At 42.4% G+C, this 72,089-nt stretch overlaps 3 protein-coding genes across 3 annotated transcripts; 2 read left to right on the forward strand and 1 right to left on the reverse strand.

The window, feature by feature from the left end:
• Window positions 1-11,315: 11,315 nt before the first annotated feature.
• On the forward strand, window positions 11,316-22,751 carry LOC121864707 (glutamate receptor ionotropic, delta-1-like). Its single transcript, XM_042363865.1, has 12 exons — window positions 11,316-11,473; window positions 11,837-11,994; window positions 12,192-12,342; window positions 16,778-16,881; window positions 17,087-17,177; window positions 17,350-17,508; window positions 17,758-17,920; window positions 18,151-18,365; window positions 18,563-18,688; window positions 18,882-19,030; window positions 19,595-19,821; window positions 21,789-22,751. The coding sequence occupies exons 1-12, from the start codon at window positions 11,402-11,404 to the stop codon at window positions 22,157-22,159; spliced, it is 1,986 nt and encodes a 661-aa protein (XP_042219799.1). The 5' UTR covers window positions 11,316-11,401; the 3' UTR covers window positions 22,160-22,751.
• Window positions 22,752-23,037: 286 nt separating this feature from the next.
• LOC121864618 (sulfoquinovosidase-like) lies at window positions 23,038-30,959 on the forward strand. The gene is made up of 14 exons (XM_042363713.1): window positions 23,038-23,110; window positions 23,834-24,047; window positions 25,994-26,185; window positions 26,302-26,509; window positions 26,893-27,031; window positions 27,200-27,398; window positions 27,755-27,896; window positions 28,215-28,433; window positions 28,663-28,819; window positions 28,999-29,153; window positions 29,303-29,452; window positions 29,798-29,929; window positions 30,124-30,245; window positions 30,554-30,959. The coding sequence occupies exons 2-14, from the start codon at window positions 23,913-23,915 to the stop codon at window positions 30,770-30,772; spliced, it is 2,169 nt and encodes a 722-aa protein (XP_042219647.1). The 5' UTR covers window positions 23,038-23,110; window positions 23,834-23,912; the 3' UTR covers window positions 30,773-30,959.
• Window positions 30,960-49,355: 18,396 nt separating this feature from the next.
• On the reverse strand, window positions 49,356-50,946 carry LOC121864708 (homeobox protein ceh-1-like). Its single transcript, XM_042363866.1, has one exon. It carries the CDS (start codon window positions 50,924-50,926, stop codon window positions 50,492-50,494), a length of 435 nt encoding a protein of 144 aa, XP_042219800.1. The 5' UTR covers window positions 50,927-50,946; the 3' UTR covers window positions 49,356-50,491.
• Window positions 50,947-72,089: the final 21,143 nt, after the last annotated feature.

Here is a 72,089-nt window from a genome sequence, read left to right on the forward strand (position 1 = left end):
TAATTACATTTTCATAAGGTGTAAAAAAAAAAGGTCATGTAAAATTTCTACTCCTTAAAAAGACGATACAATGGGAGTAATCCGGGTTGAGGTTCATGTGATAGTTATATTAGTTACCTTTTTATGTCATAACCAAAAAGTGATTTATAATTATATGTTTAAGAGTGAAGGAACATAATGTAATCTAAACGAGAATGGGAATGAATCCTCTTAAGGAGAAAATATAATATTTTAAGGTAATCTAAGATAATCCGAGGTAATTTGAGATAATCTATGGTAATTCAAAGTAATTTAATGTAATTTAAGATAATCTGGGGTAATTTACGGTAATCTGAGGTTAATTTAAACTAAAGCTAATTTAAAATAAAGTAATTTACTTCAGTCTAAGAATCCAACACTAACCTAAGGTATCCTAAGGTAATTCAGGAGAATATATCAAGGTAATCTTTGAATGTAAAATACATTTATCTTAATATATTACTTAAAATAGGGAAAAAGAGACACAAAGAAAATATAATAAAGAAGAAACAGAGAGAACATCAATAATTTCAGAGGAGAAATAAGTCAAACGAAAGAGAAAAGAGGAGATAGACAAAAACGGATGATGGCCACAGAAAATACTGAAAGTGAAGATAAGGAAAATAAAATAAATGAGAGACAGAGAAGGTGACTAATGCATTCACGGATTTTTTGTGGCTAATTAAGGACGGGGGCGTCCACAACACGCTAGCTTGTTTTTGTTGGTGTTTTATGTGATTGCATGTCTAGTGAGAGAGAGAGAGAGAGAGAGAGAGAGAGAGAAAGAGAGAGAGAGAGAGAGAGTGTTGATTAGATATAAGAACATAAGAATGGAGGAAACTGCAGCGGGTCTATTGGCCCATACTCGGCAGTCCCGTTTACACCCAACCTGTATTGCTCATACGTCCATCCAACCTATGTTTGAAGCTATCCAGCGTGTTCGAGTTAATGATGATGATGTTTGGTAACTTGTTCCACTCATCCACTACTCTATTTCCAAACCAATGTTTACCTATCTCGAGCCTGGTTGGATAGTTTGAGTACCTTCGTTATATCACCTTTGTTTACCCTGACTTCCATCTATACACCTCGATCATATCGCCCCTCACTCTACGTCTCTCGAGGGAGTGCAAATTAAGATGCTCTAACTAACCTGTCTCTGTACTCAAGGTTCCTAATGCCCGGGATTGGTCTTGTCATTCTCCTCTGAATTTTTTCTAGGGATTCTATATCCATTCTGTAGTACGGTGACCAGAACTGAACCACGTAATCCAAGTGAGGTCTCACAAGCGCAAGATATAGTTTTAGGGTAACCTCGCTAGTCTTGTAACTAACACTCCTTTGTATGAACCCAAGTACTGTGTTAGCCTTGTTTCGAGCAATGGGAGGGTGGGGGGAGGGACCAGTGTGTGAGAGAGAGAAAGAGTGAACAAAAAGTTGGATAAAAAGATAGAGACACAAATAGACGGAGGGAACGAACACGACTGACAGTAGTGAAGTAGAAAGACATACATACATACATACAGACATACAGACATACATACATACATACATACAATAAACAGACACATGTACTAACAGGACGTCTGTACACATGTTGTATGTCACGTGACTGTATCTTTCAGTATAAGAAAGTCATTAACATCAAGATACAGTGGCTGTATTTTGTATTCTTCGTCTTGTTAAAATAATCATGTGGACACATGAAAATCCGTGTTTACATACGAGCATAACAGTGTAAACAAATCCTCTTGGATGTTCGTAGAATCCGTCTTTAAGCCTAGTACTAGTGAAAATTTGCTTAAATACCATGAAATTTCAACGGGATTCAGACGGACATCCTGCCAACACCAACCTATAAGACGCTATTGTAAGACTTCCTTGCATGCAGTAATATTGAAAACGATGTCACAACCCCGTAAGGACATAATTTATATCCATCTTGTATTGTGGGCGATTTATTACATATGGCTTCTCATTTTATTAGTGTAAGTGTGTAGTAAGTGACGGGGAACGTCTTGTGGTGGGGTAAGGGGGAAGGGAAGGGGGTGAAAGGTGGTGATAGGTGGTTGATGGGGTGAGGGGTGGGGAGAGCTGGGGATTGATGGGATAAAGGGTGGGGATAGTGGGGGTAATAGGGTGGGGTGGGGGGGTGATGGGGGTTCTTAAGAGTGTAAGATATTGGGTATGTGGCACAGATGACATACTTCCCTCTCGTTTATTTCATCACACAGTAGAGAGATAGGAACACCCTATCACAGCGATCAATATATGGCCCTAAGAGAGACACTGATACTCCCTCTTATGGCCGCCTTGACGACAGTGATAAAGGAGAGAGATGGCGCCCCTATCTTGCTTATCTTATTATAGGTCAGAATAATACTCCTGGTTAATGCATATTCACCATCAGCTTTAACCTTTGATTTTTTCACAAACTACACATAGATTCCAATCGCTAATTATGTGTATATATATATCTTGACTTAACTGATATCACCTTAAACTAACAAATGACCAATACTTCATCTCTTTGTTATTTTCCTTCAAATTACTAACTTTTCCAAGGTCCTCAAGTTGTAACTCACGTCTCAAGGAGGAATTCATAAATCTAACCTAGTCATTAAGTTGTCAAGGTTACAGGTAGTACAGGTAAGGTTACAAGTAGTACAGGTAAGGTTACAGGTAGTACGGGTAAGGTTACAGGTAGTACAGGTAAGGTTACAGGTAGTACAGGTAAGGTTACAGGTAGTACAGGTAAGGTTACAGGTAGTACAGGTAAGGTTACAGGTAGTACAGGTAAGGTTACAGGTAGTACAGGTAAGGTTACAGGTAGTACAGTTATGTATATTTTAAATATCAGAGAAATAATAGTAGTTAGTCTCAGATGAGCAATACGTGGAGAGTAAAGTCAAACGTACATCAACTCTTATATACACAAATTACACCAACTGGACAGACCGGGTCACGCCAACACACCAATCCTACGGTACGGTATAGCCAAAGGCGCAAGAACCTACAGTAGCAAAGTATAGTTGCAAGAATAGGGGCACTGAGGTGGACCCGTATATAATGGCGCTAATAAGGTATACGTATATAATAATCTCGTGGGTAATATCACTAATAAATGAGGTGTAAACAGGTATGGTTAGGTTAGGGGAGAAGAATGTAAAAAGCCTTGGCTACAGCGAGTATGTTATGAGACAAACATACAGTGTAAGTTGGATATACATACAAATACTCACATAACTCATACGTACACACACACACACACACAACTCATACACACACACACATACACACACACACACACCCACAATGCAGCACACCACCACAAGGAACCTTCCCACACTCCCACAATAACTCCCAATTACCTGTCATTTCACCTCATTTACACCTGGATGCTTCACCTGTCCGGAAGTAATTGTCATTCTTTCTCGTGTCTCGTGTTACAGTGAGTCATTCTGAGTCGGAGTTGTTGCTGAGGCGAGTTGCTAGATATTACTATAGGATGTGTTGCTAAGACGAGTGCTAGGATGTGTTGCTAAGACGAGTGCTAGGATGTGTTGCTAAGACGAGTGCTAGGATGTGTTGCTAAGACGAGTGTTAGGATGTGTTGCTAAGACGAGTGCTAGGATGTGTTGCTAAGACGAGTGCTAGGATGTGTTGCTAAGACGAGTGTTAGGATGTGTTGCTAAGACGAGTGCTAGGATGTGTTGCTAAGACGAGTGCTAGGATGTGTTGCTAGGAGTTGCTTAGAGTAGCTAGGATTGTTGCTAGGATTTTTTGTTGCCTGTTACACGATTATTTATTGTTTAAGTTCGCAAATAATTTCTATCTCTATATTTCAGTTTATTTTTATTGTTTTGTGTTGCATTATTTGTTGGCGTTAAGTACAGAGAGAGAGAGAGAGAGAGAGAGAGAGAGAGAGAGAGAGAGAGAGAGAGAGAGAGAGAGAGAGAGTGTGTGTGTTTGTGTGAGTTCATATATTTTCTGGTTTATTTAGCAGACGATCCTGACCACATTACGGAGCGCGCGCACACACACACACACACACATCTATCACCATCACCATAAACCACCACAACTACTACACTATTCCCCTATCACAACTACCATCACCATCACAGTTCCTCTCATCTAACAAGTTACCTAACGATCGACATAACACGTAACTACGGTCAACAGACACACCACAACGAGAAGATATTCATTTACGTCGCTTCTACTGTCCCTGGCATATCGTTTCGTATATACTGTGTTTATATAGTTTGGTGGTCTGGGGTGATATATATATACCATACACGGCTCTTCTGTGCTTATAGGTTACAGGGGATAGGTTACAGGGGATAGGTTACAGGGGATAGGGATGTTGTAACCTGGCTGTATTTGTCGATTTGTTTGGGTATAAATTTTAAGAGGACAGGTGTCTAGGTGTAGTGGATGGTGGTGGTGGTGGTGGTGGTGGTGGTGGTGGTGGTAGTGGATGGTGGTGGTGGTGGTGGTGGTGGTAGACACGAGAGGGTTGACCTACATATACAGGTATATTGGGAACACCTGCAAAGATTAGACACGTGAGCTTATTCCACCTCAATCTTAACCGGTCTAACACTAACCTAACCTAACACTAAGCCAACCTAACCTAACCTAACCTAACCTAATCTAACCCCCACATTCTCTACCCCCATTTGGGCATTGTAGACACCTACTTACTATCGCTAAATTGGTATGTAATTAACTAGTTAGGGATAATTTATCATATTTTATCGCTAATGATTCCTTTAATGTAAGTAATGGTTAATGGAGGCCTCTTTGTTGTGTGTAATAAAGGGGGAGAGAGGGGGAATGGTGGTGATGGGGAGGAGGTGAGGGTGATGGGGAGGGGAGGAAGGTAGGCAAGAAGAGGAGGTGGTAAGTTGGGGAGTAGGGGTGGGGAGATGGGGAGGCAAGGAGAAGGTGGGGAGGAGGGGAAATGGTAGTGTGGGGAGGTGAGGGGGAGGAGGAAGGAAGAGAGAGAGAGAGAGAGGAGAACGGTGTGTGAAACGGATAATGTATATAATGTAAGTGTGTGTGTGTGTGTGTGTGTAAGCAACATTCCAATCTACTGTATGTATATATGTATGTAGTTAACCGAAATTTCTTTGTTTTTTTCTCCGCCCCTCAGGTCCCGTTGTGGGTCGTTTGACCTGTGCTCGGGTGGGCTAATTCCCGTAAAAAAAAAAGCAGTGAGTTACGCAGAAAAAGACTACCCTTGTGTTAGTCAGGAAGATATACAGTAGTGTTTATGCAAAGGTAATACAATATACACAGTCGGTTTTTACATAAGCTAATACACTGTACGCAACTTTTAATGCATTATACACACTTTTTTTTGCAATATATACGCAAGCTTATATAATGTACGGAAGCTTATACAATATACGCAAAATAAATACACTTTACGCACAAACGTCTCCGAAGAGTGTATGGAAAGGGTGTGTGCTCAATACGCAAGTTAGGATACCATATACAAGTTAAAATTATATACGCACAGAAAAATAACACTACGCAAAAAAATAACAACATAATATAGATTGGTAAGAGGTGGGGGGGGAGGAGGTGGGGGGGGAGGGAGGTGGGGGAGGAGGTGGGGGGGGAGGAGGGGGGGAGTGAGGTGGGGGGGAGGAGGTGGGGGGAGGAGGGGGGGGGGAGGAGGTGGGGGGAGTGAGGTGGGGGAGGAGGTGGGGGAGGAGGTGGGGGGGAGGAGGTGGGGGGGCTGGTGTGGGGGAGGAGGTGGGGGAGGGAGGTGGGGGGAGTGAGGGGTGGGGGGAGGAGGTGGGGAGAGGGGTGAGGTGGGGGGGGGGTGGTGGGGTGAGGGGTGAGGGGCAGGAGGGTGAGGGGGTGAGGGGTGAGGAGTGAGGGGCGGTGAGGTGGAGGAGGAGGGGCAGGGAGGTGGAGGGAGGAGGGCGGAGGGTGAGGGGAGGGAGGGGTGAGGGGCGCAGAGGTGAGGGGTGAGGGGGGAGGTGGGAGGGTGAGGGAGGTGAGGGGTGAGGGGCGGTGGGGTGAGGGGTGAGGGGCAGGAGGGGTAAGGAGGAGGCGCAGTGGAGGGGTAAGGAGGAGGGGCGGTGGGTGGAGGGGTGAGGGGTGGTGGGTGTGAGTGGTGAATTATGGGGCGTTTAGTTAGTGATCTACTGACCTACCCTCTAACTTAGTGGCCTACACCCTATCTTAGTGGCCTACACCCTATCTTAGTGGCCTACACCCTATCTTAGTGGCCTACACCCTATCTTAGTGGCCTACACCCCATCTTAGTGGCTCACACCTCATCTTAGTGGCCTACACCCCTATTAAGGATAGACTGATACGCTACTGCTCTCTCTCTCTAGGGGAATAAAACAAGAACTATGATTGTTATCTAATTTCATGGTAAAGAAAACTTCAATATTTAGAACAATAAAAGAAATTCTAACTCAACAGACATAAACATCTATTTATGAATATTTTTTTTTGTCTGGACCATCAATCATCAACTGTATTGCTTTCCTCCCTGTTAATGACACACACACTGACACACAGACAGACAGACAGACAGACAGACAGACAGGATTGGTCGATATTTATATATTATCTAATGGTCTCTTCTCCTCTTCAATTTTCTATTCACCAACCTTCATACTTCTCTTTTAGATTATTATTTATATTTTAATCTGACATTAAAATACTGTTTGTGTGTGTGTGAGTGAGTGAGTGTGTGTGTGTGTGTGTGTGTGTGTGTGTGTGTGTGTGTGTGTGTGTGTGTGTGTGTGTGTGTGGTGTGTGTGTGTGTGTGAGTGAGTGAGTGAGTGAGTGTGTGTGTGTGTGTGTGTGTGTGTGTGTGTGTGTGTGTGTGTGTGTGTGTGTGTGTGTACCATTACATACTGAACAACACCTAAATCTGTCCCTATAAGATACTACCATCAAATAAAGTATTAAATATAGATGGTTAAAAAGGATGGCAATCAAACAGGAGTGTTATACAAACCTACTTACTGCATTACCAATCTCACGCGTGACATTCTTGAACACAATACTACAGAGTCTCAAAAAAATAAAGGTATACGCACTTACCTTACAGATTTTGATGGGTTGCGGGAAAGTTTGCATTATAACATATCAACTTTACCTTCACGTGTTGATGTGTGAGGTCTACCACAAGGCTCTAAGTCGCCTCACATAACCGATAAGTCAGGATTGTGTTGATGTAATGGAAACACAAACACGATTCACACGAACATCTGTAAGGCAAATGTGTATACTTTTTTTTTTTTTGAGACGCCCTGGTAATTTATATATTAATGATAGAGTAAACATACACTCACTCATACACATTAGAATATTTATATATGACAACAGAGAGAGAGAGAGAGAGAGAGAGAGACCCGAACATTACACCCCTCACAAAACTCACTCGCCCGCGACAGGTAAATAAACTGACTGTGTGTACTTCCGGGAACTAAACAAGTGGCAAGCGACTGAGAAAATGACCATATTTCTGTACCCGCTAGGAGCCGCTTTTGTGTGTCATGTTGGAGTGTGTTATTGATTCCCACGGCTTTTTTATTAGCACGTGTTTATGGTCTGGTAATTATAGGTAAACATATAGAGAGTATCTATGGTCAAGTTAGGTCAACGTCCACTCACCCAGACGAACTTATGGACGAGAGGAGACAGTGCACTTTGTCCTCAATCTAAAACGGTGTATTGAACAGATATTTCTAACCTAACCTAACCTTCTCTTCCGTCAGGGCATCCTCCTCCTCCTTCGTCAGGGCATCCTCCTCCTCCTTCGTCAGGGCATCCTCCCCCTACTCCTCCTCCTCCTCCTTGGTGAACCTTGTTATTGATCATGACTTCTGGAGGTGTTGTCGATTATTCCCGTCACCTCCCTGGGACCAGCTGTGAGAGGTGAGCCAGCGTGGGGCCCACCAGGAGGAGGAGGAAGAGGTGGAGGAAGACGAGAAGAAGGAGGAGGAGGAGGAAAAGTAGGAAGACGAGGAGGAGGAAGAGTAGGAAGACGAGAAGGAGGAGGAGGAAGAGTAGGAAGACGAGGAGGAGAAGGAAGACTAGGAAGACAAGGAGGAGGAGGAAGAGTAGAAAGACGAGGAGGAGGAGGAGGAGGAGGAGGAGGAGGAGCCATGAGCCTGAGAGGGTAGCGTCAACAAACGATGACCAGCCGTACACACTGTGATATTTGGCTGGTGAATTAGGTTTTTATTCTTCAGAGTGTGTGTGTGATTTGATGGCTATCTATGTCAGGGGAGGTGGTGAGAGAGAGAGAGAGAGAGAGAGAGAGAGAGAGAGAGAGAGAGAGAGAGAGAGAGAGAGAGAGAGATAATGTACCTTCACTCCTAAGAAAACTGGCGTAATGAATTGACCAGTCAACACCCGAGTGACCTCTCTCCCTGTCCGAAAGGAATATGAAAGGAAGATTACCACGAACAGGTACGCTAAACTGTTAAGCCCCCCAAAATAACTAAGATAACACTATTAATGCCCATGAGACTCTACCTTATCCAGTCTACCATCTCATTAACACCGTCTTGAGGTATTAGTTAGTTATCCAAGGACTGTCTTTCGTGTTATATACATTTCTAGATCTGATATGACGAGGTTTACTCATTAGACCAACCTCTGTAAGTCCGGACCCAGGTAATGATCCTTAAATTAGAAGGTAGACGATATACTGCTTCTGCCGGGGGCCACCTGTGTTGAGTGAGCGTATTATCTGCACCATCTTTCTTTGTTGTGCTATTTTGGTGAAGATAATTACACTGTATGAGTTGATGGATGTGATGAAGGTGGTGTTGGTTATTATTATTATTATTATTATTATTATTATTATTATGAACGTACAGGAAATTAATTCGTTTCTAGCTGACGAGGAAAGACACGAGACACTCACACAACAGACAATAAACATAATGGTTGGAAAACAAAAACCAGAGACAAGTGTATTATGTAAAACAGACCGTACAGTACCTTGTAGTGTTACCCCGAGGCCTGGGCGGGTGGGATGGCTTTCAAACACTATCTCTTCTGTCGTCTCGATAGGGTTGGTAAGCGTGATAGAAAAGCTATTTCATTTATCCTTGTTTTTAGAAATATTCGGAATATTCCACTTGAAACTTTCCCAAGAGTAATGAACAATCTAGCTGTTAGAATACAGGCAGTGATTGGTCCGGGGAGGGGCTTACACCGAGCATGTGGTGTGAACATAAACTACAATTTTGTGTAGTGTACTTTTCCCAGCAACTTTATTTTATGTACATTTTTTGGGACACCCTATAAATATAAATTAAAATTTTTGTTTCTTTAATTTTCATTTTCAAATGATCAAAAATAAATCTTGAAATACAGCGTAACAGTTAAAAGATGCACAGCACATGTCACTATAATCACAACAATATTTAATGTTATTGATTTAAACATTTTAGCTAAGAATTTCAAATTTGTTGTTTAATAAAGTGACCAACAGTTATAAAGAGAAAACAATGACAATGTTGATATAATATTAAATACGAGTTCCTCAATTTAATAACCTAACAAGTCCACAATGTTCCCATTATATGTTCCTACTTGTTTATTCTCGCTACGTAGTATTCGATTTACACTAAACAATTAATTTAGGATTCCACAGAAAAGGAAGTTGTATTATGACACGAGACAGGGATAGTAACACTGGCAGCTCCACACATAAGGGCAGCAGACCTTCTAATGTGGAGACAGAGGCCAACACTTTGTAAGGAAATTTTCGTCGATGTGTCACATTATTTGACGCCGTAAGGGTAAAAATAAATTCATTCTCTAACCGTACAGTACATCCTGTTTACTTTGGGCATTAATTACACCAATCTTTCTCCTTACTTCCCCTCATACCCTACCCGTCTACCCTCTACCCTTTCTTTTCTGCCATATCCCCTTTTCCTTCTTATCTTCTTCCCTCACCTCTCTACCCTTTCCCCCCTAATCTCTCACCCCTCCACTCACAGCTGGACAAGACCTGGGCAGACTCAAAACAATCCCCCCTACAGTATTTTTTTCTCAATATAATCGAACTAAATCCACACCCAGCAGTTCGTAACCATCGTTCCCTCAAGGTAAAAACAAAAACAAAAACATTGAAAGATGCGTCAATTACTTTATTCATTCTCAAACCAAAACCTTGAATATTAAACAATTTGAAGTGAATCGTTTCATTGGTTATATGTTATAAGACTTATTTTTATACGTTGATAGCATGAATTAACTTTCCGAGTAACGTAAAGTAAAAAAAAAAAAAGAAAAAGATATATTACTCACAGTTCGGGAAACACCTGTCGCTCCTGATGATGACATATGTGTGTTGTGAGTGATCAGCTGATGGCCAATGATTTTGTTCACATAGCTGAGCACAGGCCAGGCTCCTCAGGGGATGAAGAGGCCTCTATTGTATTTAACGCTGTGTGTGTGTGTGTGTGTGTGTGTGTGTGTGTGAATAATTAAGGCAGTAATAAACCAGCCCGACGACCTCACTCGACCATCTCAGAGCATCCACTTCAACCACGTCACAGCCAAAACAACCTCACCCTCGACCACCATTCCATCTCTATTTAATCAATGAGCAGCGATGCCTCTCGTGTCCTGAACTAAGGCTTAGCTGAACCACCTTGACTGTGACCTGGATATAAGTTATTAACGAGTAAAATGTTAGCGCTGTGACCTACATGATGACCAGACACTATACCAGTGATTTATACTTAAATATTTTATTCAATTTACCAAAGAAACCAAGATGTAATTAGCTATTTTACTCATTATTAACGTTAATTAACCAGGTAATTCCGATCTAACTACCTGTAAATTTTCGTCGTGTACTGCGATTGGTTTAGATGTATCAGTTAACACCCAATCAAGACTTCTAAATGATGAACTAAATTAACATATAAGTCAGGTAACAAGATAATTAACCACGTAATGACTCTCTACACACCTGCGTCCTCCTCCTGACAGTGGTGGTATATGATGACTGGATGGATCTGTCGTTGGGGAGTCTTCGTCAGGAGGATCTTCATGCTGAGTCTTCCTTCAGTAACGTCGCCGCCTCCTTCCGCCTCTCTCTCCACTACGTCCGTTCCTCCTCTCTGAAGTTGTACCGAGACACAGAATGGAGTGAGTATAGTCTGAGGGGTGAGGAGGGTGAGGAGTGAGGAGGGTGAGGGGTGGGGGTGAGGGGAAGTAAGGGGAACAGGGGGAGGGGCATAAGTAACGTCCCTAATAACTTCAATCCACTTATTTAGGGTCGGGTCACCTGGCTGGCGTGGTCAGTGTGGGCGAGTGTCAGTTGGGCACTACCCTCCTGACCCTCGGGAAGCGGACGGGCATCCCTACCATGGCACTGGATGTCAAACCCTGTGCCCGTACCCAGGAGGACCCCAACGCCCTGCCCATACACAAAGCCAAGGTCAGGGTCTTTTTTTCTCTTTCTTTTTGTCAGTCTGACCTTTCGTCTGTCTGTCTATCTGTCTGTATTTGCCTGTCTATCTATCTACCTGTCTATTCATCTATCTATCTATTGATATATGTCTGCCTATCTATAAATGTCTGTCTGTGTGTCTTTCTGTCAATCAAAATAATTTCCGTATTCTAGTTACAAGAACATATGGTCTTCGTACGGTAACCTAACCTAACCTGACCTAATTAAGATGTATATTATGTCACTATATCCCATTTCTCCTTCCTTCCTCCTTCACCTCCTCCTTCTTCTTCTACCCTCCTTCCCTCCTTCACCTCCTCCTTCTTCTACCTTCCTTCCCTCCTGCCGCAGATGTACCGTCGATTTCAGTGTGTAACCCACGTCCTCTACAATTGGTTAAGACAAGGGCGTACCAACACCACCTCCACCACCACCAGCAGTGACCCCAGCAGGCACACCACCTTCAGGAAGTTATGGCCAACCGTGGGGCTCCTCCCTAAGACAAGCAAGTGAGTCCTAATGACGTAGAGTTAAACGTCATCTTTGTTACGTTATGAGGTGTTTATTGATGTAAATATTGTCCTTACGTTCATTCATAATTCTCTTGTTGATTTTTACTGCGACTCTGTTTACGTTCAATGGTCTCCTATGTCACTATCTCCTCCCTGGTCTCCTACATGGCTATCTTCTCCCTGGTTTCCTACAGTTACCGTCAGGAGTACATGAACTGCATAGGGCCGGATGTGGAGATTAGCTTGGAGGCCGCGGAGAAGCAGGAGAATCCGCCACACGATCTCCAGTTGGTCCTCGCCCGGAGATTTCTCAAAGGGAGGCGAATGACCGTGGTCACCATCAACGTGAGTCTCCTATGTAAATATCTCCTTTGTACTGTCTCTCTCTCCTATATACCGTCTATCTCCTATGTACTGTCTCTGTCTCCTATATACCGTCTATCTCCTATGTCCTGTCTCTGTCTCCTTTCTTCAATATCTCCAAAAGTACATATCTTCCTTTGAACTGTCCCTCTCTGTCTCGTGTTCCTCTCCATCTACTGACAGTCTCTCATTTTTCCTACTCCCCCTAACCTTCTCTCTCACATTCTCTCACTACACCCATATAATATATTATCTTGTCTCTTAGTATCTTTATTGTAGTTGCCTCAGTATCTTTAGCGTAGTTGTGTCAGTATCTTTATTGTAGTTGTCTCAGTATCTTTATTGTAGTTGTCTCAGTATCTTTAGTGCAGTTGTGACATTACATATATTATCCCCAAAGTAAATAAACAATTAAAATGTCTACGAATGATTTTAAGACGTAAATCCGCATTCATAGATGTCCTGTTCGTTCATGGAATCCGGATCTTATGTAAGCAAAGACCCATCTTATGTAAGAAGGCTATAGGCTCGTATTAGGAAAGTATCAGGTGCAACATTATCATTGATTTTGAAACAGTCTCTTGATTAGGAAGAATATATCATTATGCAAATTGGAGAAGCTACCAAAATATATACGTAAACCAGGGAGCAGAACGCACAAACAAAAACATAAAAACAAATTATGATCCAAATATTACGGAAGCCACAGTGTCAGGCATAAACAAGAAGGATAAAATAATACCTCGTGAACCATGATGGAGTGGACGATGTGGCGGGTGAAGACAACAGTCCCTCCTAATACCATATTATTTACATTACTCGTTCCTTCAACTGACCACGAGTCACGACCAATGTCTTCCCGATACTGACGATAACCTAAAGGAATTCGCGGGAACAAAGGTGTGTGAGGGGTTTAATGGGGCGGATATTCAGGTATTGAGGCTATCATCGTCCTGAGATCGTCCTGTAAATCGTCAGGTGAGTCTAGAGAAGTGACTCTACCTCAGAATAGGTGATCAAACGACTCCCCAGCGTCTATAATTGATGCCAGGGTCAACAGTTGGCGTGTATTGGGAGCGTTTGGGGACAGATGACACTCTCAGCTAACTACATGACCCGTAACAGCGCCAACATGAGCAGTCAGGAGTGCTTGGTGTTTGTACCGTGACGTGTGATCAGATGAATTCAGTGTTCGTAAATTATAACTGAATCAATTTTGTCTGTGCGTGTGTAAGTGTCGTCTGAGGTTGGTTGGTATATGTGCTAATGTTTACTACAGCAAGAACCAACAATTACACCTCTCTCTCTCTCTCTCTCTCTCTCACTTTCTCTCTCTGTCTAAAATCTTCTTCCCCCCCCTCTCTCTCTACCCTGTAAATGACTTGTTTTTTACGGTTGTTAGACAATAATTGTTCACCAGAGAGAGAGAGAGAGAGACTTGTACACAGACCAACTCACTGCTCAAGTCTAATCAAAATTTATGTTCAGAAACTATATGTACGCGATGTATGGAAGGTGAGAGGAGTAAAAGAAGAAGAAGGAGGTGAAAGAGGAGGAGGCAGGGGCGCGGGGGGTTCCAAATTACTGAGAAGTCTGGCGAGTGTAGCAAGCCCTTTCAGCTGGGGGGGTCAGGTTCTGCAAATCAAGGTCAATGAAATTTTACATAATCAGAGCTAGGTTGTTTAAATTCAGTTCAGGTCACGATACCCTAGTCATAAATCCCTCCCGAATCCATTAATTCCCCACATCATCTTGACAAACAGACGCCGCACTGCTACTAACCTGCCACTTACTGTGATTATTATTTGTAACCCGGAAAGAGTGTCCTCATAATGTGCAGCGGTTTCTTCCCGACCCTGAAGTACCACGCTCGTTAAATACACGTTATATTATAGTTTTTCTATTCCTTGAATCATCTTGCGTGTTTTCCTAAATGATTCTTTATTTTATATTTTCGTTTATTTTTTATTTTTTTTATTTTTTTTTTTTTGGCTTGATTACGTCTTTCATGTTTGTTGTTCTTTGTTTAAATGATGTATGTACTGTAATAACTATAGTCTTTCCTTTACCGCCGAAGTTCTGTGATTTGGGTTGTCGATGTGGTATAATAATAATAATAATAATAATAAATTAATAATAATAATAATAACAATAATAATAATAATAATAATAATGATCATAATAATAATAATAATAATAATAATAATAATAATAATAACCCACCCCAAGACATCCATTCCCTTATATTTATCTTCAGGTAAAAATCGTACAAGTCATCGCATCTAATCACCTTTAAGAATAACCTTGTGTAGTACTCAGCTAGTCATAGATAGATAAATTATTCCTCGCTGCTTTACGGTACTATGAACCGTCCACATGAAATATAGATCGCTGCTTCGAACCCAATGCTTCTATTAGTAGTTATTCATTGCCTCTGTGGTTGGTTGGTTTATTGTACAGTAAGGATGATGAGTCGGTTGGTTCGAATCTAATTATAAAGACAGTGTAACTATACGCACACTGTACTTAGACAATACGTGGATACAATATACTCGACATAGCCAGCGCAGGTACACAGTGATATAGATTAAGTCGATTCAACTAAGCTTAATATCACTGAGATCCTTAATAAACAAGACACCTCCACTAACCTTCCCAGCCAGGGTGACGGAGGGGTGTTGTTTCTTCTTCAGTAGGAGGGAATCCATGGTAGGGTCACTAAGCATCTTGTACAGGAAGTCTCAAGTACAGGCGCTTCAACTGCTAGGGTCACGAGACAAAGACCACACACATGGGTACTGTACACCACACATACGGGGCAGTACACTACCTCAGCGTGCTATACGGGGCAGTACACTACCTCAGCGTGCTATACGGGGCCTCTGACACACATAACTCATAATAAACTTGGTAACTGTATTGGTCAATTACTTAATGTCAGTCGTACTTTAATCACGGTCATTCTTTAAAGGCTATGAAGGACCTTATCCACTAGTGAGGGAGTGGGGGGACGAAAAAGGAAAGGATGTGTAGGGGAGGGGAAGGGGGAGAAGGGTAGGGGAGGGTGGGGGGGGAGGAGAGTGGTAGGGTAGGAGGGAGGGAAAGGAGAAGGATGGAAAAGAATTGGAAGAGGAGGGATCAGAAGGGAGAGGAAAGGGGAGGAAGAAGAACCAGAGTGACGTCCCGATTGTGACGTCATACTGAAGCTTTTTCGACCACGGACTCAGACTCGGAGACTAACCTAACCTAACCCTTGGCTCCGGTTTCGGGTTTGGGTTCGAAGTGTCAGTTTGATACATCGACCTGGCGGGAAACAAGAACCTGAAGAAGGTTCCCGTTATGACACCACGACGTCTCCTTACCTCTTATGTTGTCTCTTATCGATGAGAGAGAGAGAGAGAGAGAGAGAGAGTCTCACCTACGAGCCTTGCTTTACTAGACGCCATAACAGAGTGTGCCATTAAGGGAGTGATGCAGGTATATTCTGTACTAAAGCTGTTGAAGATTGATGTGGTGGATGTGATAATGGTGAAGGTGGTAGTAGTGGTGTTGACGTTGGAAATGTTCTCCACCATAATCCACTGTTCACCATACTTTTCTTCCAGCGGACAATAGCTAGTTAATTGATTAAGGAGTAGAGGCCACTAAAGGGTGTTTTTTCTGAACCCAGTGGTCAGCATAGTGTGGCGGTTACCGAGTATTTCCAGTACATTGTTTGCTTAGTTCGGTACACAGGAGTTTGCTTAGGTACTACTTGCCAAGTGCAGATACAGCCTCAGTGTATCAACTATATTGCTATCAAAGATAAAGTGCTGTGTCATTGCCTACACAGCATGTTTGGATCTGTCCCTATAAGGCTCTGTTTTGTCATAGTCAAAGACGTAGTGTTGGAGTGTGTGGCCATATGTCTGGCCATACACTTTACATTTAGTTTTGTTCACATCTGCTCGTCAGGTTTTGCGCAGTGTGACACCCCTGTCTCTGTTTACATTCGACGGAAGGAAACTCGCAATAGTAAACATACTGTGGAATCAAAGTAAAACAATATCAAAACAAATATCTCAATGGAATGATTTGTGGAATGTTTACATGACGAGCCCCTGAAAACGCACTAGTGAAGGGGACTGGCTATCATAACCTTAGTCTAACGGTTACAACATCTTGTAATCTAGTGATCTTGTTACTTGCTCCATATACATGTTTTACTTAATACATCTCATCATGGTAAACAATGGATTGACTAATGCCTGTTTGCACTTGTCTACGGGCTTCAAATTCATCAACAAATTCTTTTGTGATTACAGTTTTTAAAGTTCTATTTGACAGACCTAAATTATATTCAACAGTGTCATTGTTGGAAGTGAGTTTAGCTAAGGCATCAACTCTACCATACTCCCTTGATCTCTCTCTCCTACAGCGGCCACCGTTCGTGATCCTGAAGGTAGAAGGAGAGGAGATCGTGAGCGCCAAGGGGTTCTGTATGGAGATGCTGAACGTGATGGCCAAGAGGTTCAACTTTACGTGAGTTATAACGGGGTTCAAGATAGCTGTGATACAAGTTAGGTTTAAGTTAACAAGGGATCAATATAACAGAGATTGAAGGTAACAAAAAGGAATGGGTCAAGTTAGCAACGGTCACAACAGCAAAGATTCAAGATATCTCACTCACTACCCTATTAACCAGACCACAACACCTCCTGTACGTATAATCTCCCTCCTTCTTCAGATACAGGTTGGTCCTGCCTTCCGACGGTAATTGGGGCTCCCCGATGCCCAATGGTACCTTCAACGGTATGGTGGGCATGGTACAGAGGCAGGTAAGTCCTTGAGGGCCGGGGCGGTGGCGGGAGGTGGGGGGTTATAATTGGTACACCTGTATGACAAAAAACAATCTCTAGAGTTTATCCTTATTAAGAATGTATGACAACTACGGCAGGATATTTTTGAAACGAGGATAATTTTCTGAAGGTGTTCGGTTGACTCCTGTAGGTGGTGGACTTCGCCATCGCCAGCTTCACCATCACCTACATCAGGGACACTGTCATCGATTTCACTCATGCGTTCTACGAGGAGCCGACCACCATACTCATCCCTCCACCCAGCGAACAGAACAACTTCCTCGCCTTCCTTGAGCCCTTCTCCTGGCAGGTACTGTAGAGTCGCCTCCGATCTCTCTGTATCTCTACCCCTCTCTCTCTCTCTGTAAGTTTGTCATTCTTTGTATATCCGTCCTTTGTATATCTGTCCTTTTCTTTCTGTCTGTTTCTCTTTTTACCTATCTACCTGCTTCTCTCTCCCTATCTGTCCTTTTCACTCATTCTGTATCTCTCTCTCTCTCTCTGTGTCCTTTATAGCAACCCAAATCAACAGCAAATCTCACTCCCTTCCCTTCTACAGGTATGGGCATTAACTCTAGCCAGTATTTTGGTGGTTGGTCCTCTGCTGTGGGTACTCGCCAACGTGGGTAACCTGCCAGTCCTGTATCCACATAACATCCGCAACGTCTCCTATTCTCTCTCACGATATGTGTGGGATTGTGCATTCGCCTTAGCTTCCCAGAGTAAGTCCCTTAATTAAGTCCCTTGCTTCTACTTGAAGGGAGAGTGAGTGTTCTGTTTTGTACTTTAATTTAGGGAAGAATGTGTGGGGTGGGGGAGGGTGTTTTGTGTTTTAAATTTAGGGGTGATGCTTTAAATTTAGGGTATCAGATCTTCTATTCCTTACCTTAAAAAACAGGAAGAATCAGATATTATAATTTGCATCAGACTTCCATCCAACCTTCTTCCTCAGGTACCCGCATGCGTCAGACGGAACCAGTGCGGGTACTTCATGGCATGTGGTGGACCTTCTGCGTTATCCTCATCTACACCTACACGGGGACCCTCATCGCCTTCCTGACGGTGCCAAGGATGACCAGCCTCATTAACTCCCTAGAGGAATTGGCCAATCAACGCAAGGTTCTCTGGACCTACAGGGCTAAAACTGCTCACGACGTTCTCTTCTCGGTGTGTGTGTGTGTGTGTGTGTGTGTGTGTGTGTGTAAATTTACTTATAGTCAGCTCGTTTTAACTCTTTATACCACTCACCTTTGCTGATATATTCAAATAAATAATTAATATAAATACTTTTAAGCTTATTAGAGAGAGAGAGAGGCGTAAGAACAGCACTAATCATTGTTGTGTCGTCTCCCTGGGCTGAACAGAATGCGGAAGCATCCAGCACCTACAGCAAGATTGGTAGCCTGCTGAAGGAACGGCCCGAGCTGATAGTGTCGACGGACAAGGAAGGTGTCGATGCTGTACTTGGAGGCCGCACCGCCTTCATTAAGGTACTTCTCTACTCTAATACACACTTGGTGCTCTTAATGTCCTCTTAGGTACAGTACGTCTCCCACTGATCTCCTCCCACCGATGCCACATATTTGGCCCTAGTTTTGCTCTCATAAGTACCACACTGTCGACACTATCATAACAATGCAGTTAACTTATAAAAGAAACTACACCACCGTTTTTTCTCACCAGGAAAAATCCTGGCTAGACTTCGCTATGGAGGCGGACTACAAAGAAACTAACGATTGCCGTCTGGCTCAAGTTAGTCAGGTGTTCTTCAGCGCTGGGTTTGGTTGGGTGCTGCAGGAAGACTCACTTTACCTCCAGCTCTTCAATACCGAGTGAGTTTGTATGAATCAAAAACAACAACAACATTCTTCTTAAGTAGCTATTCGATCAGTACCTGATCAGAATAATGTAACTTAGGTACACACACACACACACACACATACACACACACACATATATATATATATATATATATATATATATATATATATATATATATATATATATATATATATATATATATATATATATATATATATATATATATATATATATATAATTGTAACAGGTCAACATGCATGCAGACAATACAGGTACACAGGGTACATATTTCCCCCAAGGTGGACAACACACACGCCTGCTTTCAATCTGTCACTGTACTTGTCACTGTCTAACTTTAACTTCCTCTTACATTTTCTTGTATCTTCAGAGCCAAGGGCTCTCTTCTATACATCAAGATCGATCGATCGTACATAGACCTCGCAGGTATACACTTGTAATGTACAGTACCTAGACAGTATACAGGTATATTTGTCAGAATCTTCAATATCTCAATCTCCAAGGTGTGTGCCAGCTATACTCAAGACAACACTGTCTCTCCCACATTATATCTGCAGAATCCTTAAGATGTCACAGTCGGGGTTGTTCAGCATCTGGAAGAATCAGTATTGGCCTAAACCCAACAAGTGTACGGCGGGAGGGACGGCGGCTGCGTCAGGACCCAAGCCACTGCAGCTCAAGAATTTCTCCGGTCATTTCTTCATCTTCGGCGTGGGTCTCTGCCTGGCGTTCCTGGCCCACGTCGGCGAGAAGGTGGTATCCAGGTGGAGCAGCGGCGACGATGGTATGGGTGGTGACGTGTGTTGTGTGGAAGGCTTTGGTTTAGTCAAAATCTGTCTTGTGGTTATCTGTCTTTTTGATATCTCTAAAATTCTAAATTCCTCTACACCTTTTTACACATTTTGAATTTGCTTCTTTTCTAAGTCAAACATTAAACGTGCTTCACCTGTATATAAAATGTAAATAAACTTTTTATAACATTAGTTAATATTTATTTCTGCTAAACTAAACTCGCTTTGTCTGTATATAATATTTAAGTCACGTTTTTAACCATAATTTTTCTCCAAATAACAGTTTATCAAAATTTGGTTTTATTGTCTTACTACACCTTAATGTAATCCACTTTTATTTAGCGCAAACTTAAAATCGCTTTCAGTGTAATTATCACCTCCAACACAAATCTTACATCGTATCTCAATCGTCAACTTTCAGTGTTTTTTCTATGATCACATTTTTCTCATACCTAACCAAAACAATCGTCTCTTCACCATCATCACTTAAAAAACTGTTCCTCTCCCCTTCAATAATCTAAAATCCTTCCCTCAATACTATTTAATAACCTAAATAACCAATCAATCGCCCCTTCGATGCCAAAAACCACGTCATTCAATCCCCAGGTCTCCCACCCTCCATATACCCCTTAAAATAATTCACAAAGGTCATTTATCTAACACCTTGATAGTCCCTCACACTCCGCAGTCAACAACACCATCTAACTGTTGTTTTTCCTCAACTCAGAGCCCGTGTTCTTCCATCAGGCAGGTCACACTCTCAAGGCTAGGTAAGGTTATAGTGTTGTAGGTACCGGCAGTTACTGTAGAAGAGATCCTCGGTAGTGTAGGGGTACTGACTGTAGAAGAGCTCCTCTGTAGTGTAGAGGTACTGACTGCAGAAAAGCTTCTCGTTATTGTAAGTACTGACCCAAAAGGCAGCATCAGTTTAAAAGAAAGCATTAAATGAATGAAACTCTTTCTCAGTGTAGAGAAGCACGTCATCTGTAACACCTCACACTGTAGCACTTACACTGACACTCGTAAAACACTGACCTACTCTATCGCGTCAGTGTAAAAAATGAGCATTAAAAAAAAATAGGATTCCCACTTGCCTCACTGTGTCCCTAGGTGTCATGCCCTGGCATCGAGACACCACTACTACCACCATCACCACTACTACCACCATTACCACTACTATCACCACCACTACCACTACCACCAAAGACCCAACGGTAAACAAAACGGCCTTTATACCTCACCAAGTGTTCTGTATGGGTAATATAATAAGCCTAAGGAACGACCGCTTATTGTTGTGGTATTGTTTTGATTTTGATGTTTAACCTAAAAGCATTATTATTATTATTATTATTATTATTTTAGTAGGGATGAAGGTAACGGTATGTAGATCATATCGTTGAGTATTCATGCTGAACTGTTATTAATGTTTTAGTTAGTTAATTGTCTTTAAATATAGCTACGTGTGGATTATGTGATGCAAACGATAAAAAAACTCGACTTTGTTTAGCCTAAGTTGAGTGTGTTTACATCTGCTTGTTTACTGTATGTCTCACAGTCTGTATGTCTCACAGTCTGTATGTCTCACAGTCTGTATGTTGCACTTTAAGACAAACTCCTGAGATACAAAAACCAGATTTAACTACAGAATGAGGAAGTATAATCTGGTAATGTACTCAGATTTCTTGAGCTTTAGTCCACTTTTATGTATCAGCATGCAGATTTAAGTCCAGCTTTTTGTACAGATTTGAACTCAGGTTTAAGGCCAGATATAAGTCCAGATTAAGATCAGATTAAAGTCCAACCACCAGCTCAGATTAAAGTTCCAAACTAAGGACCAGATTTAAGTCCAAATTAAGAGCCAGATTTAAATTCACAAATCAAGTCCAATTTTGATCAGCACCAATCATATCAAAGTCTAATTTTAAATCTTGATTCAAGTCCAGTGTGTCTCTCGTCTCAGGGACGGCGTTATATAAGCCCGGTGAGAAGAGAAGAACTCGAGAGGAGAGAGTACCTGTTGGCTCACAAGCTCCTGTATACTACCTACGAGTCATTCCAGTAGGGGAGAGCGAGCAGGTCCTCAGAGTACGACCCTACCACGCCCACGCTCCATATACACCCATCTTTAGAGTAGAGCCGCCCACAAAGGCACCCCATGAAACGAGGAGGTCGATAGTACAGGCTCGTCCACCTATCCGACAAATCTCACTTGAAGACAAGTCAAACTTCAAAAGACAGTCGTCGAGTAGTAACTCGAGGGGTCCAGACGACCTCGACTTGAAGGGAGAGTCGAGGGTGACAAAGTCGAATGATCAAGATCTACCTACTTGATCACCTTGTCACCCAATCACGATGATGATATTTTTTAGTACTGATCACCGAGGAGCCAATCACAGTGGAGGATCTTTGGTAATCTCCGGTACACGAAGTCACATCAGCCAATCACAGTGAAGGATCTTTAGTAACCTTTGCTATACGACATCTCATCAGCCAATCACAGTAAAGGCTCTTTAGTAACCTTCTCTACACGACTTCTCATCAGCCAATCAAAAGGGAGCATCGATAAATTCGTACAACCAATCAGCTACACGATACCTAATCTCAACAGCCAATCAAAAGAAAGGATCTATAATTAGCCAAAATAATTACAGAAAATACAAAATCCTCCAAAACACTGAATTACAGAAACAGGAATCCAAGAAATAATTAAAAAAAATCAGGAATACAAAAACATAAAAGACTAAAATACAAAATAGTACAAAATCAAAAAGTAAACACAAAATCCCACTGTAGTGAATTTAAAAGCCACAACCTCCCATCTCTCTCTCTGGTCCTTCCCCTACTGTGACTAACAAACTCATTTCCCTTGTAAAATAGACTAATTTCTTACTGTAAACGAACTAATACAAACAGTAAATTAAGCACTGAATATAAATAGAAATAAAAAAAAAAACACATTATTTGTCTCTTAAATTCCTTCTGACGACTAATATAAGTGACATCAGAAGCTCTTTGATGAACCAAGAGTTGAAATAAATACAAACCTAACCTAACCTAACCTAACCTCACTCCCTTCTTCTTACCTCAACTGAAGACCTTGGGACAGTGTGTGTGTGTGTGTGTGTGTGTGTGTGTGTGTGTGTGTTGATAACGCCGCTTGAGAAAGTTTACAGGTGTGGAAGAAGGTTTTTTTTTGTTTTAATTCCCAGGGTGGACACGGCCCCTGAACACTTGCGTCAGTGGCAACTATACACACTCGTCCACACCACCTGGGTCGGTCAGGTCTGTGATATAGCATTGTGGTACTCCATGTTACACCTTTGTTCCATAGGTCTGTGCTGTTGGTGTCTGTGGTATTCCACCTTTGTCCCATAGATGTTCTACAAATTTGTACCAAAGATCTTCGTGTAATTCTATATTAAACCTACAAGAGAATTAGACAACTCGTCTGTGATACACCGCCACACTGTGTACCAGAGACATATATTTGGTGTCCGTCTGGTTCTCTGTATTATCCCTTGTACCACAGACCTATACAACTGTCCTCTGTCACACACTACCACGTCTATGTCAAGTATATTTTCTCTCCTTATTTATCAGTTGTGACCTACATCCACACGCTTCCTCTAGATATTAACTCTTATAGTAAACTGAATTATTTTCTTATATGGTTGGTCAAATAGGTCCTGGGCCTAATTGGGATAAGGTTGACGTGTTCTAAATTCATCATTAAGATTGGGAGGGAGTGGGGGGGGGGGCTAGTTTTAATGGGCCCCAGTCCTAATAGGTCTCCACGCTAACTTATATCCTAGATTAACCTTTAGACTGCATGGGGACGAGTCTTATAGGCCCCATTCTTAATAAATAGGTTAAGTTAAGCTGGAACCAATCAAAACTGAAGCCCTCTGACCTAAGACCCTATTTCCTAAAATACTCATTAAAAAAGGTCAATAATAACGCTATGATTAACAACCAAATAGTCGACCAATCAACTAGTAACTCCAGGACCAGGTGACCAATAAGAAAAAAGTTCGGGGTGTTAGCCGACTCTCCAAGCAATCAGGGTACAAATCAAGGGTTCGTCATGGCTGGGACGATAACAAGCCTTCTTCCCGGAGTCCTTACGTTGTTTCTCCTCTTGACGGCGACGCTGGCGAGAGCTAAACTGGATTTTAAGCTCTTCCAAGATGGCTTCATCATCACCGTTGACGGCACTGAGGTAAGAGTAGAGGAGGAAGAAACTCTTGGTGAGGTGCTTGTACACAATAGTTCCCAAGTTATTAAAGTGAACAGATGAGAGCAGTGAGTCATGGTGTTTCGAGTGTTGTGTTTACTTTTCCCGCTACGGCGTAAGGTGGTTTGGCTCCAGATTATTTATTCATTATGTTATACAGTACGATAAAAGTTTGTATTACAGGCAGTGCATTCTTAAACCATACAATAAAGCGTGGTGGGTTAGGTCGGGTTAGGTTGGCTGTCATCATCATTTAGGTTTACAAGCTCCCTGATAGAGCCTTGCTTATAAAACAGTGAGGCTTCGTAGGTACACATTATACAAACTGATACGATGATAAGCTGATAAGTGGTCGAAATGCTAAAAAAAATATATATATGGGGACTAATTTTCTCTCCCTCCCACCGCATTATCATAACTTAAATCAAAACAAAACCAACCTCAAAGATAAATACTGTTTTATAATACACGCAAACATTTATAGCAACTCCTCTGCGTCTCCCCACAAACATAATATACTGTACGTACTATATTTTATAAAACGTTGACGAGTTAAATATTTGAATAGTTACCCCAAGAGGTTCTTTCTAGTGGTACAAAGAAAACTAATATAATTTGAAACGGTAACTAAAGAAATAGTTCACAGACTCCCGGCATTATGAAAATATATAAAAATTTCAAACAAGCCGTCAAAACGAACCAATTAAAACTAACCTAACTTAACCCCTTGAGTACAATAATTAACCTCTTGAGCATAAAAAATAATCCCTTGAGTATGATGACTTTAACCCCTTAAGTACGATAACCCTAAATCCCTTGAGTACAATGAATATAACGTTTGAGTACAATGACACTAGGCCTAATCCCTTGAGTACAATGAATTTTGCGTTTGAGTACAATGACACAAGGCCTAACCCCTTGAGTATGATGACTATAAGGTCTTCGTATTCAAGGAGTTAATGCCATCATACTCATGGGGATAACTAACGATCTCAAATGCATTTTCTGACATCCCCTTGAGTACAATGACAACCCCTTGAGTACAATGACAACCCCTTGAGTACAATGACAACCCCTTGAGTATGATGACAACCCCTTGAGTATGATGACAACCCCTTGAGTATGATGACAACCCCTTGAGTACAATGACAACCCCTTGAGTATGATGACAACCCCTTGAGTATGATGACAACCCCTTGATTACTATGATAACTCCTTGTTTACCATGACTTAACCTCTTGATTACAATAACAACCCCATGAGTACAATATTAAGGTACTCAAAGCAATAGAATTAACTCATCGCCCTCAAGGAAAGAAGCTCTGTTTAATGGTTGAAAAGAGGAAGTCGTAATTGTTGTATTTCTGTATGTCTGTCTAACTATCTAACTCCCTCTGTCTATCTATCTAACTCCTTCTGTCTATCTATCTAACTCCTTCTGTCTATCTATCTACCCATTATTAACCAAGGAATAAGCTGAGAAGTACCTCCTTGGTCTCTTATCATGACAGCTGCATCTTTATCTCTCACTGATAATGGCTAAGTATAGTCTGTTTTCATCTCTAATCACCATATCAAAATAAGACAGATAATTTACCACAAACGACGTCATCTTGAGGTGGCGATGTCATTATGGACGCTGTTTATGTTCCCACGATACATCACAGAATAGTCACTAAGGCCTCCACGCGGCATCTGGACACGTACAAAAAAAAATCTTGAATTCGTTTTAACTTTTCGTACTCTCTCTCTCTCTCTCTCTCTCTCTCTCTCTCTCTCTCTCTCTCTCTTTCATCTTCTCACAAAAGGAGCTGAAAGATAGATGAAAGTGATGAGAGACGTATGTGTGTGCGTGTGGCGAACGAGACGAGAGAGTTTACGCACACACACACACACACACATCTCTGTTATCCTCTCCTCCACCACCACAGATCCTCCACCAGACAGCAGAGGAGCCCGTCGTCTGGATGGGTTATGGACACACCAACTTCACCGAGACACAAGGCAACTTCAAGGTCGAGGACGAGGTGTTGGTCAAGGTCGAGGTGACGACTTTTATCGAGGCCACCATTTCTGATTTTGTTTACATCATTCTCCGCTCTTACGAGGACACTGATTTAAGAGTAAGTTGAGTTACAAGAAAAATCGATTTTATATTCACGACAACAGACATATGTAAACAGAGTAAAACAAATGATTAACGGTGGAACAATTACCCCCCCCATACCTCCTTCACCAGATAGGGCTGTACGTGACGGAAGACCTGGGTGATGACGGTTGCTCTACGGTGAACGTCTTGGTCAACGTCACCCACACCATCAACACCTACAACCGTATGTGGGTGAGGTTCTACGCGGACGAGGAGGAGAGGGTGTGGGGAGGAGGAGAGCAGTACACTTACTTCAACCTACGGGGACATGACTTTCCGATCTGGACCTCCGAGCAGGGTAACGTGACGATGTTCACTTCTGTCGACCGCTTATGTGGTTCCTTTTCCATAGATTTTATTTTCATGATTAGTATAGTTATTGTTCTTACGTGTTTAGGCATAAATTACAGGTAAAGTATTGTCTATATAATGAGAGTATCCTATAGGTGTTGTCTTATCCTGTATGTAATAGAACCACACAAGGAAACTTACTAAACTTAAGTCACATGAACACTAATGTTGGTGTATCAATCTATAAAGGAAATGCTCCTTATACTCGCTAAAACTAGTTATTTATGCACTACAATGTATGTTCCTTAAACTTGGCATGACACGACTTCATATACGTATGTCTACAACTCAGTCATCATTAAGGTGAGTGTTGACCCAGGTACCTCACAGGTGTGGGTCGGGACAACGGGACCATCGCCAGCTTGGCTAACCTGGACGGCGGCGCTGGCGGGGACTACTACACCACCTACTGGCCTCAAGCCTCGTTCCTCTCCTCCAGAAGATATTCCCTTCTTATCCCCGATCGAAAGTGAGTTTTTCCTCCTGTCCTTCACGTGTTGTAATCTGTCTCTTCTGGCGCTACAGAATATAATATATTCTCCTGCTGAAAGCATTTATCTCCTCGACCCTACAGCTATCTCTCATCTTCTACAGCTAAGACTCATCCCTTCGTCAGTTACCAGACTCTCTCCCTCAGGTACCTAGTGTTAAACTTCACGGAGGCAACGCGTCACGAGGTGTATGTCCACGATCACAAGTTCTCAGCGTCCATGGTGTGGTGCCCCAGCCTCCTGAAGACGGTGCAGACGGTGACCACCAGACTGGGTGCTCAGCCACAGCTCCCGGACTGGATCATGACGGGGGCGGCCCTCGGGGTGCAGCGGGGCACAGAGGAGGTGAGTCCAAGGCGGGAGGTTGTGGGAGGTGTACAGTAATGTTACCTTGGTCCTGAACGTTTGTATGTATACGTAGCTGTGACTTACATGATCTGTGACCTATTTGACCAGTGACCTACATGACCTGTGACCCACATGACCTGTGGCTACGTGTTTAGTTAACATTGTGGTTAACCCTTGAGTTCAGTGAGGACAGCGGGCCATCGTGTCTTGCAGGTAAACTTTTAGAGATTATTAATTTGTTTCGTGTGTTGGCTCAGGCTTTAGCGCCAATTTTAGCTCCTACACGAAGTACTGACCACCTGATCGACTGGTCTTCTAGGCACCACCGTACATATTGTGTGTTCCTCCCCCAGATGCTCTTCTACTATGACCTGGCTGTGGCTGCTGGGGCGAACGTGAGCGCCCTTTGGATCCAGGACTGGTCGGGCACCACAGAAACCCTCTTCGGTCACCGCGTCTTCTGGGACTGGCGCTGGAACCAAACCTACTACCCGGGTACTTCACACTGTGGTTCTCATTTCTTGATGTTTATTATTTAAGCGAACGTTTAACAAGGGGTTCCTCTTACGAGATAAAGTTCATTAATATATATTGAGGAAAAATATTTGGCAATGTTTTACAAGGTGTGTCGCTTTTCCAACTTTTCTAAACAAGAGTCAAGACCCAAGAGATATGCTGTAGAGGCAATATGGGTGACGAAGAGGTGCCATACCACACATTACTATTGCGTAAATCCTTCAAAGTTTCATTATCTCCAGGAGTGCAAGGTCCCCGCCCTCTCAACTCCCCTCATCAACCTCACATTTTTACCAGATTTGGACGTGGCGATTCAGAACCTGATGGAGGAGGGAGTGAGGGTGATGGCTTACATCAACCCTCACCTGGTGGAAGAAGGAGACATGTTCAGAGAAGCGGCCGCCTCGGGGTACCTCATGACGGACGCTGAGGGGGAGGTATACAAGCAGGACTTCGGAGGGTTCCTGGCGGGCACAGTCGACCTCTTCAACCCAGAGGCGAACAACTGGTACAGAGGTGAGTTGTTGTCCAGCCCTTCACTTGCTGTGTCTTTCTCGCTCAGTGTAGTGGCTCTTTCCTTCCCCCGACAACAAAAAACAGTGTATGAGACACCGGAAGAACATGACAAATCTAAGCCTTGTGGAATGTGTATGTTCTTTAGTGTGATTTGTTTTATGTCTGCGCAGATAAAGCAAAACCAACAGAGACAATAGAGAGATTAAGAGACTCATTTATCTCTCCGCAGACGAGATAATAAAGAACATGGTGGAGTTGGGTCTAGGGGGATGGATGGCTGACTTCGGGGAGTACACGGCCCTGGATATGTACTCCGCCACAGGAGAACTTTACGACCCAGAGACACGACATAACCTTCTACCTGAAGAGTGGGCCAGGTGTACCAGGTGAGTCATTAGTGAGTCACAGGTGAGTCAATAGTGGGTGGCAGGTGAGTCATTAGTGGTTGACAGGTGGATAAGTGATGGGTAACTAGACGTCTTCTGCTAATCATTGTTTTCCCTCGTCAGCTGATCATTGTTTACCCTCGTCAGCTGATTTTTGTTTACCTTCTTATGTTGGTCAGGGAGGTGCTGGAGTCGTCGGGTCAGCTGGGTGAGGTGGTGCCCTTCATGAGGTCAGGAGGGCTAGGGTCTTCAGGCTATCAGGTCTTGGCGTGGGCCGGTGACCAAAACGTGGACTGGTCTCTGAGTGATGGTCTGGCTACTACCATCGTGGCTGGTGAGTCCATTATGGTCTCTGGTCTCTGTTTTGTCTCAGGTCAGTGAAGTTCTGATCAGTATACCCACTTCACCCACTCCTACACCCACTACACCCACCCCTGTGTCTCTCCCACACCCACTACACCCACCCCTGTGTCTCCTCTACAGCACTCAGCCTGGCAGTGAGCGGTATGGGCGTAACACACTTCGACATCGGCGGCTATACCACCTTGCCCCCCCTCCTGACGCGCAGCAAGGAACTCTTTCTCAGATCCTGCGAGTATGCTGCCTTCACCCCCGTCATGAGGACACACGAAGGTGAGGACAGGTGAAGGTGAGGATGAGGACAGGTGAAGGTGAGGATGAGGACAGATGAAGGTGAGGATGAGGACAGGTGAAGGTGAGGACAGGTGAGGATGAGGACAGGTGAAGGTGAGGATGAGGACAGGTGAAGGTGAGTACAGGTGAAGGTGAGTACAGGTGAAGGTGAGTACAGGTGAAGGTGAGTACAGGTGAAGGTGAGTACAGGTGAAGGTGAGTACAGGTGAAGGTGAGTACAGGTGAAGGTGAGAACAGGTGAAGGTGAGGACAGGTGAAGGTGAGGATGAGGACGAAGGTAGGGGTGTGTCAGGGTGACGTCACTAACACACACACCTTCTGCAGGCAACATACCCGAGGCCAACCACCAGTTCTACAGCGACGAGGACACACTCACCCTCTTCGCTCGCCTCTCCCAGATACACGCCACACTCCTGCCCTACACCCGCTACCTTCTACAGGAGCTCTCTACTACAGGTAAGACTACAGCAGTACGAACACTCTCCACTACACACAGAGAGAGAGAGAGAGAGAGAGAGAGAGAGAGAGAGTTTTAGTTCTCTCTCTCTCTCTCTCTCTCTCTCTCTCTCCTAACAGTATCTCATCTCTCTTGTGTGACCTTAAATGACCCTTTTAACCTCCTCCTCCTCCTCCTCGTCGACGTGACCCAGGTACGCCAGTCCAGAGGCCACTGTTCCTTGACTTCGAGGAGGACATCGGTTCCTGGGACATCGAGTACCAGTACCTCTACGGCCCTGACCTCCTTGTCGCTCCAGTGATCCACAAAGGCCAAGTGAGTCACCTTTTATTTACTGAGTCAAGGAGGGTGAGTCAGTGAGGGTGAATCATGGAGAGTCAGGAAGACAAATTACTTATACATGTGTGTGTGTGTGTGTGTGTGTGTGTGTGTGTGTGTGTGTTTACATATTCTAAGCATGCTGTGTATGTATATTTACTTACATATATACGAGCATGTTGCGTGTATGTATTTAGAAATTAATGTAAACATTGTGTCATTGTGTGTAAACAAATTTGTTCCTCCGTGTTATCACTTTCTCATCTAAGATAAACTCTTAACAACACCACCTGTCCCTTCTTCAGGAGACGCAGACGGTGTACTTACCAGGAGGAGAGAGTGGGTGGGTGTACCTGTGGGAGGAGGAGGAGGAGGTATTGTTGGGTCCAGCTAACATCACAGTACCCGTGTCTCTTGGCTACCCGGCCGTGTACTACAGGGAAGACTCCCTCTGGCGGCCACTCTTTCAGGAGATTGTTCAAGAGTTTGGTCTAGCCAAGAAGGCGAGGTGGGTCTCCAGCTAGTAACTTGGAGACCGAGAGAGGAGTGTTGGAGACCACTATGTGAGGGTCCTGTAAGCTAGGGGGACCATGATGCCGAGACCTAAGCCAGGAGAACGTTACACAGGAGACCACATCACAGGACCATCTAACCTAACCAATGCTCATATCCTATAGACGTGTACATTGTTTACATAAATGGTTGACCTGATATAATACGTATTAATCAACACCTCATCTAAGGCGCCCACTCACTATCAAATGTGTTTGATTATACAATTTGAGAGTGTATGGGAAAGTTTGAAGGTGTGACCAACATGTTTGAAGAAGATTCATTTTTTTCTCGTCCACCATGACGTTTGTCAAACATGTTGGATAGTGTGTGGCAATGTACGATCAAACATGCTCAGTCGAGTAGCAGTATAGCCATGGCGAGTGCTCGGGACTGCCATGAGATTTGGAGAGAGTTTATTGAACTTTATAAGCAGTTTCCATCATTGTGACAAATAAAAAGTGAAGATTACAAGGATAGATCTCTTAAACAAGAATGTTATGGGAAATTAGTGGAAAAGATGAAAAAAATCACCCCTACTGTGACCAAGGCCACAGTGACTAAGAAAATTAATTCCTTCCTCCTTTTTTATGTAACTAGGGTGCGTTAAGGTACTAGGGTGTGTGTTAAGGTACAAGAGTGTGTTAAGGTACTAGAGTGTGTTAAGGTACTAGAGTGTGTTAAGGTACTCGGCTGTGTTAAGGAACGAGAGTGTGTTAAGGTACTCGGCTGTGTTAAGGAACTAGAGTGTGTTAAAGTACTAGGGTGTGTGTTAAGGTACAAGAGTGTGTTAAGGTACTAGAGTGTGTTAAGGTACTCGGCTGTGTTAAGGAACTAGAGTGTGTTAAGGTACTAGAGTGTGTTAAGGTACTCGGCTGTGTTAAGGAACTAGGGTGTGTTAAGGTACTCGGCTGTGTTAAGGAACTAGAGTGTGTGCTAACGTACTTGAGTGTGTTTAGGTACTAGGGTGTGTTAAGGAACGAGAGTGTGTTAAGGTACTAGGGTGTGTGTTAAGGACTTAGGGTGTGTTAAGGTACTCGGCTGTGTTAAGGAACTAGAGTGTGTGCTAACGTACTTGAGTGTGTTTAGGTACTAGGGTGTGTTAGCTGTGTTAAGGTACTAGGGTGTGTTAAGATATCGTTGTGGTTCGCTATTGTTAAATGGGGTTGGCTGAGAGAGAGAGAGAGAGAGAGAGAGAGAGAGAGAGAGAGAGAGAGAGAGAGAGAGAGAGAGAGAGAGAGTAGTAGATAATAACACGGAAACTTATTCGTCATAACAAAATAATTCCTAAAAAGTTATAATAATTTGTGTTAAGAGTGTGGAGGGATGTTTTAGACAGTGAAGGAGGTATTAGACAGACAGACAGGTGACAGAGAGGTAGGGAGATAGATAAACATGACATAGATAGACAGATTAAAAATAGATTACATTTAAAAATAAACAAAAAGATTAATTAGATAAATAGATAGATAATGAGGCGCTTCATCGTCATCACATCATCACTACCATCATCATCACATCATCATTACATTCATCATCATCATCATCACCATATCATCATCCATCATACCATCACCATCATTCATCATCATCATCATCATCACCATCATCATCATCATCACTACCATCATCATCAACATCATCACTACCATCATCATCATATCACCATCATCATCATCATCATCACCATCACCCATCCTCTCACATCACCATCATCATCATCATCCTACCACCATCATCATCATCACTACCATCATCATCATCATCACTACCATCATCATCATCATCACTACCATCACCATCATCATCACTACCATCATCATCATCATCACTACCATCATCATCATCATCACTACCATCACCATCATCATCACTACCATCATCATCATCATCACTACCATCATCATCATCATCACTACCATCATCATCATCATCACTCATCATCATCCATCACCACCATCATCATCATCATCACTACCATCATCATCATCATCACTACCATCATCATCATCATCACTACCATCATCATCATCACATCACCATCATCACCACACAGGTTCCCACGAGATGAGAGGTGGTCAGGACGCAGAAGGTAAATAATCTGTTTTTTTACCTCCCTTAATGACCCCTGATGAGCTGACAGATACGATGCAGCCTCCCTCCTCACCTCTCCGTCCTCAGGGTGTTGTAGACGGACGATAGACGGATAGACGGAATTAATCACCGTAATGTTAACCTAAGCTAACGTTAACTGAATTTAATGTAACTTAACCAAATTTAACCTTAACCTAACCTAACCTAATGCTAATCTAACCTAACCCAACCCCCAGTTAGCATTAGAACAGGTGCTATTGTATGATGTATTAGACAGGAAAATAGTCTGATATGTTGAATGTAAGATTATACAGTAAGTAGGGAGGAGGGGGAGGGAAGGAGGGGAGGGAGGGAATGGAAGAGAGTACAAGTAGGTAGGTAAGAAGTACGTAGGCAAGTAGGGAGGAGGGAGAGGGAGGGAGAAAGGGAGGGAGGAGGGAGGGAGGAGGAGGGAGGGAGGGGAGGGAGGGAGAGAGGAAGGGAGGGAGGGAGAGAGGAAGGGAGGGAGGGAGGTATTTAAGTATGTGGGTAGGGAAGGTAGGCAGGTGTTCCCTCCCTCCCTCCCTCCCTGTGTTTCCCATCACACTAAGCTGTCCTAACTCGTCACACAGTGGAGCCTAATAAAACACCCCAAATACCTAATTACTTAAGTCTCCCCCATGACCCAGGCCACACCGGTCCATTTTCCCAGATTACGGCCAGAGAAAATGGGATGACGTTACACCTCACTGAGAAAGTCGGCTGGCGGGGAGGGGGTGGGAGGGGGAGGAGGTGGAGGGGGAGGGGGTGGGAGGGGTTAGAGGAGGGTGGTGTGGTTGTTGGTTTTACTTGTTATTGATATTATATTAATATTATATTAATAGAGGTAAGCGCGTGTTTGTTTAATATATAATGTGTGAAATTGGGTCATAACATACACACACATACACACACACATACACACACACACAAACACAAGATAATGCAAAGAAGAAAATATTAAGTTTTAAGACCATAAATATATTCACAATAATGACATACACTTAGGCCAAGAACTCTTCGTCCCTCGTCGAGTCTTTTACCGAGTGAGTGTGTGTGTGAGTGTGTGTGTGTGTGTGTGTGAGTGTATGAGTGAGTGTGTGTGTGTGTGTGTGTGTCAGTAGTCATAACTCGGCTAAAGACGACGCCCCGGAAACCCATTAAGAAAACAAACAAGACAATCACACTCACCCAGGAGGAAGCGAACGAAGGAATAAGAGAAAAAAAGACGAGAAAGAAAAGAAATTCATCATCAGGTTCCAACAAAGGCAGCGTTCGTATCTCCTCCAACAGCGTGTTTGCTCATAAACTCCTCAATCTCTCACTTCATTACCATTCTATTAACACTTGCGAATCGGCGCCATTTTCGTAATTAGAATTTAATCACCTAGGCGCGCTCCTCAATAGGATCCAATCGGCTTTGCTACGGGATTTGTGTTGATCCTCTTAGCGCTCGTCTCCCGCCCGCCATGTGACGCTTCACACAAAAAGGCGCGCGCGGCAAATTCAAAAGGTCGGCTAGAAGTGGCGGGAACACGAGTCTTTACAGAGAGAAGTTGATGTAATTTTGAAATGGCATATAATTTCCATATTATTGAGGCCGGGAATTTTTATCCTCAACTGATACTTTTCCTTCACTATTTTCTTTCTTTTATTTCCTTTACTATAAATCTTCGACTACAAGAGAACGATATTATGTGATGGTGATTTTTTCTTTACGATGGTTTATGTTACTTATGATAAACAAGAGAGCCTCGAAGTCGCTTGGAAGGAGAAACAGGTCACTTGATATTAATAACTTAAGAGTAATTCTATATTCCTTTCCTCTCAACAGAAATAAATCTTAAGAGTCACTTAGGAAATGTTTTAGGCTCGTATTAACAACAACACAGAAATAATACGTCTTATACACTAACCTTCGCCCCCTGACCGACGCTCACTCACTCCCTCACACACACACACACACACAGATCGATCCCACACAAGCCCAAGGTGGACTAGATCGTGTTGGCGCGTCGGGTGGGTTGACTGGGGAAACTGAGGGGCGACTGGTGGGGCTGTGGGCTGACTGGTGAGGCTGTGGGCTGACTGGTGAGGCTGTGGGCTGACTGGTAGGAATGTGGGCTGACTGGTAGGAATGTGGGCTGACTGGTAGGCCTGTGGGCTGACCAGTGGGGCTGTGGGCTGAATGGCGGGGCTGTGGGCTGACTGGTGAGGCTGTGGTCCAACTGGCGGGGCTGTGGGCTGACTGGTAGGAGTGTGGTCTGACTGGTGAGGCTGTGGACCAACTGGCGGGGCTCTGGGCTATCTAGCAGATCGATGGGATAAATGGCGGGGTTATATGGGCTATCTGGCGGCACTGTGGGCTAATTGACTAGGCTATTGACTGAACTCTTCATCAACAACCTACCTACCTACCTACCTACCCAACTACCTACCCACCTACCTACCCAACTACCCGGGTAGGTAGGTAAATGGATATTAACCTACCTACCGACCCATCTACCCACCTATCCACTTTACCCATACCCATAACCTCAGGGACCATCACACACACACACACACACTAACACTACATGATTATATACGGGTTATTAATACACGTCAATCGAGGTCAAGCTTCCACCATTAACGTCCAATTTTAATTTCAACATGCGACACAATATAAGCTGTAGCTACGTGTATTATTATAAGGAAATATATCGAGGAAAATGTTGATATATTACCACGAACTATTAAGTATAGATGTTATGATTAAAACAATAGATACTTAAAAAAAAACATTGATTCCATTTATTAAAAATACAAAAGATCGCTGGAGGATTTATATGTATACAAGGTGTTTTAAATTAATGGTGGTGGTAATGATGGTATTCAGGGAAGTGCTGGCAGTGGTGGTATAGTATTGGCAGTGACAATAGTGACGGAAATGTTGGTATTTGTGGTAGCGGGGTTGGAAATAGTGTTGGGAATTTGTATAACTGCATGGTGTTGGTAAAGTTGACAGTATTGATAGTACGTACGTATACAACACACACAAACAAATACAGATAAACCAAAAAAAAAAAAAAAATTTAACATACATACATACATCAAACCTCACAACCAAACAATGTAAACAATAAGCATTTAATATTCTTGTATACAGGTTAAATACACTAAAGACACAAAGAAATAGACAACAAACTTAAAAAAATATATATATTACGACCCCCCCCTCTAAAAAAAAAGGAAAAAAACCCAACAAAACAGGAATTCTAATCACTATGTAACTCTCCTGACGGTCTTGCTTGGTTACGCCTATTTTAACCTCCATGGGCCGTAGGATTGGCTTGCAAGACGCGGGGCAAGACAGTGCTATCCGTCTCCTCACTTTAGGGGCGAAGATCCAGTGTTGAGGGTGTACGGGTGATCGCACTTGGGGGGGAAGGGATGCGTCGAGGGTGTTTATTTACGTGGACGATGATGATGATGATGATGATGATGATGACCCCGTTGCAGGAAGTGGTGGTTTGGGGTCAAGTAATCATGAGAGAGAGAGAGAGAGAGAGAGAGAGAGAGAGAGAGAGAGAGAGTTTCAGTAACCTATAAAACAAATTAACTAACTCAGTAATAACCAAACAACTAAGCTTTATTAAATCGTCCAAAATCATCACTAAATACTAACAAACTATAACCACTTAGTTACCTTCATATAGACTCCATAATCTAAATATTAGTTGAGTGTAACTTTCCGGACAATTAGTTGGAAGTTATTTACACAACAAACTGCAGGATGAGTTTAGCTAAATTGGTGTAATGAAAATTAGTTGAGGTGTGTGTGTGTGTGTGTGTGTTTGACCTAGTTAGTAGTGGTGGTAGTGTGGGTGATGATGGTGGTGGTGATGGTGGTGGTGATGGTGATTGTGGTAGTAATGGTGGTGGTGGTATTATTGTTGGTGGTAGAGTGATGGTGGTGGTGGTATTATTGTTGGTGGTAGAGTGATGGTGGTGGTAGTGGTGATGGTGATTGTGGTAGTGGTGATGGTGATTGTGGTAGTAATGGTGGTGGTGGTATTATTGTTGGTGGTAGAGTGATGGTGGTGGTAGTGGTGATGGTGATTGTGGTAGTGGTGATGGCGATTGTGGTAGTAATGGTGGTGGTGGTGGTGGTATTATTGTTGGTAGTAGAGTGATGGTGGTGGTAATAATGGTGGTAACTGGTAATGATAGTAGTGGTGGTAGTAGTGGTGGTAGTAGTGGTGGCAGTAGTGGTGGCAGTAGTTTATTTTCGTCAGTCAGTCTCTCTCTCTCTCACGAACTTAAATCCCCATACAATAACAATATATCCAGTAATAACCCACAGAATTATCCGCTGGAAATCCATTCAAAATCCACTCCAGATCCACATTAATCCACTCATGATCTACAAACACCCACTGTATAGAATTAGTTTAATCCATCAAAATTTAACTACAAATCCAATAAATCCGCAGTAAATCCACTCAAGATCCACAACTCACCGGATATCCACAGACAATTCGATACAAATCCACTCAACATCCGTCATATATCCACGAACACCATCACTTACGAAGGATTGAAAGAAAGAGAGAGAGAGAGAGAAAGAGAGAGAGCTATAACATTTGCTCTGCCACAAGGGGAGAATCCTACATTATTTTCCATTACTGTATATACAAAATACTGGTCTGATTTCTTAACCTAATGGTGTATTTTTCACTGATTTATACAGTATGTCGATATTATTATTATTATTATTATTATTATTATTATTATTATTATTATTATTATTATTATTATTTATTCTATGTACAGTTTAGGAAGATGGAGGACGTAGGAGGAAGGGAAGGGAAGGAGGAGGGGGGGGAGAGGAAAAGAAAGAGAGAGGAAAGCAGGAAGGGAGAGATGGAAGGAGGGGCTTGGGATGGGGGGGGAGGGGAAGGAGGGGGAAAAAAGAGGAGGGACTTATCGCCTTCAGTAATCCCTAAGTGTCTCTGTGAAGGCTGGGAAAGAGAGAGAGAGAGAGAGAGAGAGAGAGAGAGATTCTATTTTAAAGGGAAGAGGAGGATTAACTCCCCTTGTAGGATTACTGACCCAAATTCTCCACCATTCTTACGACAACTTTTCTACCTTTTATTTGATCAATTTTTATTCACCTTAACTACCTGTCGAGTCTCAAACCAATTAAGAAGACATGAAGAAAATCCTCGTTTTCAAGAGTCTTACGGTAATTTTTTCCCCTCAATAGAAATGCGGGAAATCCAACTCAGGTATAGTCTCAGGGGTACACACGCTGCCATCTTTGTATCGTATATAAAATGTAAATAAAGGTCTATAGTTAAGGTCGAGTCTCTGTATAGTTGTGACGCCATCTTTGTCGAGCGATTCAATGGGATACGAACCCTGGATTCGGATCTAGAAGGGAGGGGGAGTAGAGGAGGAAGGGGAGGGGAGGGAGGAAGAATGGAGTCAAGAAGAAGAGGAGGAAGGAGGATGGATGAAAGGGAGGAAAGAAAGAAGGATAGAAGGAAGAAGATGGAGTATTCTAAACCCACTCACTCACCACTCCATCCCTCTCCACTCTCTCTCTCATAAATCCCCCACCTATTCCCACTCACTCACCACTCCCACCCTCTCCCCCCGCCCATCCTCTCCAACCCTCCCAACAAATCCTAATAGAAGCTAATACCCCACACGCAAACAACCCAAAGGCGACAACCAATCAGCGGCCAGGGATCGCTCGTTAGGTTGCCAGGTGAGAGGTAATTAGGCGTTAACAGGTTGGCTTGGGTCGTTAGCCCGTGTATGTGGACGTATCAGAAAGCTACCTTTTAGAAACCTTAATTAAATAATCTGCTAAATTTATATGACCAATATATATATATATATATATATATATATATATATATATATATATATATATATATATATATATATATATATATATATATATATATATATATATATATACATATATGGAGTCTGCATATATTTATATGACCAGTGTGTATATGAGGGAGTCTCCCTATATCATGTATATATAATTCAAACAAATGTTGAATGTTTATATATTTTGAGGCATGATTATATGAGTTTATATTTAAAGAGTATATTGATATGAATTTATATGAGGAGGATATTTATATGAATATGTGTTATGAATTAAGGAAGACTGTATACAATGTGTGTGTACTCGCATGTATGTAATAATAATAATGATAATAATAAACGGTTTATTAATAGAGTTGTAGCCGGTGGCTGAAAATATACAGACTTACATTTGATTTAGATTGTATGTATGTATGTATGTATGTATGTATGTATGTATGTATGTATGTGTACTGTACAGTATGTGTGTATGTAGAGGCAGTACGGTTACAGTACACTGAAGACCAATCCTCCTCTCGACACACGAGGAGGCAGCGAGGCGGGCACTACACTCGACCTCTCTTACTTCCCGAACTGTACGGTCAGGTGCCCATCCATACCTGGGTGACAGGGGGGAGAACACCAACGACCCTTAAAAGAGTAAGTGAGCGCTGTGACCACTTGACCACCGCATCTCATTACCTAATATTAAGTGGACTGTTTATTTTTATACTTGAGAGAGAGAGAGAGAGAGAGAGAGAGAGAGAGAGAGAGTTTCATAATGTCTCAAAAGTAACAAAAAATTCCCAAGACACTCCCAGTCGGGATACAGCAAGTCGGAATACAACAAGTCGGGGACACTACTAGTCGGGATACAGCAAGTCGGGAACACTGTTAGTCGGGATACAGTAAGTCGGGAACACTGTTAGTCGGGATACAGCAAGTAGGAAACAGTACTAGTAAGGAAACAGCAAGTCGGGAACACTACCAGTCGGGAACACTGTTAGTCGGGATACAGCAAGTCGGGAAGGTATTAATGTTTATATGTTGGTGTATACAATTTCCATTATGATTTTATCTTTTTTTCACTTTTAAACTCTCTCTCTCTCTCTCTCTCTCTCTCTCTCTCTCTCTCTCTCTCTCTCTCTCTTACAACACCTCGCCAGGAAGCACTAAAACATTCTGTACTCCGTCAATGAGTGAGTGAGAGGCAGTGTGAGTGAGTCAGTTGAGTGAGTGAGTGAGCGAGTGAGTGAGTGAGCGAGTGAGTCAGTAAGCCAACAGCGTCACTACTCCTCGTCCACCATCATGAAGTCACATCTACATAATAAAAATATATAAACCCCAACTATATAACTCAGGTATACACACACAAAGGCAGGTATACACACACAGAGGCAGGTATACACACACAAAGGCAGGTATACACACACAGAGGCAGGTATACACACAGAGGCAGGTATATACACACATAGGCAGGTATACACACAAAGGCAGGTATACACACAGAGGCAGGTATACACACAGAAGCAGGTATACACACACACAGGGCAGGTATACACACACAGGGGGCAGGTATACACACACAGAGGCAGGTATACACACACAGGGGCAGGTATACACACACAGAGGCAGGTATACACACAGGCAGGTATACACACAGGGCAGGTATACACACAGGGCAGGTATATACACACATAGGCAGGTATGCACACAAAGGCAGGTATACACACAGAGGCAGGTATACACACAGAAGCAGGTATACACACACAGGGCAGGTATACACACACAGGGGCAGGTATACACACACAGAGGCAGGTATACACACACAGAGGCAGGTATACACACAGGCAGGTATACACAGGCAGGTACACACACAGGCAGGTATACACACAAAAGGCAGGTATACACACACAGAGGCAGGTATACACACAGGCAGGTATACACACAGAAGCAGGGATACACACACAGGGGCAGGTATACACACACAGGGGCAGGTATACACACACAGAGGCAGGTATACACACAGGCAGGTATACACAGGCAGGTATACACACACAGAGGCAGGTATACACACAGGCAGGTATACACAGGCAGGCCACACAGGCAGGTATACACAGGGGCAGGTATACACACACAGAGGCAGGTATACACATTCGCCCACAATTACATTCATTAAGGAGCTATTCAGAATGCTTTAGCCTGAGGGCGAGAGAGAGGAAATTAACTAGAACGTCTGAAGCGAAGGTTGTGTGTGTGTGTGTGTGTGTGTGTGTGTGTGTGTGTGTGTGTGTGTGTAAGGAAGAGAAAGAGGAGGTCATGATTTTAAAGAGGAAATGATGTGGGTTATTTTGGCTTTGACGAGTCGTTTTAGCTTAAATTAGTTAGGTCAAGGGGGGGGTGGGGGAGGGGTGGTGGAGGGGTGAGGGGGAGTTAGAGGGAAGGGTGGGAGGTACGAAGGTGGTGAGGGTAAGGAGGGAATGGGAGGGATGCCTATAGAGTGAGGGACGAGGGCTACTAGGCCTACTATAGGACTATTAGTAATGGGATCTAGTAGGGACTGGGGCCTATTAAGACTAAGGTTTACTAGGACTGGGGCCCATTTCACCTGCAGCTGACAAACACAACACAGGCCCGGCAGAAAGGGTCAGAGAGGCAGGTAAACCAACTGGTAATTAGTACATTTACCTGAGGCACCGTCCAGGCCTGGCGCAGCGTGGATGAGCGACGGTGTGTGTGTGTGTGTGTGTGTGAGAGCCACGAACAAATAAACGTACATAAAGGGAAATATGCACACATGAACGTACTGTACAAATTTATTTAACATACCGGTATCTTCTATTACAATCTCTTCTCGCCACACACACACACACACACACACACACGCACACACACACACACACACACACACACAGCCTTATAATCTCCAACAATAACAGTCGGTGCTTGAGGCAACAGTCGCCAGCTTACATCATTCATTAATGCTAAACTTATTTTTTTTATGGTAATGTGGAGAGGAAAATACAAAGATACTACGACAGTGAGTACACGATAGGTATGTATGTATGTATGTATGTATGTATGTATAGAAGCATATATACGGTCACCATAGAAACAAAATACTCTCACTCCAAAAGTAAATACGAGTATATACAATCCCTGACTCAAAAAAAAAAAAAAAAAAAACAATAAAACAATTTAACAAAATATACACACAACTAACACAACAAATCATATTATTCAGTCATACAATAAAATACAACCAATTAAAAACACCCAAACTTTCTATGTACACTTATAACTAATTCCAAAGTTATATTACAAACAATAACAATTAATTATTTCACTAATAGCCTAATACACTATACAGAATATACTTTATTACTTCATCATACGGACAAGAGTTATTAATACTTCAGAGTCATTAGTGTACAGTAAGTAATTTGTGTGTCTAATTTACGAGAGATGAATCATGCAATAGCCCCCTGCCTCACCCCCTCCCCTCACCCCCTGTCTCACCCCCCACCCTTCCCTCACCCCCCTGCCTCACCCCTTCCCTCACCCCCTTCCTTCCACCTTTACGTCTAACTTTTACCCCCCACCCTCATTGAAGAAGAAGAAGAAGAAGAAGAAGAAGAAGAAGAAGAAGAAGTAAGAGGACGAAATAAAGAAGGAAGAATGTGTTGAGATATGCACCCAGAGTCCGCCCCACACACACACACACACACACCCTTCCTCACTGCAGGGACTCAGCAACACGTCCGTGGGTCTCCGGTACCGTCTAGGGAGGCTTACTGGCCTGACCGAGGGGCAGTTCGAGGGGTGTATAATTCTCCCCTCAGCCACCATACAATTCTTTACGCCTCTGTTGGTTATTTTTCTTCTCTCTCTCTCTCTCTCCCCTCTCTTGTCTTTCTCACACCCTCACTGTCCTTCTCCTAGGCCCGTTTTTCCCTTCACGTTATCGGCTCTCTTTTTTAACACCCCTTCCTATTGCTTTTAAAAATGCATGTCTCCTTCACAGCCCTGGTCTCTCACGGCCTCTGGATGTGTGTGTGTCTGTCTGTCTGTCAGGGAGAGGGTGTAAACATATACATATATACATGACGTGTGTGTGTGTGTGTGTGTGTGTGTTCTAATACGTTTACAAGGCTACACAAACTACAGATAAAGGTAAAATAATAATCAAACAATATAGTTAGACACAGACACGCCATGACTCACTAAACACAAACACCATCCACACATACAATACTCTAATCTACCTCACACACACACTCACACACACACACACACACACACTGAAGCTTATATTGTCATAGTGTTCTCTTATTCAAGGAAACTGTCCCATTATATTCAGAGTTCTTACATCGTAATCGAGAAGTTGTCATTGTACTCAAGGGAGTTAAGTCAGTGTACTCAAGGACACAGTTCATTATAATTATTCAGAGTTAAAGCATCGTACTCCAGGGGTTAAATCATTGTACTCAAAGGGTTGTCATCGTACTGAAGAGAAATTCCTCGTACTCAAGGGGTTAAGTCTTCATAGTCAAGAGATTAAATTATTATACTAGATGGATTAAGCCACTGTATTCAATAAAATAATTCATTGTACTCATGGGATTAAATCATTGTACTCAAAGGTTTAAATCATCGTACTTAAGATAACCTAACTTAACCTAATCTATTTTTGTCAACCATCCAAATCCAGTGTCAAGCTGCATCAAAATTCGACAGACAGACAGACAGACAGACAGACAGACCGACAGACAGACAGAAAGACAGACAGACAGACAGACAGACAAACACACAGACAGACAGACAGACAGACAGACAAACACACAGACACTACCAGGGACATAAACTGGTTATAACACTATCAACGCCATCTAGGTGACGGTTCCTACACTAGAGAAACAGAAGAAGGTGTTGTGTGTGTGTGTGTGTGTGTGTGTGTGTGTGTGTGTGTGTGTGTGTGTGTGTGTTGTGTGTGTGTGTGTGTGTGTGAGGCACAGTTAGGTTTACAAGGCATCATAATTCCTGTATATATAATAGCAAGATGTTGACTATAGAACTGACTCATGATCATAGTAAGTTGTAGACCAAGTTTCATCGTAATCCATAAAGTTCCTAGTAAGTTATTGAATGGACAGTACATCAAACAGACAGACAAATGGAGAAAGTAGATGTTTATACCCCATATTCTATAACAGGGACATAGAAAACGGGAATAAAATGTCAACAATATCAATATTTATCTATTTTATCGTATGTTTATAATATTTCGACAGAATAGGAACCAAAACAAACCATTGATAAAGTTAATGTATAGGAGGAAAATAAAGATCAAGAGTTAATATAGAGAAGATTATAAGAGAAGCTTCTCACTCTAACCCTCCCTTCCCCTCCCTCCCTCTCCTCCCCCCCACCCCCTCCCTCCCCCACCCAAGCGTCTCGGGAGGCGGATTTGTTGATATTTTTAGACGTACGACGATAAGGATAATTAATGTGGGGGTCACGTGACAGTAATTAAGTGCTTCATTAATGACTGTAAATTATACGTTAATCATCTAATGGCGGGGAGTTATTAATTAGTTGTTGTATAGTTGTTTGTTGGAGTAATTATAGAATGAGACGATAATTATTAGTGGATTGTTGGTGTAATAATTTGATTAGGAAAAAAACGGCATTGAAAATAACTAAATTATATTAAGGGATAAGTGTGTGTGTGTGTGTGTGTGTGTGTGTGTGTGTGTGTGTGTGTGTGTGAGTAATTACCTCTGGCTCGACAAGAGTGTGGTAGTATTTTTAACTTGGTGGTGATGGCGGTGGTGGTGGCAGTAATAGTGGTGGTGATAATGATGGGGCTGGTAGTAGTGGTGATTGTGGTTGTAATAGTGGTGGTGATAATGGTAGAGGTAGTGATGGTGATGGTAGTGATGGTAATGGTATAGTGATGGTAATGGTAGAGGTAGTAATAGTGGTGGTAGTGATGGTGGTAGTGATGGTGATGGTGGTCATGTGGCGGTGGCAAGGTTTTTGTTCAACTCATTAGTGAGTGCAGATGCCTCTCCCTTCCTCTCCCCTCTCTCTTACATCACACCCTCACTTCCCACATCATACCTTGACTACCCTCCCTCCCCTCACCCCCTACCCTCCCTCCCTCACCCCTTACCCTCCCTCCTCACCCCCTCCTCCTCCCCTCCCTCCCTCACTCCTTCCCTCCCCTCCCCCTCACCCCCCTTCCCCCTCCCCTCACCCCCTTCCCTCCCTCCCCTCACCCTCCGTCCTCCACATTTCCCTCCACACTCTTTCTTCTTCTATAAACTCTCTTCCATTCTCGTTGTTTCTCCTTCTGATCATAAATCCTCTCTTTCATCTTCTTCTCTTTACGTGTGATTCTCTCTTTATCTTTCTTTTCTTTCTAATCTTCTTTTTTATCTTATTATTTATGTGTTCCCGTTCTTGAGTCATGGTGCTAATATACGTAAACAGACACAGACAGACACAGACAGACAGACACACGACAAAACAAACAGAAAATGACAACAGACTCATATTACTGGTCGACTTCGATAATAATAATAATAATAATAATAATAATAATATCAACAATAATAATAATAACAATAATAATAACAATAACAATAATAATAATAATAATAATAATAATAATAATAATAATAATAATAATAATAACAATAACAATAATAATAACAATAATAATAATAATAATAATAATAATAATAATAATAATAATAAATAAGAATGTCATGTACCCAACAACTCCTCCTCCGTTTACTACGCATTTTTATTTTTTTGTCTCCCTTTCTCTCTCTCTCTCTCTCCTCCCTTCCCACTTTGTCTTTCTCTCATTAAAGTCATTTATCTCTCGCGTGATACATCTTGTGTCTGTGTGGCCGCGAGACAGTAAAGAGTAAGTAATCCTCAGTGAGTTAATTCTTTCGTCTGTTGGAGCACAAGTGGGTAACTAACCAACCAACAGTCCATGATAATTATACTTTCTATGTATTTAATCAACGCCATACACTCATTTATTTCATTAATTATCTTTAATAGTAACTCTGGGGGTTATATTTCACTCGTAGGATTAATTGGAATGATTTTATTAATATATTTTCCCTGATGAACCGATTAATTGTAAGCGCCATGCCTAAAATGTCAAGAAACTGTTTTGAGAATTTTACACCTAAGTCTTTCTCCTGACGAATATATTCTCAAGTCAAGCTTTTTCTCGATTAAGCTTCCGGTTATCGCTAGGAGTATGTATGAATATGTATGAGATAATAGCATAAACGGCGGGGAGAGTAGGAGAGTTGAGATGAGGCCAAGTAGGTTAGTGAGGGCATGAGAGGGGTGCGACACGATACCATGGTCGCGGTGGAATAGAGTAGTCTCCCCTTACAGTCCCTCTTCCCCCACCCACCCGACCCGACCTACTCCTCGCTTGTAGTAATTTGTAGCGTCTTGTAGGACCTTGTTACTTGTCTCCCTGGTATGGCCATGGCCTCGTGACTAATGAGGAAGCGCCCAGGCTGCATGACGAATTCTAATGAGCCTTCGTCATGACCTAATGAACCTCATATGACCCATGGCCTATGACCCTACCTAGGAGACGTAATGTGACCGAGGCTCGATATTTTCTGCGACAAGACGATGGACTATAATGTTTCAAGTGTTTTATAGAGTATGGTCTAAGAGGTGAAGAAAATTAACTAAGATAAAGGGGATTATTATTATTATTATTATTATTAGTATTATTATTATTATTATTATTATTATTATTATTATTATTATTATTTTTATTATTATTATTATTCTCTAAATTAACCATATACTCATCTCCTCTATTTCATTATTTTATATTCACTTTCACTTCACACCCTATTTATCATTATTTACATTTGCAAACTATTACATAATTCATTACTCCTCTAAACGTAATTATTATTTTTTTTCTTATTTTAATTAAGCCACACTAATTAAGCTTTCCTCATTACTTACGCTAATTATCATTTCTTAAAAAAAAAAAAAAAAAAACGACGCTAATTATTTTTTTTCATTTTACGTAACTTTAAGGTCAAGAAACTTTAGTACACTGTAAACAACTGATAATGGGGGCCATCTTGTTCCTGTTTTCCAATGTCTATTATAGGAATTTAAATTATCATATGTGAGTAAATAAATTCCATTGTTTATTTGATTTTTGTTTTCCATCTTTTGTTTACTTTAGTTTTGTTTACTTTCTTGTCTTTTTCCTTCCTTCATCTTTTAGACATTTTATTTTTATTCTTCTCCTTTATTTCCTCCTTCTATAGTTAATCTGTCCTATCTCCATTCCCTTTCTCTTTCTCTTCTATCTCCTTTCTTTCTCGTCTTTTGTCTCCTTTCCTCTCCTCTTTTTATCTATTTTCTCGACTTTATTCCATTTCTCTATATCCTCTCTCTCTCTCTCTCTCTCTCTCTCTCTCACATGGTGGGGTAAGTGATCCTCTCATTATAAAGTAATTATGACGCCTCACTTCCACCACCCACTGTTCTGCCCTTAACTACCCTTTACCCCTTACTCTTTACCCCTTACCATTTATCTCTTACCTACGCTTTACCCCTTAACCTTACCATTTACACCTTGCTTATCGTTTTCTCTTACAGTACACCCTCCCTTAACTACCCCTTACTCTCCCCTTATCACACTACCCCTTTTACCCCCCTCCACCCCTTCCTCAGTGTCAAATATATTTCTTCTTCTTCTTCTTCGTCTACCTTTCCCTCCCCTCTTCTTCCTCCTTCTCCTACCTTCTTCTTCACCTCCCCACCTCTACCATCACTACACCCCCCTTCTCCCTTCCCTCACCACTACCTCCTCCTCCTCACCACTCACCTCCTCCTCCCTCCTCACCACTACCCTCCTCCTCCCTCCTCACCACTCCCCCTCCTCCTCCTCCTCACCACTAACCCCCTCCTCCTCCTCACCACTACCCCCTCCTCACACCACTACCCCCCCCAACAACAAAAAATCAGGTAATATATTTGTTTTATCATTGTTTAATTGATCAGGTGATGTTACATATGCAGTGAACTAGTGCTCGGGTATTTAGCGCTGAAAGGTTAATTTGTTTACAGAATGGCATTGGCCCTTATGGGATGGAGGGGGGGGGGGGACTAAACTGAATCAATCGACACTCAATGATGCCTAAACAAAATCTATTTAAGTATATATAGATTAGTCTAACTCTCTGTATTTTTCTGGGTTTTTTTTCTCTTTCTGTGTCTCTTTTGTCTCTGTCTCTCAATGTATTTAGTCACACATTCATAATATTCTCGACTGGGTCATACATACATACATACATACATACATACATACATACATTTACACCTTAATAAATTTATAAACAAAATCCCAACATACTTTCCCCCTCATTCAATTTACTCAACAAAATACTAAATGGAATCGACTTTGAACATTGGTTATGACAGCAACACGGAATTATTGGGATCATTATTTCGACACAACATACACAACCACTTTTACAAATACAACTTTATTTTATGTAGTGAGTGTGGTGTAGAATAAGCTGTAGGGATCAGTGTAGGTAGCCAGTGTGTGTGTGTGTGGGTGTGTGTGGGTGTGTGTGCGTGTGTGTGTTGTTAGATGGTTTAGTTCTGGGTGTCGTGGCGACCTGTGGTGTAATGGTCAGCATGCTCACCTCACAAGCGAGCGGACCCTGGTTCGATCCCCGGGCAGGGTAAAACTATGGGCAGGTTTCTTTACGCCATTTGCATCTGTCTCCCCAGCAGTAATTGGGAACCTGGATGTTAATGGATTTATGGATCGTGTTCTGGGGTAATGGTTAGCCAGTGCAGTTGGTGAGTTGTCCGGTCTTCTCGGACTATCCCTTAACACTGGGTCATGCAGCTCGTTAACTCAGGGTGTGGTTGTGGTGTTGGCGACAGCTTCTACATCTTAAACAAATTCACGCCTAGGTGGCCCTTGGGCCGGCCATCTTCGTACAAGAGAGGCAGCCATTATTAGTTTTAGGTATGGCTAGAGTCGTGGTGCTATTATACCATTTCTATTAGTACTACTACCACTCCTACTACTACCACCACCACCACCACAACTACTAATACCACTCCCATCACCACCACCCCCACTACTACTACTACTACCAGTCTACCACCACCACCACCACAACTACTACCAGTCTACCACCACCACCACCACAACTACTAATATTAATTCTACCACCACCATCCCCACTACTACTACTACTACCAGTCTACCACCACCACTTACTACTAGTCTACCACCACCACCACCACCACTACTACCACAGTCCACTAACACCACCACCACCACCACCACCACTACTACCAGTCTACCACCACCACCACCACCACCACCAGTCTACCACCACCACCATTACTACAACTATTAGTACTAACAACAACAACAATAAAGGGTTAGGAATGAAAATGCCATAATTATCAAAGAACATATATATATTAATTTTTATGTACACAGGAACATTTTAAGTGTATGATGACCGTCACTCAGGAAGCCATTACTTAACTTACTTTGTACACAATATACATTACACAACTCGTCGCCATTTATATATATACATATATATTTATTTATTTATATATATTTTTGTCTATATAAATTTCTCTTTAATAAGTGTGTTTAGTAGTGATAAGGTTGATATGTTTACATCTTTTTAGTCTTTCGAGTGTGTGTGTGTGTGTGTGTGTGCGTGTGTGTGTGTGTGCGTGTGCGTGTGTGTGTGCGTGTGTGCGTGTATGTGTGTGTGTTACGCTAAATAAGGTCAATTATCGTTTATCCATAACTTCTGTGCCCTTCTCTTTTTTTGAGGGGGGGAGGACTACTGACTGGCCAAAAACGATCATGTAGACCATAAAAATATATATAAATGAATAGTTTAATACAAAACCTAACGTAACCTAACCTCACTTCACCTCACCTAACCTAGCCTTCCTTAATTAACCCACATTAACTATGATTTGGCTCCTATGGTAAACAACGCCTCAAATGAACCAGAGAAATTTTACCATAAAAGAATTAATTTCCATTGAGTTATAACATAAACACAATAATTTATCCTTATTCGGCCAAACCTTCTGTTGATTTTTAAGGCTTCATCGGTAATTGTCCCCGTTTAGTGTGCGCGTATATACAACCTAACTTTATAAGATACATACTGGTATAAACTTATAAACTGTACTGTATATGCGCCTTTTATTGGTTATGTTACATGTGTTGGGCTGTGTAAACATATCTTTGTGAAATATGTATGTTTTACCTGTAAATGGTGTCTATTATATTCATGGATGGGTGTGTGTATACATTATACATATTTAAAGAATGCATAAAATGTATTTGACCAATGCATGTATTAAGCTTATGTGTAGTGAACCATAGGAACGATAGGGGTGATATAGGTCGAGTATGTGGAGGTAGAGTGGAGGTCACACAGGTCAGGGGTCAGCTGGTGGGAGGGCGGAGGTCAGCTGGTAAGAGGGCGGAGGTCAGCTGGTAAGAGGTAGTGTGATACGAGAGGTCAAACTCAGTGGGGCGACAAAGTAAAGTCAGGACATAGGGATGGGATCAGGGGTTGTCTCGGACTAGTTAAGGGGAGGTCAGGGGGAAGGAAGGAGAGTTAAGGGGGTCAGCGAGCGAGGTGGTGGAGGTAAAGGGCAGCGAGGGGGGTGTGGGGGGGCAGAGGGCCGCGGTAAGAGAGAGGGGCGGGGCAGAGTAAGGGCGGGGGTGGGGGCGGTAACAGTCCCCCGTGGTAAGAGATGGGCGGGCTTGGCGGCTGTGTGGGCGTGTTGACGTCACATCCGGGGTTCTGCTTCTTCCACTTGGTTCGACGATTCTGGAACCAGATCTTCACCTGCGTCTCCGTCAGGTTGAGCGCCAGGGCCAGGTTGAGTCTCTCACACACACTCAGGTATCTCGTTTGCTTGAATTTGTTCTCCAGGGACACCAGCTGCTCGTAGGTGAAGGCGGTCCTGGCTCGCCGGGGCTTACCGCTCCCTGACCCGCCCCCAGGGCCTCCCCCGCCCCGACGGTGGCCCTCCGGGGAGCTGCCCTCTCCCTTCATCCCGCAGCGGCCCTCACCCTCGTCCCCGGAGTCCGAGCACACTGTTGGAGGAGGACCTGGTTAGTGAGGTAGTCGGCTGACACACACACACACACACACACACACACATATACATACAAACGTAAATAACCTGCTGGAGGTGAATAATAATAATAATAATAATAATAATAATAATAATAATGATAATAATAATAATAATAATAATAACCAAACATCCAAGTAAACACGAGGACTATTTTCAATTTCTCCAGTTCGCTTTATTGCTCTGAGGCAGTGTGTGTGTGTGTGTGTGTGTGTATGGTGAAGAGGTCCATCACCATTCTCAAAAAGAGGAAAGGGAAGGGAAGGGTAGGGTAGAGGGAAGGGTAGAGGGAGGAAGGAAAGGGTAGGGAGGGAGGGACTCACCCATTTACCCTATTGACATAAGACGGATGGTGAGAGTGTATGGCTCCACCACCACTGTTGTCATCAGCTGTCCTGTCCTGAGAGCAACAGCAGACAGTCCCCCCCCCTCTTCTTTGTTTACTTATCTTTCTATCTCATTATCTGTCTATCTTTATATCTGTCCCTTTATCTATCTGTTTATCAATATATATATATATATATATATATATATATATATATATATATATATATATATATATATATATATATATATATATATATATATATATATATATATATATATATCTTTTTCATCTGTTTAACTATCTATTTATCCGTCTTGTCATTTATGTGTCTATCAACCTGTGTAAATATATATGTTGTGTATGTACGTATGTATGTATGTATGTATGTATGTATGTATCTGTCTTATACGTGTCTCTTTATCTGTCCATCAATCAATCTATTTATATATCTATCCTTCTATCTATCTATTTCTCTGTCTGTCCCTCAGTAGTCGTCCACCTCACCACAGAAGGACTATTTAAGTAAACATCACCACTGGCCCTCGTATGGGATTCAACACCTCGCGGCGGTGATTCAAATACCCACCCGAGTACCGACCAATACTGCAGTCATTAACACCAGTTGTCTGTGTGTGTGTGAAGAATGGTTGTCTTGTCGGGTATTCCTCAACCATACTCTATATGAGGGACGAGCAACACTAAACCGTTTCGGGATATAATTAAATCTTGTTTTATTGATAAGATTCGAAATATCTAAATCTGAAACTTGAATGAAACAACGAATTAAGTCTAGAAAGTTTCATTTTGTGTGTTTCAGTGTTTCATTATGTTTATTACTTTATATCCCTGAGGGTAATACGGCACTGTATACCTTGGCTAAGATTCGAACTGGGGTGTTCGAAGCATCGTAATGGTCGGTCGAACATAAATGGTTCATACGTACACACGTTTGTACTCGAGTGAGGTGTGTTGCTTTGATCACTGTTGAGAGATGATTAACCTCCTTTGTTGTGCACCCCCCTCCTCTCTCTCTCTCTCTCTCTCTCTCTCTCCCCCCTTTTCTTCTTATCTATATGTTTCTTTCCTATCTATCTATCTCTTTCTCTTTATCTCTCTCTCGTTCTTTATTTGTTCATAACTCTCTCTCTCTCTGTCTCTAAACCAAAAACTTCCAAAAATGTATAAAAAAAAACCCGCAAAACCAACCCATATTTAAACCATAAACCATACTATTTAACCTAATTACGATAACAAAAACCCGCATCAATAAAACCACTTGACCTAACTAGCTAAAACCGCTTAGCAAACCTCACAACTCACCCCCCACCCACCCACACCCACCCCACACACACATCCACACGGTCTACACACAAACACAAATCATCAAAAACTTTAATTTGCATATGAACGATAAAATTTAGTGAGCTGTGGTGAAACACGAGCTAATAAGTTAATGATATGTTGTTCCCGGCGCTAAAAAAAATCTCACTTATTTTCGTTTGGATTTTTTTGGGGGGTGGGGGGTCGATGGGGTGGGGTTGTATTCGACTTATTAATAAAGAGGAATTATGCAAATGAGTTCAAAAGGGGATGATTAAGGGTTAGTAATTGGTAAAGCTATCTGAGGGAGTGTGATGGATGGATGGATGGATGGATGGCTGGATGGATGGCTGGATGGCTGGATGGATGGATGGATGGATGGATGGATGGATGATGATAAGCTAATCCACATCACACCACACCACCAACACCATCGCAAAACACCATCGACACCATCACACAATGCAACACCACCAACACCACCACACAACACCACCAACACCATCACACACGCAACATCACCACCTACTCTGATTACAATGCAACACCACCAGCACCGTCACACAACACAACACCACCAGCACCGTCACACAACACATCAAACCAACACCATAACACAACACAACACCACCAACACCATCGCACAACACAACACCACCAACAACATCACACAAATACACCACCAACACCATCACACACAAATACATCACCACCAACACCATAACACACACACACAACACCATCGCACAACACAACACCACACCATCACACCACCATCGCACAACACACAACACCACCAACAATACGATCACACAACACACCACCAACACCATCTGCACAACACAACACCAACAAATAAAACATCTACACACAATACTCACCAACACCATCACACAACACATCACCACACCAACACCATAACACAACACCTAACACCCTCACACAAACACATCACCACCCAACAACACTACCACCAACACCATCACACACATCACCACCAACACCCAACACACACACCACCAACAACATCAAGACACACCACCAACACCATCACAAACACCACCACCAATTGCCAACACCACCAACACCATCACACAACATGACCAACAACACCCAAACACCACCACCACCAGTCACCACATCACACAACACCAACACCAACACCATCACACAACACAACGCCAACAAATAATATAAGTACCAATTAATTTCACCTACTCACATGAAAACAACAACACCAACACCACCAACACGACTTCAATACAACACAATACCACCAACACCACCACATAATACATCACCCACCACCAAACACCCCACCAACGCTAATTCATTAGCAACATAACACCACCACATAATACACCACCACCACCATCACATAACACAACACCACCAACACCATCATACAACACAATACCACCAACACCACCACCACATAATACACAACCACCACCACCATCACATAACACAACACTACCAACACCATCACACAACACAACACCACCAACACCACCACATAATACACCACCACTATAACACCTGCAACAACACAACAGTTATCATACCGGCACCATCAGGCACTATCAGCCACGGTGTCACGGTCGTTTGGTCACAACAGCCCTGGGGGGTAATGACCGGATGCTGTAGTCTGATAGTTGCCTACAATTAATGTTTACGGCAAATATTGCTAATTGCAAGGTTGAAATATGTGGGGTATTTGTGCTGAAATTATCCCCAGAGCCGCGCAGCAACATGTTGTTGTTGCCAGTATGCAAATTGATATTGTTATGGGCGCAATAAAAAGAATAACATTTCAAGCTCTCTCGCCTCGACGTATATTACCACTAAAATGTATTAGGCCTGTTATTCATAGCGGTGATTTGCATACTATTGTATCTCTCTTTGATAGAAATGAAACATTAATTCTTTATACACTAGTTGGTATTCTGCTTTTATGTATTGATGATCATTATATATATATATATATATATATATATATATATATATATATATATATATGCATACTGCATAAATTATAGGGATCACCTTAAGTTTCGTCCCCCAACTTATATCAACTTAAGATTAATGAACTTAGCGCCAACCTAACCCAATATATACAGTATATAATGACATCATTATTCAATATATGTGCAGCTGCAAACCAAAGGCCTGTTGCCTCTTCTACTGCTCCACTAATCGCGAGATTCAGACTCGTGAATCCAAAGCATTTACGGATCTGAACTTCCGTATAATATCACCCTAGCTTTCATATAATTATCTGTTAAACTTTACTATAACAAGCATCATCTAAACTTCACTATAACAAGCATCACCTAAACTTCACTATAACAAGCATCACCTAAACTTCACTATAACAAGCATCACCTAAACTTCACTATAACAAGCATTCACTATAACAAGCATCACCTAAACTTCACTATAACAAGCATCCTAAACTTCACTATAACTTCACCTAAACTTCACTATAACAAGCATCACCTAAACTTCACTATAACAAGCATCACCTAAACTTCACTATAACAAGCATCACCTAAACTTCACTATAACAAGCATCACCTAAATTTCACTATAACAAGCATCACCTAAACTTCACTATAACAAGCATCACCTAAACTTCACTATGACAAACATCACCTAAACTTCACTATAACAAGCATCACCTAAACTTCACTATAACAAGCATCACCTAAACTTCACTATAACAAGCATCACCTAAACTTCACTATAACAAGCATCACCTAAACTTCACTATAACAAGCATCACCTAAACTTCACTATAACAAGCATTACCTAAACTTCACTATAACTAGCATCACCTAAACTTCACTATAACAAGCATCACCTAAACTTCACTATAACAAGCATCACCTAAACTTCAACTATAACAAGCATCACCTAAACTTCACTATAACAAGCATCACCTAACCTTTACTATAACAAGCATCACCTAAACTTCACTATAACAAGCATCACCTAAACTTCACTATAACAAGCATCACCTAAACTTCACTATAATAAGTACCGCCACAACTTCCGTATATACAACAATGTTTCATTAAAAAAGTGACACCTGCTTACACTGTCGTAAGAGTGAATGTCGACGGTCGAGGAGAAACAGAGTCAGAAGTCGAGGCGGAACGTCGGACTTCATAGAACGCGGGCGTCAAATTTTGGACTCTAAAGGGCGTGGCGTCGGACATCGAGGGGGAGTGGCGTCGGCCTTTAAGAGGGCGTGGCGTCGGGCGTCGAGGAGAACGGGGTACCGGACATAATGGGACGTGGTGTCGGAATTTAAGGGGGCGGGAAGTTGGACTTTAAAGGGAAGGGGAGTCGAACTAACAGGGTGCGGGGCATTGGGCAGAAAGTGCAGGGCGTCGGTCTTCAAGCAGGGCGGGGCTTCAAACCTCAAGGGGGCGGGGCTTCAAACTTCATAGGGGCGGGGCGTCGGTCTTCAAAGGGGCGGGGTTTCAGACTTCAAAGGGGCGGGGTGTCGGACTTCAAAGGGGCGAGGCTTCAGACTTGGGGGTGTCGGTCTTCCAAGGGTCGGGGATTCAGACTTCAAGGGGCGCGGCGTCGGTCTTCAAGAGGGCGGGGCTTCGGTCTTCAAGGGCGGGACGTCGGCCTTCAAGGGGCGAGGCGTCGGTTTTCAGATATCAAAGGGCGGGCTTCGGTCTTCAAGGGGGCGGGAATTCGGTCTTCATGGGGGCGGGGCGTCGGTCTTCAAGGGCGGGCGTCGGCCTTCAAGGGGGCGGGGCTTCAGATATCAAAGGGGCGGGGTGTTGGTTTTCATGAGGGCTGTACTACGGGCATGGATGGGGCAAGGTATATGACGAGGTGGGGCGAGGCGGGGTGTGGTGGGGCGGGGCGGGGCGGCCGTCAGAGCACTCCGGCAACAAAATACGCAACATTTATTCCATCATTCACAAATTTTGAAATAGCATTTATGGCGGAGTAAGCGAAGAGTTATACTAATGGAGGCAACAACCGTGTTTTATTACCCCCATCACAATGTATCTCACGGCTCACTGACTCACGCAATTAAATAATGTGTGTGCATATATATATATATATATATATATATATATATATATATATATATATATATATATATATATATATATATATATATATATAATTACTGCTATATGAGTGACAACGTATTCCAATACAACCAAAGTTAATTTACTCCCGTCAACACAAATAAATACATTACATTACATTACATTACACACTGCAACATAAATATAAAAGCATCTTTGAATTTTACCTTAATATTAATGAAGGAATCTATATAAACCCGAAACTGATATTATTATTATTATTATTATTATTATAATAATTATTATTATTATTATTATTTATTATTATTATCACTGCTATTATTACTACTACAACATTTATTATTAATACATTATTATTGTTATTAAAATTATTATTATTATTATTATTAAAATTATTATTATTATTATTAAAATTATTATTATTAAAATTATTATTATTATTATTATTATTAAAATTATTATTATTATTATTATTATTAAAATTATTATTATTATTATTAAAATTATTATTATTATTATTAAAATTATTATTATTATTATTGTTATTATTATTATTATTATATTATTATTATTATTATTAGTAGTAGTAGTAGTAGTATTATTAAATTACTATTGTTATTTTTATTATATTAATATAATAATTATTATTAATATTACGATATTATTACTATTATTATCATTATTATTAGTAGTAATAGTAAGGAAGCCACCAATTGATGTGACTGGATACAAGTACATAATGCAGTAGATAAAAGCTAACTGGATACAGAGAAACAGTGAGTCAGGGAACAAAGATTAGGTTTAATATTTGTTGAAGATTATTAGTGAATGATAAACATAATCGTTATGTGATTCATTTATTATAATAATAATAATAATAATAATAATAATAATAATAATGATAATAATAATAATCATAAAAGTAGTTAAATAGATTAAAATATAACGGTCTTGTTGCGCGGTCTCGTAAATTAAAAAATAATAATAAAACAAGAAACAACAACGATAAACTTCAATAAACAATAACTTAAGAAGAATAACATATAATAGGTGGAATATTGACCAAGAACAGAACCAAATACTAAAAAAATTATCGTATGGAAATATTAAATAATCAGTAAAAACCAAAATTAAAAACATAAACCGGGAAAAATAATATTAAAACTAAAGACCTAATAAATAATAATTCCTTCCATAAAAGCTTGACGAAGGAAACGTTTGAACAAGATCGATTAAGCTGTGATTCATATATTACAACTTGCCTGTATTGGTGTATGACATGTGAGTGTGTACGTTGTTGGCCGTGTGTGTGTGTGTGTGTGTGTGTGTGTGTGTGTGTGACAATAATAATCATAGTAATAATAATAATAATAATAATAATAATAATAATAATAACAATGACAATAATAATCATAGTAATAATAATAATAATAATAATAATAACAATAATAACAATAATAATAATAATAATAATAATAATAATAATAATAATGAAAATAATAATAATAATAATAATAATAAATAATAATAATTTTCCCTTCACAAATTAACAATAAATACAATTACTAACTACAATAAAACATTAAACAGATATAAAATTTTGGACACGTTAAAGATCATTAATAACAGTAATCAACATGGACAGAAAATAGTATTAAACATAAAGATAACAATAATGATAACTGATAATGATAAGTGCCACGATAGCAAACTCTGGTATAGCAATAATGATATCGGGAAATATAACACATTTATAGAGGGCTTCCGATAGTGATAATGATAGCATGAATGGATAACCTTGCAAGATAGCAGTGATAACAAGTCCTATATTACGTCCAGGGCGGCTCTAGTAATTACGGAAATAATAGCAGTGTATGATAGCAAGGCTTGGGTGGTGTAGGTGCATGATAGCAGGTGTAGGGGAGAACAATGATAAGTGAAGGAAGATAACAGGTCCGAGGCTTCATCAATTTGGGAATAGCGGTGCTGATACCAAGGCGGATTAGTATAGGATAACAGGAATAAAAATATAAGAAAGGTTAAACAGACAACAGCAGCGATAAACACATACAAATGATGAATCAACGTACAACAGACGGATTAAACAGTCAACAGAAGGGTTAAACAGGTAACAGAAAGGTTAAACAGGTGTTAAATGACTCACCTGAGATATAGGCGTCGTCCTCGTCTTGACGGTCGGAGGAAGAGTCATGTAGGTCGTCCTCCTGGGTCTTTCCTGTGAACTTGTGTGGGTCGAGGATGTCCATGACGGAGAAGGGGGTGACGCGGGTGGCGGTGTTCCCCTCTCCTCTCATCCCCTCCTCCTCTTCTTCGTCCCCTTCATCGTCCTCCTCCTCCTCTTCGCCGTCTCCTTTTCTTCTCTCGCCGCTTCCGTTCTCCGTCGCTTCTCTCGTCTCCTGTTCGTCTTGTGTGTCTGTGTCTTCGTTTAGCGGGGGTTCCTGTATCCCCTGTGGGCTGGGGAGGTTCTGGGGTTCTCTGGGGTGGGGGGCGGCGTCCCTCTGGTGGTGGTGGGGGGTGGTGGTGATGGGGGGCGTGGAGGCCGGCGGGGGCACCAACAGACCCCCGTGGTGGTGGTGGTGATGGTGGTGGCTGTGGCCGAACAGGAGGTTGTTCTTCAGCTTCTCGTTCTGTACCGCCAGATGCTGCGCCAGGTTATTGGTCAGCAGCTGGTGGAGGTCAGCCTTACCTGGGAGGTCAAAGGTCGCGAGGCATTTCATCGTGGAAGGGATCTTGAGGACTGGTCGCTGGTGGCCCGGGGCGGCGGTGGCGGCGGCCTCCGGTAAACTGGCGATATTAGCCTCGCCGGACAAGTCGACGGGCGAAAATCTCTCCACTGAGGACGATGAGTCGGGCAGGTCGGAGGGCGAGGCGTCTAAGGTGTCCATCGGTTCATCGTACTCGAGACGCGGCAACTTATGGCGGCGGAAGTCATCGCAGGAGTTGGGTCGCTTGATGGGTCCTTCTTCCGCCCGGTTTTTCATCGTCTTTCGCTCTCAGTCGAAGAACGGGAATGAATATTTACCAGCACTGTTATGTACAAGTCCTCACGCTAATGTTCTCAGTGTCATACTTAAGTGTGAACACACGAGCGACGGACAACGTGGTCGCTTAAGTGCCTCACGCGATCTGATTTTCGACACACCGGGGCACTGACTCAGTGACTCCTCTCCGATAAGTCAATGTAACGTCTGTGTTCCGTTTCTCCAGGCATCTTGACATCTCCCTTGGAGTGCATCTTCACCCTCGCTTCCTGTAAGAAGCCCGCTCATTGGCTCTCCACAACCACTCAATTTAGCGATCTCCCTCCTAATTGGCGGATGCTCCCGGGGCTTCCTATAAACAAACCACAGGGGGCGGGACGGGATGAGAGCGAGACTGTGGCTGGTCGATACCTCGGTGTGGGCGGAGTCGTCGGGCGGGAGGGGCGGGGTCTGGCGACATCATTAGGCGTGATAAACGCTGACAGAACCGCTCCCCTGAGACATCTCACAGCCAGCGACACAAATTGACCGCGCCAAGATAAAACTTGACGCTAACAGGGGAATTGGTCCAATATGGGGCCATAGTTAACAGTGGCAATTACTGGCGGGAATGGTTGCTCGGGGAGGGGCTGGAGGGAGGGAGGACGGAGGCGGGGAGGGGCAGGGAGGTGCGTCAGGAGGAGGAAGAAGAGGGTTAAAAAGGGTTGGGTGTGGAGTCGAGGAAGGCGTGTTTTTCTTTCGGGTTCATTTTGTTTTAAGGGTCACCAGGGGAATGAAAGATTAATTAGGTGGAAGCTATTTTCTTAAGGTGGGGGAGGAGGGGGATAGTGGGGGAAGAGTGGGGTAGTGGGGGTGAGGCAGCTCGTGTGGAATATATGTATCTTGGGGAGAGTGAAGGAAGTTGTATTGTGGGGTGAGAGGGGGAGTGAAGGAAGTTAGGAGGAAGGCGGGGGAAGGGTGGAAGGAAAGCCAGAAGGAGAGAGCGAAGGAAGGAGAAGAATAAGAGAGAGAGTGAATAAAGAAGTTTGAATTATGACAAGAGAAAGAAGAAGTGGAATAGTATTTGATGTGAGAGCAGAAAGAAGGAAGGAAGGAAGGAAGCAAGGAGGGAAGGAGGGAGGGAGGGAGAAAGATAGAAAGAAAGAAAGAAAGAAAGAAAGGGAGGGAGGGAGGGAATTAGGGAGCCAGAAGAGAGCAGAAGTTTCCCGTGCAAGCTTTTGGTATTTCATCACTGGTTTAGACCCGTGTGAGGGAGACGCCGGACTGATGACCAGCCTCGGCCCTGTGGTCGATGACACAAACAGGGAGAGGGGGGGGGAGAGGAGGGAGGAATCAAGGAAAGAACGAGGGAGGGAAGGGGAGAGAGAGGAAGGAAGGGAGGAAGGACGTGAGGGAGTGAAGGAGGGATGTTTACATTATACCTCGAGCCTATCATAAAGCGTCAGAGAAGGCACAAGGTGAGCGAACCTTAGACTGGCGAAGAGAGGAAAATCAGACAAACGTTTCGCCACACTTGCGTTTACGCTGGCGGTTTTTCTCGCACCATGACGCGTCCCCGGGTTCTGTGGCGAGGTCTGGCCGGGTGTTCACAGGTTTTAAAGTAAATAATACACATTACCTGGGCGTGTGAGTATGTATCTAACTGACCAGCTGAAGGGAACACAACATTATGGATGTTCGAAAAGTTCGTAGCTTACATTTTCCTCCAAACTTAATCTGAGAAATTATTATTATTATTTTTGTTTTCTTTTCTTCCTCTTCTTCTTCTTCTCTCGTTGTCGTCGTTATTGTTATTATTAACAACAACAACAACAACAACAACAACAACAACAACAACAATAATAATAATAATAATAATAATAATAATAATAATAATAATAATAATAAAATAATAATATTAATAATACAAGTAATTACTAATACTACAACTACTACTACTACTACTACTACTAATAATAATAAGGCGACTAATACAACAATTATTTTTGCCAGAGTTAAGTTGTCAGGTGGCTGGTGTTGTTGGTCAGTTATAGATGTTCTTTCTGGCCCGCTCAACAGCCTTGTACTATAAACGAGGAGTTTTACACACACACACACACACACACACACACACACACTACAGGGCATTTCAACAAAGAGACAGTGCAAAATGATAAGATTATAACGATCAGTACGAGCCCATACGAGCACGTATACTGATCGCTATAAGAACAGCCCAGTCCCAACCATTGTAAAAATTATCAACAACTCGTAATCAACCAGTGTATTCACTCCCAGTCGATCTTACCTTTTTGCACTGTCACTATGTTGAAATGCCCTGTAGTATGACCTTCTCTCCACCTAGTTATTATATATCATATTTGTATCACTTATGTTACTTGTATATTATTTGTCAATCAAGAGACCCAGTCCCCAATTATGTAACTGTATATTTTCAGCCTTCCGTCTGCCATGATCTTGAAATAAACCGTTAATTATTATTATTATTATTGTTATTAACAGCACATAAAACAAAAAACACATTCATACACATACGTGAGCGTCCAGAAACACACACACACACACACAGTATTATTAATACCACTTATTTTATTATAGTTTTTTCTATATTGGTTTACACGAGTACATTGTAATGTGAGGCAACGTGTTAGCATTGTCCACTGGCGTCTATAACCATATATTATTATTATTATTATTATTATTATTATTATTATTATTATTGGTATGATATTATTATTGGTATAATTATTATATTATTATATTATTATTATTATTATTATTATTACATATTATTATTATGGTATTATTATTATTATTATTATTATTATTATTATTATTATTATCATTATTGGTATTATTATCATTATTATTATTATTATTATTATCGTCATTATTGGCATTATTATTATTATCATTATTGGTATTATTATTATATTGGTATTATTATTTTCATCATTATTATTATTATTATTATTATTATCATTTTTCATTATTATTATTATTATTATTACTGGTATAATTATTATTATCATCATTATTGGTATTATTATCATCATTGGTGTTATTATTATTATCATTATTATTATTATTATTATTATTATTATTATTATTATTATTATTATTATTATTTTTTCATTATTATTATTATTATTATTATTATTACTGGTATAATTATTATTATCATTATTGGTATTATTATTATCATCATTGGTATTATTATTATCATTATCATTATTATTATTATTATTATTATTATTATTATTATTATCATTATCATTATCATTATCATTATTATTATTATACACAATTATCAACATTGTACAAAAACAAACAACAACAAGCTCCACCACTTCTCCAGCCAGCCGCCTTAGTGCAGGTTCTGTGTGTCTGTCTGCCGTTATTACAACCATATGTCCCCCAGTGTCCACAAGGGGGCTTAATATGTGTAACAACCGGGATAACTAATTGGTGATTATCCCTAACAACGGGTGTAACAATGTGCATATGTAGTGTGGGGGGGGGTGAGGCAGGAGGGGTGGGGGGAGGAGGGAGGGAAGGAGGGGGGGAGGGAGGAGGAGAGGAAGAAAGGATAGTTGGAGGGAGGGGAGAAGTGGTGGTTAAAGAGAGGGAAGAATGGGGGACTGGAAAGAGGGAGGGAGGGAGGGATGGAGGGAAACAAAGAATAAGAGATAAATAGAGAGGAGGAACTATATGAACGATGGGGAGGTAGTAAGGGCAGAGGGAGGAGAAGAGGAGGATCTTATGACGGTACGTAAATAATAATAATAATAATAATAATAATAATAATAATAATAATACTAGAAACTTTGACAAACGTATAGATGACCCGGATTACACTAACTTGGCCTGTTCCCTTCACCTTCCAGGACAAATAAAGGTGAGGCGATGGGACGAAGGGGAAGGGGAGGGAAAAGACAGGAAAGGGGGGATTGAGGGAAAAGTGAGGGGAAAGGTACGAAAGGTGAGGAAGGAAAGGGAAGAGGAGGAAAAGGATGGGGAGAGGAAGGAAAGGGGAGGAGTGGAAAAGGTAAGGAGACAAGAGAGGGAGAAATGGAGGGACCATATATCTGTTTCCAAGCAGAAGTGAGGGTAAGGTAAAGGAAGAGAGGGGAGAGTGAGAGTAGAGGGGAGAGTGAAGGGTGAGGGGAGAGGAAGGGGACTAGACTTCTCTTCCATATCAAAGAAGGGAGGGAAGGAGAATGATGAGGAGAGGGGACAGTGAGAGGAGAGTAAGAAGAGAGGGAAGAGTGAGGGGAGAGTGAGGGAAGAGTGAGGGGAGAGTGAGAGAAGAGTGAAGGGTTCGAACCATGGAAACTTCTCCCTTAGCTTGACCAATTCTCTCCCTCAACTCCTCTCTCCCTTCACCCCCTCCTCTCTCCTCCCCTCACTCTTCCTTCTCCCCTCACTCTTCCTTCTCCCCTCACTCTTCAGATCAGAGTTGACGGTGAGGGGGTTAAAATGGGGGAGGGATGGGAGGTGTATACGATTAAGAGAGAGAGAGAGAGAGGAGAGAGAGAGCTGACCAGTGAGAGAGGGAGAGACCAGAGAGAGAGGAGGGAGGGGAGGAGGTAGGTAGGGAAGGAGAGAGGGAAGGCTGACCAGTGAGGGAGAGAGAGGACCAGTGAGAGGAGGGAAGGAAGGCGGGCCAGAGAGAGAGGGAGGGAGAGAGAGAGAGGAGAGGAAGGCGAAATCCAGTGAGGGAGGGGGGAGGGAGAGAAACGGGTAGCTGTCGTTAGAGTGATTCATATCCTCCACGGAGCCTATTAGTACAATTCACCAGCAATTTGGTAGTGGATGGTGGAAATTTAGCGCCCGTGAGATGCTGAATGTGTTCTGTAGGTTAGCGGGTGTTGTCTTTTGTAGGGTGGTGGCTTTGCTTTGTCATTGTGGTGCTGTGGTAGTGTGGTGGTGTGGCTGTGTGAAAGTGTGGTGCTGTGGTGTGTGGTGTGGTGTGTGTGGTGCTGTTAGTGTGGTGGTGTGGTTGTGTCTGTGGTGGTAGTGTGGTTGTGTGGTGGTGGTGTGGCTGTGTTCATGTGGCTGTGTTCTGTGGTGCTGTGGTAGTGTGGTGGTGTGTGCTGTGGTGTGGTTGTAGTGGTGTGGTGTCTATTGTGGTAGTGTGGTGTGTGGTGGTGGTGGCTGTGTGTTCATTGTGGTGCTGTGGTAGTGTGGTGGTGTGGCTGTGTTCAATGTGGTGCTGTGGGTAGTGTGGTGGTGTGGTTGTGTCTATTGTGGTAGTGTGGTTGTGTCTATTGTGGTAGTGTGTGGTGTGGTGGTGGTGTGGCTGTGTTCATTGTGGTGCTGTGGTAGTGTGGTGGTGTGGCTGTGTTCATTGTGGTGCTGTGGTAGTGTGGTGGTGTGGTTGTGTCTATTGTGGTAGTGTGGTAGTGTGGTGGTGGTGTGGCTGTGTTCATTGTGGTGCTGTGGTAGTGTGGTAGTGTGGTTGTGTCTATTGTGGTAGTGTGGTAGTGTGGTGGTGGTGTGGCTGTGTTCATTGTGGTGCTGTGGTAGTGTGGTGGTGTGGCTGTGTTCATTGTGGTGCTGTGGTAGTGTGGTAGTGTGGTTGTGTCTATTGTGGTAGTGTGGTAGTGTGGTGGTGGTGTGGCTGTGTTCATTGTGGTGCTGTGGTAGTGTGGTGGTGTGGCTGTGTCAATGTGGTGCTGTGGTAGTGTGGTGGTGTGGTTGTGTCTATTGGTAGTGTGGTTGTGTCTATTGTGTAGTGTGGTGGTGTGGTGGTGGTGTGGCTGTGTTTATTGTGGTGCTGTGGTAGTGTGGTGGTGTGGTTGTGTCTATTGTGGTGCTGTGGTAGTGTGGTGGTGGTGTGGCTGTGTTCATTGTGGTGCTGTGGTAGTGTGGTGATGTGGCTGTGTTTATTGTGGTGCTGTGGTAGTGTGGTGGTGTGGCTGTGTTTTTGTGTGGTAGTGGTAGTGTGGTGGTGTGGCTGTGTTCATTTGTGGTACTGTGGAGGTTGGGTTGGTTTATTGTGGGACTGTGGTGCTGTGGTGGTGTGGCTGTGTTTACTGTGGTAGTGTGGTGGCTGTGTTTACTGTACAGTGTGGTGTGGCTGTGTTTATTGTGGTAGTGTGGTGTGGCTGTGTTCAATGTGGTGTTTTGGTAGTGTGGTGGTGTGGCTGTGTTCATTGTGGTACTGTGGTAGTGTGGAGGTTGGGTTGTGTTTATTGTGGTAGTGTGGTGGTGTGGTGGTGTGGCTGTGTTTATTGTGGTAGTGTGGTGTGGCTGTGCTTCCTGTGGGACTGTGGTTCTGTGGTGGCGTGGCTGTGTTCATTGTGGTGCTGTGGTAGTGTGGTGGTGTGGCTGTGTTTACTGTGGTAATGTGGTGGTGTGGCTGTGTTTCCTAGCAGTGTCGTGGTGTGGCTGTATTTACTGTAGTAGTGTCGTGGTGTGGCTGTATTTACTGTGGTAGTGTGGTAGTGTGGCTGTATTTACTGTGATAGTGTGGTGGTGGTAACTGTAATGCTAATAATATATGTGGCTGTATTTACCGTGATAGTGTGGTGGTGGTAACTGTAATGCTAATAATATACGTCTATCTAAACACACACACACACACACACACACACACACACACACACACGTTAACATCAACTAAAGAAAAATCACAATATAAAATCACCAATAAAAACTACCGTAATTAAAATGATTAGACCGTAGTAAAATACACAAAAGGGATTTTATTGGTGTATATGAAATGTGAAGCGTGACGGCCAAGAATTTTACTGATGGGCTAAAAATTGAAGCAAATTGTCGTGTAATAAAAGTTAATGTTTTTTTCTTTTCCTCCTTCTCCTATTTGTCTCATTTTTCTCATTTCTTTCGTATTTTCTTTGTCTTTATCTTCTCTCTTCTCTCTTCTGTCTTCTTCACAAACACGAAAACAATAATGCAAAAAAAATCAATCATGCGTCTCGGAACTTGACAAGCAAACAAAATGAAAATAAAACATAAATATATATAAAAAAAAATAGTAAAAAGATTAAAACACCAACAATAATTGGCAACTGGAGCCACCAACAAACTACCCTTAACGACGCATTCTGGGCTCTAACTGGCTAACAACCATCACTGGTAATTGGCCGGTGGCGCGGTAGTTAGGCGGGACGAGGAGAAATGATGATGAATAGCTCCTGGGAGAGTGGGGGGAGACTGGAGGTGGTGTGGGTGTGAGAGGGTGGGGTGTGGATGGAAGGCAGAGAGGAAGGTGTGGAGAAGGGGAGAGAGAGAGAGAGAGAGAGAGAGAGAGAGAGAGAGAGAGAGAGAGAGAGAGAGAGAATTCAACGTCTAATAAAGACTTTGTTTATCCTACACAAACCTCTAAACGGATTAATGGCCGTAACTCCGGTAAATACCAACCAAAAACGCTCATATCCGAACTTGTCCTAGACACGGATGCCCTAAATATACATAGCATATCTCACTAATATCCGTCAATCCGTTCTCAAGTTATCGCGTGGACACGATTACGGTCGGAGGATCTTACTGTGATGGGTAGGCCTACATACTCTTCCCCCTCGATAAAAAAAACGGGAAAATAAAACGAATATGAATAACGGTGAGAGGAAATGTGAGAAGAGGGGGAGAGAAGGCTTGATGAAGTGAGGAAGAGGGGAAAGAGAGAGAGAGAGACAGAGAAAGAGGGAGAATAAGGGAAAGGGGAAGACGGTGAGAAGTAATTTGTGGTGAGGGTGATTGAAGGAAACGGAAGAAGGAGGCGAGAGAGAAACCGCAAGGAAGAGGGGAGGAAGAGAAGAGGATAAAGGGGAAATACTCAAGAAGGATAAAAAGGGGAAATGAGAAGTGGAGGAGGAGGCGAGAGAGAGAGAGAGAGAGAGAGTCAACCACAAACACACGAACCTCACCACACCCTCAACCCTACTCCATACCCCCAACATTCACCCCTACCCCCTCCTGTCCCCACGCTCACCCTACACCCCCAAACACAACAACCCTCCAGACACGCACCTCCCATCCCCAAACATCATTCTCCCCAAACTCTCCTCCCAAACACCTCCCAAACACCCTCCTCCCCTCCCAAACACCCCAAACACCCTCCCCAAACACCTCCTCCCAACTCCCCCAAACACCCTCCTCCCCAAACACCCCTCCTCTCCAACATCACCCTCCCCAAACACCTCCCTCCCAAACACCTCCCCAAATATCATCCTCCCCAAACATTCATCCTCCCAAACACCCTCCCTCCCCAAACAATCCCCCAAACACCCCTCCTCCCCAAACACCCTCCCCAAACACCTCCTCCCAAACATCCTCCTCCCAAACACTCCTCCCCTCCCCAAACATCCTCCCCAAACATCATCCTCCCCAAACACTCCTCCCCTCCCCAAACATCATCCTCCCCAAACATTCCTCCCCTCCCCAAACACCCCTCCTCACCCTCCCCAGTATTTACCCACGAGCAGAGCTGGCGAAAGAAATATAATTAACGCTTAACATATGAGTGGGTGAACAAGCCATTGAGCGAGCGTGTTAGACTTGACGACTGATGAATGGAAAACACAGGTGGAAATATTAGGGGCGAGAGTCGAGCTTTGGAGTTTGAATTAACACCAGGTGATAAGTTATTCATGGCCTCAGACACGAGTGGTGGGGTATAAATATCATGGTAACTGGGGGTTGATTTTTTGTGCGTGTTTGTGTATGTGTGCGTGCGTGTGTGTGTGTGTGTGTGTGTATTGAGTGTTCTGAAGCAACATGAGGATGGGGGGTCTATAAACATTAGCCTTGCGTGTGAGTGAAGTATTTATGTTTATCTGTTTGTTAAATCCTTGTATTATTGTAAAATGGAGATAGGGGTGTGTAAACATCTAACCCCTGTGGTCTGTTTTGTGTTTGTTTGTTGCTAAAATAAAACTCCTACTGTTGTGTTTGATTGTCAAGGTGGGTGTCTATAAACAGTATATTAGGTATTAAATTCATGTGTGTCTGTAGGTCTGTGTAACTTAGAGTATTGCGTTGAATAAGGGAGTTATGGCGAATATGGCAGGTGGTGGTATAAAGATATTAGTCGTCTGTGTTTGTGGGTTTAATATGAATCATTCAAGCCGTAGTGGCATGGTTGCAGAGGTAAGGTAATCCGTGGTTAATACAGGTGAGATTAATGAGGATTATGCATAGGTAGGTGTTCTAGGATTTACCGGATTTCTGATTTGTGGGGAATGGGATTTTTTCGATTAATTTTTTGTAGTTTGTGATAATACTGTAAATCTCTACATATATAACGTGGATTTATCGGATTCTAGTGATATTAACGACGAGAATTACCGGAACATACACATACCAATCAGAATCTATGCCCATCAGTGAACCAACCAATCAGAATACTTAAAAATCAGTCAGAATTTACCACCATTTTCCAATAGCCGCGTGTCAGAATGTCTAGTCAGAAGTTATTTAAAATGGCGAGGGGGAGGAGGAGGAGGAGGAGGAGGAGGGGGGCAGTTTTAGCTCATTAACGTAGCTTGGGAAAGGTCTTTTGTTGAGCTGAGAACAATAGTACGCGTTTAATGACATCATCAACAGTGGACAAATTGCTTCGTTAAGGATGTGCATTAACGACCTTGTTCAGGCTTTTGTTTTGACAAGTAAGCAGCCGAGCGAGAGAGAGACAGACAGACAGACAGAGGCACAAGTGAATCGTTTAAGTCATTTCCTATCATAGTGTTTTGTGTCAGTGATTTTTTGTAAGCCATGTGATTTTTTCTGTGATTTCAATTACTCTTTTATGTGATTCGGATTACTTGTTTTTTTTAAATATGATTGTCTGTGATTCATGACTTTATTTACGTGATTCTATGTGATTCGTTTGACTTTTTTACGTGATTTTATGTGAAGAAAATTACTTAGAACACAAAAAATTATCTAAACTAGGAATCGGTGTAAATACAGGTGCAATTACAGGTACAGGTGAAGGTGCAATTACAGGTACAGGTGAAGGTGCAATTCTAGGTACAGGTGAAGGTACAATTAAAGGTACAGGTGAAGGTACAATTACAGGTACAGGTGAAGGTACAATTACAGGTACAGGTGAATGTGCAATTCTAGGTACAGGTGAAGGTACAATTAAAGGTACAGGTGAATGTGCAATTACAGGTACAGATGAAGGTACAATTAAAGGTACAGGTGAAGGTGCAATTACAGGTACAGATGAAGGTACACTTACAGGTATATACAGGTGAAGGTGCAATTACAGGTACAGGTGAAGGTGCAATAACAGGTACAGGTGAAGGTACAGATACAGGTACAGTTCCAAGCATAATGATACAAAATACAGTTCTGTTTTTCCTTCTGTCAGTATTACTAGGTGCATTAGGCAGCTCTATACATGCCTTTCCAGAGTGAAACTATTCTGACTGGCAAACTATATGAATTTCCCGAGCGCCTCCTCCTCCTCCTACAACAGTCACTCTTACCTCACCACTATCTCTGCCCAAATGACTCAAACTCTTAGTTCCCTTCGCTCTCCTCTCTCCCTAGCGACAGTGAGACTCAGACAAGCGGATTGGTTGCTAAGGCTCCCCAAAAAGTAATAAAACAGTACCCAGAAAATCATATACGAACCATTAAAGTACAATAAGTTATTAAAGTATTTATTTAAGTCGATTAAGTGGAGTTGTAAAGTGTAAACAGACGCAATTAGATGTTAGTTTGTTTGAGTTAAGTTCATTTTGTAAACAACACCAACACTTACAAACACTTTTATCCCTGCACCAACACTTACGAACACTTATACTCCCTGCACCAACACTTACGAACACTTATACTCCCTGCACCAACACTTACGAACACTTATACTCCCTGCACCAACGCTTACAAACACTTTTATCCCTGCACCAACACTTACGAACACTTATACTCCCTGCACCAACACTTACGAACACTTATACTCCCTGCACCAACACTTACGAACACTTTTACTCCCTGGATCAACAATTACGAACACTTTTACTCCCTGCACCAACACTTAAAACACACAGCACCATCACTATTATCCCAAAACAAACACTTACAACACAGAGTACCAATATTTACAAACACTTATACCTCAACACCAACAATTACAACACAACAACACCAACACACAACACTTACAACATAACAACACACAACACATCAACACAACACCAACAACACCAACACAACAACACCAACAACACCAACACACACAACACATCAACACCAACACACACAACACCAACAACACCAACACACAACACCAACACACAACACCAACATACCAGACCACCTTCCCTATGTTAATGTCATTCAAGAGTCTTGCTTTCGTCTCGCTCATCAAGTCTTCAGTAATTAAAGTAAATGTCTTTCAAACACTTGTCTTGACTCCTTGATCTTTGTCTCTCTTTAATGGGATTGTCTCTCGTGTGTGTGTGTGTGTGTGTGTGTGTGTGTGTGTGTGTGTGTTCGATTAAGGCATTTTGTTTCTATTCTTATTTATCTAATTTGTTATATCTTTCTTCTTCCTCCTCTCCTCCTCCTCCAATCACTGTTACACCTTCATCCCTTCTTATCACACACACACACACACACACACACACACACACACACACACACACACACACACACACACACACACACACACACTAGGCCCTACTCATGGTAACACTTTAGGTTCCGCGACTACTGTATAAACATTTCCGGTGTGTGTGTGTGTGTGTGTGTGTGTGAGGCCCCAACAAAGCACCGGGCCTCACCAGGAGTGTCGACAACATAACAGCTTTCCTCCCGGTTGTCAGCTAACACGCCACGGTTAAAGGGACGTAGTTAGGGGTAGGGAAAGGGGTAGTTAAAGGTAGGGAGTCGTGCTGGGTCGTGGAAGGGGTTAGGGGACGTGAGGGAAGGTTGTTAGAGGTAGGGAGTCGTAGAGGGGGAGCTGGTTAGGTGGTAAGGGGGTCGTATGGGAGATGGTTAAGGGTAGGAAAGAGGTGGTTATGTATGGTAGGAAAGGGGTGGTTAGGCGTAGCAAAAGGGATGTTAGGGGTGATTAGGAGTAGGAAAGGGGTGGTCTCCCTACCATTAACCTCTCCTCCTTGAAGCTCACCCTTGATATCTATCAACTTAACACCTCCTTCAGCCAAATGCTCCTACCATGGGAACAAAACCACCACAAGCATAAAATAGGCGAGAGGACGTTCGCCTGGCGTAGATTATGTGTGTGTTATTGTAAGGAGGAAACAGAGGACGAGCGAACGTTAGCCAAGAGGTGGTACTGTCTCCAAGAGGTGGTACTGTCTCCAAGAGGTGGTACTGTCTCCAAGAGGTAGTACTGTCTCCAAGAGGT

The sequence above is a fragment of the Homarus americanus genome, unplaced genomic scaffold, assembly GCF_018991925.1.
Source record: "Homarus americanus isolate GMGI-L3 unplaced genomic scaffold, GMGI_Hamer_2.0 scaffold57965, whole genome shotgun sequence".
Classification (NCBI taxonomy): Eukaryota; Metazoa; Arthropoda; class Malacostraca; order Decapoda; family Nephropidae; genus Homarus; species Homarus americanus.

Coding starts and splice junctions, on each gene's coding strand:
- LOC121864708 (XM_042363866.1), bottom strand. CDS start 50,926: ATGAAGGGAGAGGGCAGCTCCCCGGAGGGCCACCGTCGGGGCGGGGGA.
- LOC121864707 (XM_042363865.1), top strand. CDS start 11,402: ATGGCACTGGATGTCAAACCCTGTGCCCGTACCCAGGAGGACCCCAAC. Junction 16,882..17,086: donor GCCAAGAGGTTCAACTTTAC/GTGAGTTATAAC, acceptor CTCCTTCTTCAG/ATACAGGTTGGTCCTGCCTT. Junction 19,031..19,594: donor CTCCAGCTCTTCAATACCGA/GTGAGTTTGTAT, acceptor TTATATCTGCAG/AATCCTTAAGATGTCACAGT.
- LOC121864618 (XM_042363713.1), top strand. CDS start 23,913: ATGGCTGGGACGATAACAAGCCTTCTTCCCGGAGTCCTTACGTTGTTT. Junction 27,399..27,754: donor TGCAGCGGGGCACAGAGGAG/GTGAGTCCAAGG, acceptor TTCCTCCCCCAG/ATGCTCTTCTACTATGACCT. Junction 27,897..28,214: donor GAACCAAACCTACTACCCGG/GTACTTCACACT, acceptor CATTTTTACCAG/ATTTGGACGTGGCGATTCAG.